Source organism: Cornus florida, unplaced genomic scaffold (assembly GCF_030987335.1).
Source record: "Cornus florida cultivar Cherokee Brave unplaced genomic scaffold, ASM3098733v1 CherokeeBrave_3.0.0_Hap2_Chr09, whole genome shotgun sequence".
In the NCBI taxonomy this organism is placed as follows: domain Eukaryota; kingdom Viridiplantae; phylum Streptophyta; class Magnoliopsida; order Cornales; family Cornaceae; genus Cornus; species Cornus florida.
Window position 1 is genome coordinate 256,724 of NW_026775579.1, and position 72,089 is coordinate 328,812.

Below are 72,089 nucleotides of genomic sequence, written 5' to 3' on the forward strand. Positions count from 1 at the left end.
TCAAAGTCGTATTTCATTCCAGATGGGCCAGAAGACCTAAAAGCCCACCAAACCTGTATTTTCTTCTATAAATGAAGGCACAGGCCTTGATAGAAGAAGTCCCTTTTTCTCGTATTATTGAGAAGGCTAATACTGTGGTGGCAGCTTTTAAGGTTTCCATAACCTTAAAAGGTGAAGATCCTGAGAAGTGAAGTGTCATCTGTGACGATGGAGACGACTACAGCACAAATGATATTCGGCATTGTCATAAGTAGCTAATTCCTCTCTTAGGGCACTGATGTAATCCAATCTAGTACTATGGTTTGATTGTTTAACTTTGGGTTATTTTTAATATATATTTTAATTTTTATTACATAATTATAAGCAATTGAGATAACTCAATTGGATTTAATGCTTTAAATAGTTTTTGAACTGTTACTACCTTATCTTAAAAATAACTGTTCATCTTCTACTCTCAACCTATTCTTATTGGACAGTATCTGGTAGAGCCCTGTCAGACAATAGAATGGAGGTCATGTAATGGTGTTCCAATGTTTTTTTATAAATGAATGTTTTCATAGTCTATGCTCAGGAAAGATAGATTGTTTACAAAATTAGTTGTAATAACCCGGCCATTTTCCTTCCTTTCCTTTTTTTCTCAGATTTTCACGGATTTTTTTTTTTTTTTTTTCCGTTAATCTTTTCCTTTCTGAGTTCGGTTTCTCGTCACTTAGTGTCGTCTCGAGTGCTCAGGAATGGTTTCCGAGACTCTTTCCTTTGGATTGACAATTTCCTTTAAGGACCGCGTCATTTTCACATTTTCATTTTTTTACATTATTCACTTTTCGTCCTTTTCCTTATTTTGTCTTTTCCCCGTTTGTCACTTTGTGGGCACAACCTCACTTTTTGTGCTCGAAGTTGGTTTTTGACTTCGCGTACCTTCATTCTAAATGGTTTTCACGAAATACATATCTTTACTTCTACAGAAAAGTACTATGGTTGCTCCCGGTGTCTACAGGGTATGGATGCATAGTTCTTCAGAAACATTTTCTTTTTTTTGGGTGTTTTTCGTAAATATCTTTTGAAGATATTTTATTTCAAGGGTTTCTAAGAAAATATTTTTGGAAGATACTTTCATTCCGGGCCATTAGTGCAGTTAACCCTTTTTGTATGGGCCATTGTGCAATTAATTAAAGTTATTACAAAAATGCCTCGTTTTGAGCCTGGATTCTGGTACGGGATTCATTTTCACTTTTCGTCGAGTCTTGTACTCTTAGAATTGTCTTTTGGTCATTTTTCTCCAATTTTAGGGTTTTTAGCCCGGTTAACGCTGAACTTGTTTAGGGCATATCTTTCTGCTCGGGACTCGATTTTCGACGCTGTTTCTTCCGTTGTTCATTTTTTCTCATTTTGGTTCTTTTTCATTCACGGAGTTTCACCGTTTGAGAGCGTCTGCTCAAATTTCACTTTTTCGGACCCGGCGGGGCCCTTTCGAGGCACTTTTAGGGTTTTGCTATAAATAAAATGTCTTAAAGTGAAATGTGACGGCCTTGGTTTTTAGGCAAGTGCATTAGTGATGAACCGAAAGGATGATCAGATAACGGATTCAAAATACGAAAGCGAAAAAAGAAAACAAGACTCTAAGAAGTCAAAGTGACCTTCCATGAGGTCGTAGAACTCAATGAGAACTGAGGCGGAAGCAAAAGATCGAAAATATGACAAATAAGCCCCCAGGGGCAAAATAGTCATTTTACATGAAAATGACGTCCCTAGAATGTAAATTATTCTCGAGACACATCCATGACTTCCCGTGAAGTCACGGAACTCAAAAGAAAATAGCGTAAGCAAATTACAAGAAAACCGGATAAAAATAGTCCCAAGGGCAAAATAGTCATTTATAAAAATATAAAATCGGGTGCTACCGAGCACACTACTGGGAAGACAGTAAAAAATTAATCAAGTTAGACTCAAGAATCACTTGATTCGAAGTCCGGATGGAAGAGAAAAGTCAAAACAAAGTTTTGATATCACCGCGACCGTGAATAGTAACCTAGGCAAAATACTGAAATCTGTGTACCGTTTTAAGGCACTAAACGACATTTTCTGGAAAAACATGAAGAATAAACCCCACTTAAAATAATTTTTCCAAGCTGACCATGTCAAAAGAAAATTTTATTTTTGACGTAAAATTCCCAAAATGCCCTTAAAACAAACTTTTTCAAATAGTGCAAATACGCACAGGAAATTAGATTTGACGCGGGGTTTTCGGGTCCGAAATGACATTTTCTGGAAAAACACAAACAAGAAACCCTCACTAAAATCGAGTTTTCTACCCGACCATGATGAAGGAAATGAAAAAAATACACTAAAAAATCCCCAAAATGCCCCTAGATCATAACTGGACAAGAGGGCAAAAGTTGCTACAGTAACTGTCCTGATCTGAGAGCAAAAACGGGTTATCAAATGAATTTTTCTGGAAAAACACGAAAAAGAAGCCCCTCCCGAAATCAAATTTTTTACCCAGCAGCACTGGAGAAAATGAAAAAAAATACACTGTAAAATGGCCAAAATGCCCCTCCAAGAAATCTGATCAAGAGGGCTAAAAAGCTGCTGAAATGCAAAACTGAAAGTTGAATTTTACGAGAGATTTCTGGTACCAAGACGACATTTTCTGGAAAAACACAAAGAAGAAACCCCCCCCCCCCCCCCCCAAAAAATCACATTTTCTAAGTGACCATGTGAAGACCGGAATTCATTTCTCGAAGGAAAACCCCAAAATGCCCTAAAATCAAATTATACAAAAAATGTCAAAAGTAAATCCATAGAGTACTCATTTTGTGAGAAATGACTCTAGACTTGAAAACAATCATGCACGCAAACGTAACTTACCTAATAGGACATGTTACAATGGTCCACAACTTAAAAATACCGCTAATGCAAAATCCGACCCCCCAACAGCCAAAAAGGCAAAAATGAACATAAAAAGGAAAATTTGAAAACCAAAATTTTGAAATGGTTTTAAATTACCGTTTGGCCCTTGGCCATACTTCATGCATATTAAGTAAGTCCTAATGAATGTGCTCAGGCACACTTTGCATCACCCGATTTTGAAATGAACCCTTAAAGGCTTAGATTTTACTATTTTAGCCAAAAATACAAAGTATGAACCTAAAATGCAAAAATGAAAACAAAATGGCCACACCTCATACATATTAAATGAATGCTAGATAATGAATTTCATACCCGATGCACACTTGGGTGCAAAAATGTCATGCTAAAACCCTAATTTCTTATATATTCTCATTAAAGGCAAGATTTCAACATTCATGAATATACGTGAACTTCAAATATGGTTTGGCCCTTGGCCTCATATCATATACATAAAATGAGAATCAAAAAGTGTACTTAGGTATACATTACAAGTTTAGAACCAAATATACACATTTGACAAATAAGGCTATAAATGGCTTTTCAAGCCAACCTTTACAAGAATGGAATCTTCAAGTCCACAAATCATCCAAGCATAACTAGAATCTCAACCTTGATTCATGTACCTAAAAAATGTCCCTATTCCGTGGGTGAGTAACATAAAACTACTCGTTGGAAATGAGCATGCATCGACCTAACGTTTTACAAAGTTATTATATTAACTTAAAACAATTCAAAAGGGTCATGCCATCTAACGTCTATGTCAAAGGTGAAACTTGGGGAGCATCCTCAGCTACCTTAAAACATTTCTAACATAAATCACATCATTCATGCAATTCAAACAACATAGAAGCATGCTATACAAAACAACAAGATATAGATCTTCAAAGCCATTGACTTGAAATCTAAAATGCGAAAACAACTAAAGTAGGCCATGCCACCTAACGTCTATGTTCCAAATGAATCTATAAGATCATTCTTAAGTTGCATTTGAACAATATAGCATAAATGTACTTAACTACATCAAAAATCTGTAATGATTCATTAGAAATCATAATGCCTGAATGTACTTAACAACATCAAAACCTGCAATGATTCATTAGAAATCATAATGCCTGAATGTACTTAACAACATTAAATCGCCAATAACCAAAACCGCAAGTCACAATTAAACATTGGTTGCCAACTGGGAATTGAATGCGAAATCGATTAAGTGGTGGAAGACTTGGACATCAAATCTTGGATAAAGCCAAGACCTAAACGGTTATTCCGGGCATTAACCCACCGGGATACCACCCTAAGTGCGCATTATAAATGAGGAGAACTCATACCTCCCGCACTAGAGCCAAACTCTAGCCTTGTCTCTGTAACAATGTCCCAAGTGACTCCAAAATAAATAAGTTAACAACTTATATACAAAATATATATAAAGCACGAAACTACATTCCATGCACAAGCAGGTTGTAACCACACAACTCATGCTCTAAATCCACAACTACTATAGGATGACAAATGTCGAATCTTCAGAGCGCGATTCATTACGCGCTATAATAACATCACATGTCGAATCTTCAGTGTGCGATTCGTTACACGCTATAACAATATAATTCAATATTGAAAGCATAAACTAAAGAATCTAATACAAGTCTAAAATTATGCTTTAAACATATCACCAATGTCAACTTATGATTAAATCAATAATGCGATAGAAATGAAAATTAATCAAGTAAACTAATTAATTTATCTAAGTTTCAATTCTCAACCAAATTGTCCCTAATTAACACATGTTAGACAACATAACTTGATCATTACATATATCAATCCAAAAACTTAATTAGGCCATTGAAACAATAAAATAGAATTTAATTAAAACATGATAATCAAATCCTTAATTTCTAAAACAATATCAAATGGCCCCAAATTAACATACGCTAGTATAAAAGTCCTAGTCATCACAATTATCAAATTAAAAACTTGATTAAGCCAATGGAACCTTTAAATTGATTTTAATTAATCCTTTTAATTAAAATCTCTAGATTTTCAAACTCATTCAAATGCTCTCAAATTAAAGTATGTTAAAGAACATTCCAAGACTTAATTTAAAAGTATATCATAAGTTAATTTCATGCAAGGTACGGCCATGGGAATTAATCTTTCACCAAAAAAAAAATATTAAATAAAAATTGTAATTCTTATTCAAATGACACAAATTTAATATATGTTAACAAATATATTAAGGCCTAATTTATCATCATGCCACAATTCAATTCTAAGCTATATACATCCTTGTAAATTTAATCTTACACAAATAATTAAATATTACTAATTTTCTAGATTTAATACAAGGCATGCAAATAAGTTGTATAATTATGGAAAACACTCAAAACAATACATACAAAATCCTAAAACATCCCCTACCTCAATTTGAGATGGAAATCTCAAAAGCCAACAAAATGAAACGGCTCTGAATCCGACAATACTTCAAGGTTTTGTCAGAGACAACGCCGTGAACATTAAACTCCAAAGAGGACCTACCAAAATCCTAACTTGACCTCAAATTCGAACTCAAAAATTGGCCAAAAACGGGTTCTAATAAGGGGTAAAGATGCACGTAATCAAGACAAACACAAAACACAAATGCACTATGACTTTCTAACAAAGGGAAAAAGGTTTAATTGAGAAAAGAAGGGTGGCAGCCCCCCTTGGGCGGCCATGGGAGTTGCTGGTCGTGCATGAAGAGGGGAGAAGATAAAAATTGAAATGTCTCACCCCCCTTTTATAAGAAAACCCTAAAAGTGCCCCGAACGGGCCCCACCGGGTCCGAAAAAGTGAAATTTGAGCAGACGCGCTCAAAAAGCAAAACTCCGTGAACGAAAAAGAACCAAAATGAGAAAATATGAATAATGGAAGAAACGACGTCAAAAACTGAGTTCCGAGCAGAGAGATACGCCCCAAACAAGTTCGGCGACAACTGAGGCCAGAAATCCTGAAACTGGAGAAAAACGACCCGAAGGAAATTCTAAGAGTACATGACTCGATGAAATATGAAAATGAATCCTGTACAAGGATTTAGGCTCAAAACAAGGTATTTTGCAATAACTTTCGTTAATTGCATAATGGCCCTTCCAAAAAGGGTTAACTGCACTAATGACCCAAAATGAAAATATCTTCCAAAAATATTTTCTGAAAAACCCCTAAAATAAAATATCTTCAAAAGATATTTATGAAAAACACCCCAAGAAAAGAAAAAGATTCTAAAGAACTGGACACCGGGAGCAACCAGAGTACTTTTCTATAAAAGTAAATATATATATTTCGTGAAAACCACTTAGATTAATGATACATGAAGTCAAAAACTAATTCCGAGCATGAAAAGTGAGATTGTGCAAAAAAGTGACAAATGGGGAAAAGACGAAATAGGGAAAAGGACGAAAAGTGAATAGTATCGAAAAAATAAAAATGTGAAAATGACTCGGTCCTTAAAGGAAGTTATCAATCCAAATGAAAGAGTTTCAGAAATCATTTCCAAGCACTCGAGATGACACCCAATGACGAGAAACAGAACTCGGAAAAGAAAATTAAACGAAAAAAACTTATCCGTAAAATTTGAGAAAAAGGAAAGGGAGGCAAATGACCGGGTCATTACATGAAAAATCACTCTTTCCATCTTCTTTCTCCCTCTTGCCCGGCAGCCATGGAAGCCCATGGGGTTGCCACCTTCTCTCCCTTCTTTTGGAATTCCTCCATTTGTTAAAAAGTCATAATGCCTTTGTATTTTATGTTTGTCTTGACTACGCGCATCTTTCTCCCTTATTAGAATCCGTTTTTGACCATTTTTAAAGTTCAGGTTTGAGGTCAAGTTAGGATTTTGGTATGTCCTCTTTGGAGTTTTATGTTCACCATGTTGTCCCCGACATAACCTAGGAGTATCGTCAAATTCGGAGCACTTTTCTTTCGGTGGGGATTTGAGATTTTATCTCAAATGGAGGTAGGGGATGTTATAGTTTATATTTTTGTTATCTTGCATACTATTGATACTTATACAACTTGTATGCATGCTTTTGTTCATAATCTAGAATTTAATTTAATTATTTTCTATGTTTAAGATTCAATTCTCATGATGATATTTAACTTAGAATTAAATTGTGGCATGCTAGAAAATTAGGCTTTGGTATATTTATTAACATATATTAAATTTGGATTATTTGAAAAAGAATTGCAACTTTTATTTAATAATTTTCTTTTGTAAAAGTTTAATTCTCATGAACGTACCTTACATCAAATTAACTTGTGATATGCTTTTAAATTAAGTCTTGGCATGTTCTTTAACATACTTTAATTTGAGAGCATTTGGATTATTTTAAAAATCTAGAGATTTTAATTAAAAGAATTAATTAAAATCTATTTAATGGTTTCAATGGCTTAATTAAGTTTTTAACTTGATATTTGTGATGACTAGGACTTGTATACTAGCATATATTAATTTGGGACCATTTGATATTGTTTTAGAATTTAGGGATTTGATTATTATGACTTAATTAAATTCCATTTTATTGTTCCAATGGCCTAATTAAGTTTTGAATTCATATATGTAATGATCAAGTTATGTTGTATAACATGTATTAATTAGGGATCATTTAATTGAGATTTGAAACCTAGAGAAATTAATTAGGTTATGTAATTAATTTCCATTTCTATTACATTAATGATTTAATCATATGTTTGACATTGATTGTATATTCAAATCATGATTTTGAACTTGTAATGGATTCATGAGTTTATATTTTTAATGTTGAATCATATTGTTATAACGTGTAACGAATCGCACACTGAAGATTTGACATGTGATGTTATTATAGCGTGCAACAAATCGCACTCTGAAGATTCGACATTGTCATCCTATAGTAGTTGTGGATTTAGAGCATGTATTGTGTGGTTTCAACCTACTTGTGCATAAGATGTAATTTCATGCTTTATATATTTCGTATATAAGTTGTTAACTTATTTATTTTGGAGTCACTGGGGACATTGTTAATGAGATATGGCTAGAGTTTGGCTCTAGCACGGGAGGTATGAGTTCTCCCTATTTGATAGTACGCATCAAGGTGGTATTCTCAGTGGGTTAATGCCCGGAATAACCGTAGTTCTTGATTTTATCCAAGATTTGATGTCTAAGTCTCCTACTACTTGATTTCGCATTCAATTTCAAGTTGACAACCAATGTTTAACTGTGACTTGTGATTTTGGTTATTGGTGATTTAATGTTGTTAAATACAATTATGCATAATGATTTGTAAAAAATCATCGCATGTTTTGAATGTTGTTAAGTACATTTATACATTATGATTTGTAAGAAATCATCGCATGTTTTTAATGTTGTTAAGTACATGTATGCTATAAATGTTCAAATGTAGCTTAAGAATGATCCTATAGATTCATTTAAAACGTAGACGTTAGGTGGCATGACCCATTTTAGTTGTTTTCGTGTTTTAGATTTTAAGTCGATGGCTTTGAGAATCTATATCTTGTTACTTTGTATAGCATGTTTTTATGTTATTTAAATTACATGAATGATGTGATTTATGCTAGAAATGTTCTAAGGTAGCTTAGGATGATCCCTGAGTCACACATTTGACATAGACGTTAGGTGGTATGACCTTTTGAATGGTTTCGCATTAATGTGATAATTTTGTAAAACGTTAGGTCCTTGCATGCTCATCTCCTACGAATAGCTTTATGTTACTCACCCCAAAGTTGCCGAGGTCATTTTTTAGGTACAGGAATCAAGGTTAAGATTCTCATTATGCTTGGACGATTTGTGGACTTGAAGGTTCCATTATTGTAAAAGTTGGTTTGAAATGCCGCTTGTAGCCTTATATGTCAAAATGTGTATATTTGTTCAAAACATGTAATGTGTACATGAGTACACTCTTTATAATGTATTTGACATGTATGAGATGAGGCCGGAGGCCAACGATCATCATTTTGTATCCTATGTAAATTTTGACTTCATGAAATATTATGGAAATATTGAAAAATGTCAAGCCATTGCTTCACCATGTTTGCATAGGGTGTGGGAATTCCATTTTTATTCTTTCATAGGGTCTCATTAATCATGTATGAAATGTGGCCAATGGCCAAAAGGTAATTTGAAATCATTTGTTAATTTTGATTTTCAAATTTCCCATTTCTTGTTCATTTTCGCCTTTTTAGCCGTCGGGGGGTTGTACTTTGCATCGGCGTTATTTTTAAACCGTGGATCATTGTAGCGCATCCTATTAGGTAAGTTACATTTGTGTGCATGATCTTTTTCAAGAAAAACCTTTTCCTTAGTGATTTGAGCCTCCTATATACTCATGTTGCATTTTTATTGCATAATTTGGTTTAGGGGCATTTTGGAGTTTTTCTTTGGGAAATAAATTCCGTCCTTGACATGGTCACCTAGAAAACATGATTTTTGGGGAGGGGGGGTTTCTTTTTCGCGTTTTTCCAAAAAATGTCATCTTGGTACCTAAAATCTCTCGCGAAGTTCAGCTTTCCGTTTTTCATTTTAACAACTTTTTGACCCTCATGACCTGATTTTATGGAGGGGCATTCTGGGCATTTCACAGCGAATTTTTTTCATTTTCTTCGACGTTGTCGAGTAGAAAACTCGATTTTGGGGGGAGCGGGGGTTTTTTCTTTGTGTTTTTCCAAGAAATGTCATCTCGGCTCTCAAAAACCCATTTTTTTTTCAAAAAAACCCCTACTGTCAGCTTTTTGCTAATTTTTAGTACAAGTGTACGGGTGGTGGATTCATGTAACTGGCTACATGAGCTTGGGCAGATTGTGGTTGCCTTTGTTTTTGCTTCCTAACCGGTTAAATGGTCTTAGGTTGACTATTTTGACCTTTTTACCCCTTTTTCTTTTGTTAGCTATATCTTCTTTATCCGGACTCCGAATTAAATGATTCTTGAGTCTAAGTTTATTAATTTTTTATTTTGTTTCCAATGGTGTACTCGGTAGCACCCATTTTCATTTTGGAAATGACCTTTTTTCCCCTAGGTTCATTCTTGTCTGTTTTTGAAACGTCGTTTTCGCATTTATTTTCTTTGGTTCCATGACCTCATTGAGGGTCATATTGGTGTCTTAGAAACGTATTGTATCTCTAGAGACCGTTATTTTATCTTTTGCTTCTGCATTCCGGATTCGTTTTCGGATCTACGTTCGGTTCATCACAGGACGTACTAGCCTAAAAACCAGGGCCGTCACACTATGCATGCATTCCCAATGATCCCAACAAGTTAAAAACATACTTGTGAACTTTAAAAATTAATGGCCCTTGCCCTCATGTTATACATACACATAAAAATGAATACCAAAAGGTCTGCTTAGGCACACATTACATGTTTAAAATCAAATATACACATTTTGATATATAAGGCTACAAATGGTGTTTCAGCCAACCTTTACAAGAATGGAAACCTTCAAGTCCACAAATCATCCAAGCATAACGAGAATCTCAACCTTGATTCCTGTACCTGAAAAATGTCTCCAATGACTTCGGGATGAGTAACATAAAGCTACTCGTAGGAGATGAGCATGCAAAGACCTAACGTTTTACAAGATTATCACATTAATGTGAAACAATTCAAAAGGTTATGCTACCTAATATCTATGTCAAATGTGAGATTCAGGGAGCATCCTAAGCTACCTTAGAACATTTCTAACATGAATCACATCATTCATGCAATTCAAACAATATAAAAACATGCTATACAAAACAACAAGATATAGATTCTCAAAGCCATCAACTTGAAATCTAAAATATGAAAACGACAAAAGTGGGTCATGCCACCTAATGTCTATATTCCAAATGAATCAATAGGATCATTCATAAGATACATTTGAACATTTAAAGCATAAATGTACTTAACAAAATTAAAAACATACGATGATTCCTTACAAATCATAATGCATAAATATACTTAACAACATTAAAAATATGCGATGATTCCTTACAAATTATAATGCATAAATGTACTTAACAACATTAAAAACATACGATGATTCCTTACAAATCATAATGCATAAATGTATTTAACAACATTAAATTGCCAATAACCAAAACCACAAGTCACAATTAAACATGATTGTCAACTTGGAATTGAATGCGAAAACAAATAGTGGAAGACTTGGAAAATCAAATCTTGGATAAAACCAAACCTAAACGGTTATTCCAGGCACTAACCCGCTGGAAATACCACCCCGTGAGCACAAATGACTTAGAGGACTCTTGTCCCCGTACTAGAGCCAAACCCTAGCCCCCATCTTAACGTAACAATGTTCCAAGTGACTCCAAAATCATAGATAAGTTCAAAACTTATATAAATTAAATAATGCACGAAACCACCTTCCATACATAAGTAGGTTGTAACCACACAACACATGCTCTAAATCCACAACTACTATAGAATGACAAATGTCGAATCTTCAGAGTGCGATTCGTTACACGCTATAACAATATCATTCAATATTGAAAATATAAACTCATAAATCCATTACAAGTCCAAAATCATGATCTAAACACACTACCAATGTCAAACACATGATTAAATCATTAATGCAATAGAAACAGAAATTAATTCGATAACTAATTAATTTCTTTAGGTTTCAAATCTCAATCAAATGGTTCCCAATTAAAATATGTTAAACAACATAGCATGATCATTATATATACTCATTCAAAATCTTAATTAGGCCAATAGAACCATTAAATAGATTTTAACTAATTCTTTTAATTAAAATATCTAGATTTTCAAACTCATCCAAATGTTCTCAAATTAAAGTATGTTAAAGAACATGCCAAGACTTAATTTAATAGCATATCACAAATTAATTCCATACAAGGTACAACCATGAGAATTAAACTTTCATAAAAGGAAATTATTAAATAAAAGTTACAATTCTTATTCAAATAATCTCAATTTAATATATGTTGACAAACATACCAAAGCCTAATTTACTAGCATGCCACAATTTAATTCTATCACATATATAACCATGTGAATTAAATCATACACAAAGAAAATAATTAAATTAAATTATAGATTATGAACAAAAGCATACATACAAGTTGTATAAGCATCAATAGCATGCAAGACAACAAAAAAATAAATAAACTATAACATCCCCTGCTTGCATTTGAGATGAAATCTCAAATCTCCACTAAAAGAAAAGTGCTCCGAATCCGATGATATTCCTAGGTTATGTCGGGGACAACATGGTGATCATTAAACACTAGGAGGTCACACCAAAATCCTAATTTGGCCTCAAACCCGAACTCATAAAAATGGCAAAAAACTGATTCTAATGAGGGGGAAAGATGCGTGTCGTCAAAACAAACATAAAACACAAAGGCACTACGACTTTTTAACAAAGGGAAGAAGTCCAAAAGAAGAGAGCGAATGTGGCAGCCCCATGGGCTTCTATGGCTACCGGCCAAGAGAGGAAGAAGAAGAGAAAAATCTAATTTTTCTTCTTAAGTTGTCCTATTGATAGAAAAACCTTAAAAGTGTTCCGAAAGGGTCCCGCTGGGTCCGGAAAAGTGGAATTCGCACAGACGCTCTCAAACGGCAAAACTCTGTGAACGAAAAAGATCTGAAATGAGAAAAGATGAACAACAGAATAAACAAAATCAAAAATCGAGTCCCGAGCATAAAGATATGCCCCGAACAAGTTCGGTGGCAACCGGGGCCAGAAACCCTGAAACTGGGGGAAAACGACCACAAGGAAATTCTAAAAGTACGCGACTCGACGAAAAGTGAAAATGAATCCTGTATGAGAATCGAGACTCAAAACGAGTCATTTTTGCCATCATTCATTCGATTAGCTTTTTCCACCCAACATTATTAAAAGTTGTATTTGTACGATTTCCTTGCCTAACCTTTTCCCCCATTAGCAAAATAAATTTCTCTTCTAAATAGTCATCCCAAATATTTTCCCATCATCCATCGTGTCCATATCTACTTGCACATCATCACCCAAGCTCATTTCATTGGCATACTCATATAGATTATTGGGATTAAGATCCATTTAATAAACATAATGGTTATAAAATTATAATCAGAAATATTATTGAGAACCAATTATATAGGTAGCATGGTACACAATAACTCAAGTTCAATACAAATAAAAAGTATAAAAAAGATATATTATAACTCTTACTGAGAACCAATCAATTTTTTTTTTTAAATATAAAACAGTTACAAGTTAGAAGTCACTTTGCATACAGGTAGTATGATAAATAGTACAAATACACAGCAAAATAAAAGACAGAAAAATGGACCAATCTGTATATTCAGAAAAATGGAAGACAGAAAAAACAAAAGACAGAAGTTCAGCAATGTAATGTTCCTTTAAATAAGAAGATCAGTAAATCAAGAAGAAAGGCTCATGCATTTCTGGGATTAATGCTGATCAGAAAGAAAACTAAGGTGAGACACCTTTTAATGAGCTAACCATACAATATAATTTGATGGGCACAATTAATAAACCTTTACATTACAAGGGCCATACTTAGATTCCCATGAAAAGTTAAAATACCATTTTCTGTTTTATTTTTATCAAAATGCACAAAGCGGCCACTAAAGCAAATGAGAGCCATCATAACAAATGATGATATGATGCTAACATTCTGCTTCTCTCTTTCTCTCTCTCTCTCTCTCTCACACACACACACACACACACACACACACACACACACACAGGCATGTGATGCCATGCAAGTTAAATACAGAGTTTTCTATTAAAATAAGACTTAGTTTGAGAATATGTGATGTATGTAAACCAGAACAGCTGAAGCAAATCATAAAACACAGAACAGGAACCACAGGAACAAGAATATGAAGGAAGACTGGGAATATTAATCAAACCAAACTGTAAGAAACTGCGTCCTTCAGCTTGTCAACTATTATTAATCAAACCAAACTAGCTGTAACCAAAATGGGTAGATTTTCGATGTTCCAAAAGATTGACAGCTGTTAAGCATTAACATGTTCACAAAGAGTAAATCAACAAAGTGACTTCAAAACCAATTTACAAAATCTGAATCTTAAGTGACAAAACTTGAATTTCTGAAGTAGGGTTTTCAGATCCAAGCACAAATTCAACCAAAAATAAGACACAAGATAGTAAAATGTGAATCGAAGTGACAAAACTTGAATTTCCGAAGTAGGGTTTTCAGATCCAAGCACAAAGTCAACCAAAAATAAGACTGAAGATAGTAAAATCTGAATCAAAATGACAAAACTTCAATTTCCGAAGTACTATTTCTAGATTCAAGCACAAAGTCGACCCAAAATGTTACACAACATGAAAAAAAAAAACTCATCCAAGTAACAAAACTGAAACCCTCACCACTAGGGTTTTAGATCCAAGCAAAAAAACGAAGACGAAATAAGAAAAAATTACCATCAACACGAAGAAGAAGACGAACAAGAACAGAATGAAGCTATGTTTACCGATCGGAGCCTGCAAAAACGTCGTTTGTAGCGACGGGATGGTTGAAGCTCGGTGCACAGTGAAATCGCCTCCGAATCGCCTTAGGGTTGCTCTAGGTTGCTTCTCATATTTGTGGCGATATTTTGGAAATATTGCTTCAAGTATTTGGGCTACTAATGGGTTATAGTGCAGAAGCATTTTACGGGCTACAGTAGTGGAAGCAACAAGAAGCATCAAAATGATGCTTCTAAAAATAGGCCCAATAATGGAAGTGTTTCAGCACTATTTGGAAGCATAGCAGATTTCACCAAACATGCTTTGGGCCGGAGTTTTGCTACAGTAACTGACCCAAAGCAAAACACCAAACAGGCCCTTGGTAAAACAGATATGGTGAATTCCAAAAGCCCGGGGCAGCAAAAGATGGAAATGAGAGCGATGGACGATGTAGCTATGGGCCAAGACCTAACACCTCCCTGCCCGCCCCTCGCTTTTTCTCTCTACGACTCCACACTCCTCTCTCTCTGCTCCGCCTGCTCTTCTCCTCTCTCTCCTCCACCCCACCAATTCCCATCTCTTCTCCCCACCTTTCCCATCAATTCCCATCATGTCCACCAACCCTCTCTTCACTACTGTTCCTCACAATGCTCCGACTCCGACTCCGACCTCCACCTGTCCAGCGCCGAACACCACCTCCTACTCCTCCTCAGCCAATCCCACCCCTCCTCGTATCCATTCTCCGGCGACACGTCCGACCTCCGCGCCGCCCTCCGCCTCCTCCGTCGCTTCGAGAACCTCAATGCGGGATGCCTCCCGGAGAGAAATCGAGTCGGCGGTTTGATGAGCAATCGCGACGAATTGATGTCTCGCGGCGAGGACGAGGGAAACGGTGACGTTTTGTGCAGGATTAGGGGCGGCGCGAAGGCTATGGCGGCGGCGAGAAGGATGCGAGACGGTTTGGATTTGGAATTCTTGGGGGAGTGCTTGCTGGAGGAGGCGGTGCTGTGCCTGGTGCTAACGAACGCCGTGGAGGTGCAGGTTAAGTTGGGCCAAGGCGTTGGCGTTGCTGTCTACGATACGACCTTCTCGTGGATCAATCACAGCTGCTCTCCCAATGCTTGTTACCGGTTTCTGCTGCCGGAGGTGACTCAATGCTCTGGCGAGCCACGGTTGTGGATCACGCCGGCAGCCACTGGGGGCAGCAGTGATGAAATTGAAGTGTCACATAATAATAGTGTTGGTACCAAATGTAAATTAGTAAAAATTGGTTATTTTGTAGTTGATATTTCATTGGGATTAATTGTTGTTTTGGTTTATATGTAGGATGTCTGGAATATGGTCCAAGAATTATTGTTCGGAGTATCAAGGCCATAAAGAATGGGGAGGAGGTGTCTATTGCTTACACCGACTTGTTGCAGCCCAAGGTCTATTTTATATATTTTGTAAATTTTTGCATCGTATTATGACGTTTATATATGTGATTTTAGCTTGTGGAATCATTTATAAGTCAGTATTGCCTGTTTTTTTTTTTTTTTTTTTTTGAATGGTTTATAAGTCACTAGACAATGAACAAAAAAACCGTGCTGACAGATGTCATTAGTACAAATAAATACAGCTAAACCCAACATCCAGCAGAACCATTAAAAAAACAGAGCCTAGATCAGAAATGGATTCCTAGCCAGTTCAAGATGACTGTTACCACCATGCCTTCTTCAGTTTTCTATACCTCCAAATGCACCACAAGAGAGCTGTGAATAAAACACCTTAACAATGTATATCTCATTGCTTGACCCTTGGTATGCGCAAGGAACCAAGACACCACCTCTGAGAGATGCTGCACAGCCATTGCCTCCCATTAACACACCTGAGAAAGCCACTGCCACACACTTTGGCATAAGAACAACACCGGAACAAACTCTTTGGTATCATCATCAGAAAAACAGATGTGCCATATAGCTCATCCTATAAAACTTATGCATGATGAAGACTAAAGAACTCCACACATGCTTATACCATGGGACTTGATCACATTGTTCTCTACAACAAAACAGAGATGTCAAAGGAGAAGATTTTCAGAAATCCTTAGCTTCTAGGCCGGAGCAAAAAATTAAATCTAGATCAGCTACCATCAAGCTTTTATGGCCAGCTGTTGTGGAGTGTGAGTGTCTCCACCATGCACCCTTCTATTCCTTTCAGTCGATATACACCATAAGATAGCTGTAAATAGGCACCTCATCAATTTACTTTTCACTGTGTGAGCTGTAGTATGAATTTCGAACCATGGTACTACCTCAGAGAAGTGTTGGAAGCATAAAATACCATCCCAGTGGAAAGCATGAGAAATCCATTGCGAGGCACTCTGTTCTCTGCACACATTCCACATTGCTTTGAATGACATCAAACCATGCTTCCATTGTATTAAATCTGCAGAATTACTTGTTGGCAAGTTGTGAAAGAATTGATGAATTTCGTCAGGCCGGTTGTCACGTATGCACCATCCAGTAGGAGTCTTCAAAACTGATAGCCGATCAGAGTATGAGTAACCAGCAGGTAACAATCTTCTTAAACCAAATTTCTGCTGAAGGGAAATGCCATTGTAATTTGTACCAGGGATCATAATTCATAGAATAGGGTGAATGACTGACCATCTGTGATACCCTCAGATTTTCGAATGCGGGTTGGCCGGGCCCACGCCCGAACACCCGAGGATATTAAAAACGAATCGACAATAAACGAACACAGAGTACAAAAGAATAAAGAAGAATAAATAAAATGCTGACAAGAAACTAAAATGATAATCTAATTATAAACTTCAGAATATATTTCCATTAATTAATAAACTCTTCTGATACAACTGATCCTCCAAAATACAACTCGGGAATCCATACTGTGTGGACCCCTAGAAAATCCAAACTAAACAAATGACAGCAATAACTGTCTAAATCAGGAAACTGAATCATAAATGAACTCCTATGTAGCATCGGAAGAATGAAGTAGACTGATCCTCGCTCAGCACGAACAACCTCTACTCCTGACGAACACCTGAAAAATAATGGTGGGTCAGGTCCACAAACAAGTTCTACTCTACTACAGTCCAAGCAGAGATCCGATACACGTATACATCCTAGTCAATCCAACAGTAACTAGTAGTCCGTATATATATACACACACACACTAAAGGAACCTCACTAGACTATAGGGTTGTCTTAACATGAATAGTAGGCAATATGCAAAACGCACATATAGTGGGCATGAGTACCTAGACCTACCAGGGTACACAACTACACTATATCTAGCTACACATCCCTGGCGATATACGCGCCCTAACCACTGATCCTGATACTCAAGCTCATATCATGGCACCATACTTATATATATATAATCTAGTAACCATCCTATCCAGTATAAATTAATCCTCCATAAGTCATTCAACTTGCTCAGCTGACCTGACTTGAATATAAGTAGGACTTAACATTTTAGTTAATTCATTCCCTTATATGATAAATTAATCCTCCATAAGTCATTCAACTTGTTCAGCTGACCTGACTTGAATATAAGTAGGACTTAACATATTAGTTAATCCATTCCCTTATATAAAATAGGTAGGACTTAACTGATAAGTTAATCCGTCCCTAAAATGCCACCGTCCCATATCGGTGCATTAAACCACACAATCCAACAATTGATGTAACGATTAAGGAAATACATCAAACAATCCAAAAATAACTATGATAATATGATATCAGTTATCACAAAATAGGAATGACTTATTATTTATTTAAGCTTGCTATATCATATGTCCCACACAAACTGAATCTTATACATGATGATATTTTATTATACCGTCAAATAAGCATTCTCTATATCCAATTCATCCTACACATTTAATCTTAATTGCTAAAATATTTTAAAAGATTAAATCCATTCGTTTGTTTAAAACATTCAAATAGCAAACATCATTATGATTGAGTCTATTTAAATTTATTTAAACCCAAACCTAGTTCCTATTTAATGTTCAGGAATCCTAGGCATGTTTCTACGTTCCATCATTTCACAGATATGAAAAATACATAATTTAAACATGTAAAAATTCACACCGGAAATCAAATCAAAATCATGCATTTATCAATTCGTAACACAATAACAGATATGAACCAAATTCATAAAACCTATGTTTTAATCCAATTAAACATGCATAATTATTTAATTTTATGTGTTTAATAAATCCTGGAATTTCCTAGGCATGTACAGAAACACGAATCAAAGGGAAAGAGATAGAAGAAGAACTTGCCTTAAACTTTCGGATCGAAAGTTAAACTTCTTCTTCCTTGATCTTCTCTCTACAGGGTTTTTTCTCCTCCTTCCTTCCTTTTCCTCATTCATTCTCTAACTCTCTCACTCTCTAGAATATATCACGTGAATATTTCTAACCCCCTTTTATAACCTATAGCTATATATTTATAGGCTAAATAAAATAACCCTAACCCTTTTCCCAATCCAAGTCAACTTAAAAAAAAAAAAAATTAAAATATTAAAAAGGTAAGTAAAATATGTTACGTATATAATTTATGTATATGTTTATTAAATAAATAAATTATACACATTCCATTATTTATTAATGGATTATCCAATAATAATTAAGTTACCATAATATTATAAGGTAACTTAAAACATAACACGTATCAAATCTATGTATATTTTTATTATTTAAATATAAAACATATATATCAGATTAAATATTACTACCCAAGTTACCATAAAAGTAATTAATATATTACTTTCCTTTTTATATATGTATATAATATATAGCTATATATATACATACACAATTATCCATGGGCAATAATCCATACACATCCAACCTCCTATCCAAGTAGTCCATGGGACCCAATTGGTTGGCCCATTACTACTAACCATAATCATAAAAGAAAAATAAAATAAAATAATAAAAGAAAAGAAAATATTTAATTTACAACTAATTAAAATACCATTTAAGCACATAATCTAATTAAACAATTAACACATAGACAAATACAAATAATACATAGACACATAATCAAATAATCAAGTAATACATAATTCAATTAAACACATAAGCAAGTAGTCAAATAATCAATTAAATAATTAAAAATACAATTAAAACAAATAAATAAATACCGAGACTATCCTTTTAAAATTAGGGGTATTACACCATCATCATGGAGAAGTTCAAGTGTTGTAGCAAAGAGGCTCTGTTGTCCAGGATAGATTTTCATATGGCTGAATCAGAGGCTCTGGCATTCATTGTCCAAAAATAACTGAGGATGCCGAAGATAGAATGGGCCGGATTTGACCTACGAAGGAAGCATCGGATCGAACAGTTGGACTCAACCCATACTGTATCATTGAAGACTGGGCCTAACATCCAGGATCTACCGAACAAAGTCAGGCCCAAAAGGAAGGAGACCCGAAGCTAAGAGCCCTACATAAGAAGTTAGTTACAACACTCTAACAGCACTGGTAATTACATATAAATAGACCATTGCGAGAGGAAAAGAGGGGATTTTTTCTGTTGAAGTGTAAGAAGAATTCTAGAGAGAGAAAAAAGAAGAAGTTTCTTGCATCTTCAATTGGCGCCGTTTGTGGGAACGAAGAAGATTGATTTTCGATCGATTAAAAGTAATTTGATCAGGAATGATTTGTGGAGAAGAATCTTGATCTCTGAAAACTAGATCAAGATCGGCAACATCGTTGTTTGTTTGGCCGAATTCCGATTCTTCTTGATTTTGCAGAGATTTGCGTTCGATCTACGCAGCTTTGATTTGTGCCTGTTCAATCAATCAACGCAGCGTTGATTTGATTGTGATTGCAATTGATCTGTCAGAGCTTAACTTGACAGGTTCACGGTGGATGAGATAGGGATTAGGTCAAGAGAGGTCATAATTCGGCTGATTCGAATCTAGATCTGGTGTGAACGCATTAGCGAAACTCAAATCTGATCAAAGTGTTGGAGTTGATGACTTTGCTTCGATCCGGAATGATGATCGGAGGCGAGAGTTCAAATCTAGTGGAGAATGGTCAGCAGATGAAGCTCGATGAATTGATGAGCATGATCGAGGCTCTGAGAAAGGAAAACGTAGAGTTGAGAACTGAAAGGCAGCATCGAGAAGGTCCGGGTGTACCACGACTGCCTCCGGTGCGAGAAAGAGGTGCACAGCTTGATGAAGCACATCGCGACGAGTGAGAAGAAGATAACCACGAGGATCTTCACAGCGAGGAGGTCAGGTTGGAGGATCTACCGCCAAATCCTCGTCGAGTCGAAGATCGAGAAGGATCTATACACCTAGATCCGCATCGTGAGCAGACTAGGCGAGAAGAAGCTACGGCTTTCAATCCAAATTAGGAAAGGCACAATCGAGGACAGGCTACGGAGTTTGATCACCACAAGCCTATCTCATCATGGCAGAAGGGGTTCACTGACGAAAGGTCGTTGGATCCACCTTATCGGCCTTCGATGGCCACATACGATTATAGGAGTTCTGAAAGCAGACCTGCAGACCAAAGAATCGCTGCAAGGTTCCAAAGAGAGAATGAGGCCCTCCGTTCGGCAGTAAAGACGGTTGATTCACCGTTTACTGATGAGATCCTGAATGCCCCAACCCGAGGAAGTTTTCCATGCCTGTTTTCATTCTATTTGATGGAACAACCGATCCGATTGATCATGTATATCATATCCAGTTGAAAATGGCTCTGAACACTAAGAACGACTTGTTAATGTGCAAGTGCTTTCCTACCAGTTTAGTTGGACCAGCGCTCAATTGGTTTAAGAACCTGCCGAGGGGCTCAGTGGATAGTTTCCGAAGTTTATGCGATCGGTTCATAAGCCAGTACTATGGGAATAGGCGTTCGGCAAAGGACATTTCGAGCTTGTTCACGATGAAGCAGCATGAAGACGAGCGCCTCCAAGCTTTTCTTACTAGGTTTAACCTTACTAAGAGCATGGTGATTGAATGCCATCCTACAACGGCGGTTCAAGCGTTCAAGTTGGCCATGACTCGTGGCACTCTGTTCCACACGAGCCTGGTAGTGAACACGCCGAAGACTATGGACGAACTCAATGAAAGAGCTGATGGTTTCGTGCGTCTGGAAGAGGAGGAAGCAGCCAACGCTCGGAAAACATCCATCATATCAACAGAAGAGAAAACCAAAGCAAAGATCAAGCAAAAGCAGGCTCAGCCACAGCGTCAGACCCCCTGGAAGGCAAAGAAGAGGCTTAGAGAGGAAGATTTGATCACTCCGCTGAAGGTCACTCTGGCGAGGCTATACCAGGAAAACAAAGATAAGTTCCGTCCACCTCTGCCAATTCGGCAACCTCTCGAACAGAGGGATCAGACTAAGCACTGTACTTTCCATAGCAATTTTGGTCACCAGACTAACGAATGCAGGAACTTAAGGAGGCAGGTGGAGATGCTGATCGCCAGAGGCGAATTTGCAAGTTATATTCAAGGGCGTGCAGCAGAACATAACCGACCGATGGATCAAGTAAAAAGGAGTCAGAAACCGAGCTCCCATAACACACAACCAGTTCGGATAATAAATGTGATTCACGGTCGGCCTGAATCAAGCGAGGAGTCAGGCGAATTACTCCGAACGCGTCTTCGCCAAGCGCAAATGAAAAGGAGGGTAGGCAGTGTGAACGTTCTGCACCAGCAGAGCACATCAACACAGATAAAGTTTGATAGGACAGATCTGTTACGTGTTCAAATTCCTCATGAGGATCCATTAGTCGTCAGCTTGACAGTGGGGAATGCCTGGTACGAAGAGTTTTGATTGATCTTGGAAGCAGCGCAAATGTTATGCCGAGGGACACGTTCGATCGGCTTGAGATCAAGCCAGAAAAGCTCAAGCCTACTGGAAATCCCTTGCTAGGGTTCGATGGAAAACGGGTAGAACCCATCGGACTGGTAGAAGTAACTGTGCAAGCCGCGGAGAGAGTCTTGACAGAGAGCTTTGTTGTTGTTGAAATCCATCCATCTTACAACCTTCTGATGGGTAGAGGGTGGATTCACAGAGTCCAAGGTGTTCCCTCAACTTTGCATCAAGTAATGAGATGCCTGGGACCAGACGGCACCAAGGTGATTGACATTCATGGCGACCAAGTAGCAGCCAAGGAATGCTATTCCGTGACGCTGAAATCCGCTAAAAAGGGCAAAACTCCCATCCGTTTTGCGAGCCCGAAATAACAATTACAGGAACCTCCACCCACCAAGAGTGGGGAGGAGGAGCCTCTAAGCTTAACCGAAGAACCTCTTGTGGATGTGCAGATCGACCATCATAAGCCAGAACGAACGACAGAAGTGGGAATGAAACTCACCGCGGGGGAGAAACAGGGGTTAACTGATTTCTTGTCCCAGAACTCAGATGTGTTCGCATGGAGTCACTCAGACATGCCCAGAATCAGTCCAACAGTTTCCTGCCATTCTCTCAACGTCAATCCGAGCGTAAAACCTGTAAGGCAGAAGCAGAGAAGGTTCGCTCTAGAACGCAATCAGATCATACCCGAGGAGGTTGATAGGTTGCTTGATGCAGGGTTCATTAGAGAGGTGCAGTACCCAGATTGGCTTTCAAATGTTGTTGTTGTGCAGAAGAAGAATGGGAAATGGCGAGTATGCATTGATTTTACCAATCTAAACAAGGCCTGTCCGAAGGATAGCTTCCCGTTGCCTAAGATTGATCAAATGGTAGATGCTACTACTGGGTACGAACGTTTAACTTTCCTGGATGCTTATTCAGGTTATAATCAAATCCCCATGGACCCGGCTGATGAGGAGAAAACTTCTTTCGTTACTGAGCGAGGGACCTACTCTTACAAAGTAATGCCGTTCGGATTAAAGAATGCTGGGCAACTTATCAGAGATTGATCAGCAAGATTTTCAAGGCTCAAATGGGAAAAACTGTAGAGGCTTACATTGACGATATGGTGGTGAAAAGTAAGAGGAAAGTTGACTATCTGAAACATCTGCCGAACGTGTTTGATGTGTTGAGAAGATATGGAATGAGGCTTAATCCGACCAAATGCTCATTCGGCGTGACTTTCTGGTCAATTCCTGGGACATGTGGTTAATCATAGGGGAATAGAGGCTAGCCCAACTCAAGCAGAAGCTCTGACCAAGAATGCCGAACCAAAGACAGTCAAAGAAGTACAAGCCCTGACAGGTCGGATAGCTGCATTAAGCCGTTCATTTCTAAGTTGTCAGATCGTTGCAAGCCATTTTTTGACACAATACGAAGCCATGGGAGACAGGCCTGGGGGGATGAACAGCAACATGCACTAACTGGTTTGAAAAAATATATGCAGAACCCTCCGGTCTTGTCTGCCCCCGAACCAGGAGAAAAGCTATTTTTGTACCTCGGGGTATCCAGTATTGCGACGAGTGCCGTTTTGATCCGTCGCAAGGAAGGAGCACAGTACCCAGTGTTCTATATTAGTAAAACAATGACCGAGGCCTAACGCAAATATTCAAGGGCCGAACGAGTGATACTCTCGCTCGTAATGCAAAAAGGAAGCTCAGGCATTATTTCGAGTCTCATCCTGTTGTCGTTCTGACCACTTTTCCAATCAGAGTAATCCTGCACAAGCCAGACCTCTCGGGGAGAATGACGAAGTGGGCCATAGAGTTAAGCTCATTTGACATAACGTACGAACCGCAAACAGCTATCAAAGGGCAGGCAGTTGCTGATTTTTTATTAGAATGTGACTCAGAAGATGTAGAAGAAGACCTTTGAAGTTACTCGTGGAAACTCTTTGTAGATGGATCCTCAAATTAGATGGGGGTAGGCATTGGGATCAAACTACAGACGCCAGAAGGCACATCCCTAAGTCAAGCGCTCAGACTAGAGTTCCACACCACCAATAATGAAGCAGAGTATGAGGCGTTGCTGATGGGGCTCAAATTAGCCAAAGAATTGAAGGTCAGGCACTTAATTGCTTTTAGTGACTCGCAGCTAATCATTCGGCAGGTGAACGGAGAATATGGAACCAAAGATGAAACAATGGAAGCATACCGCTCTGCCGTTATGCGCAAAGCAAGAGACTTTGAAAAAATCGAGTTCGTCCAGTTGCCAAGGGAACATAACGTAGATGCCGATCGGTTAGCGTGCAGTGCGTCGAGTTCTGGAGAAACACTGGCAAGGGTGGTTCCAATAAGCGTACTGACCCAGCCGTCCATCTTTGAAGAACCTTCAGGCTCAAATCCTTGGCAAGTGAATGTCATTCCATATGAGCCAAGTTGGATCGATCCGATCATAACTTATACGAGATGGTGTGTTGCCTGAGTAGCGAGATGAAGCAAGGAAAATCAAATCGAATGCTGCAAAATGCGCTATAGTGTATGACCAGTTGTACAGAAGGTCTTTCTCCGGACCGTACTTGAAGTGTGTCACTCCTACGGAGGCTCGGCAGATATTGCGAACCATCCATGAAGGAGTATGTGGAAATCATTCAGGGGGGAGGTCTTTAGCGTATAAAGCAATGACGCAAGGGTATTTTTGGCCGAATATGTCACGAGATGCAGAAGACTTCTCTAGAAGATGCGATAAATGCCAAAGATTCGGACCATTAATCCACCAACCACCTGAAGATTTGCACGTAATGGCCACACCCCGGCCTTTCGCGCAATGGGGGATGGATGTGGTTGGCCCTCTACCGACTGCGAGGTCACAGAACAAGTACGTTCTGCTAGCAACAGATTACTTTACCAAGTGGGTGGAAGCAAAGCCATATCTAGTGTGACCCAAACTCATGTGAGGCGCTTTATCTGGAATAATATTATTTGTCGCTTTGGGGTTCCAAGGTCGATCGTCATGGACAATGGGACCAATCTCGACAGCAAGCAAGCAAGCAAGGGAGCTGATGGAAGAGTATGGAATAAACCAAAAGTTGGCAGTGGTAAGTCATCCGCAAGCAAATGGCTAAGCATTAATTACAAACAGAACAATCTTTGCTTACATCAAGAAGAAGCTCGAGGATTAGAAAGGAAAATGGTTAGACGAACTTCCGAACGTCTTGTGGGCCTACAGAACGACCCCGAGACGGCCGACAGGGGAGAGCCCATTTGCCATGGCATATGGCACCAAGGCAGTCATACCGGTCAAGCATTTGGTTCCAACTATCCGAAGTTGCATGGAATCAAGAGCAAAACGACAGTATGTTGAAATTTTACCTTGATAAGTTGGAAGAAAAAAGAGATGCAGCAACAATAAGACTCGCGTGTTATAAGCAAACACTTGTAAATAGCCACAACAGAAGGGTGAAACATAGAGATTTCGCCCCTGGCGACCTGGTTATGAAGAAGAAGGTGGGGATAGTTAAAAAGATGATGTCGCCCTGGGAAGGCCCATACAGAATAGCAGAAGTCACAGGGAAGGGGGCATATACCTTGGAGACCATGGCTGGAAATTTGGTTAACAAGCCATGGAATGCTACATCTTTGAAAAGGTACTATCAGTAGAAAGTCGAGTTTCAATTCTGGTAATTGTTCATTTCTCAATAATATACGTATGAGTGTACGAAATTTAGAGATCTATAAAAATATTGTTTTCCCATGAGAAGTTGATTAAGTGAAAAAGTGAAAGTGGCAAGTGGCATTCTTGCCGAGCGCCAATCAGTCAGCAAAGTAAGTGGCAGCTGGCACTATGAGACGAACGCCAAAAACTTCCCAAAAATCAAAAGTGAAAGTGGCGAGTGGCATTCTTGCTAAGCGCCAATCACACAGCAAAGTAAGTGGCAGCTAGCACTATGAGCTGAACGCCAAAAACTTGCCAAAAATCAAAAGTGAAAGTGGCGAGTGACATTCTTGCCGAGTGTCAATCACTTAGCAAAGTAAGTAGCAGCTGGCACTATGAGCCGAACGCCAAAAACTTGCCAAAAATCAAAAGTGAAAGTGGCAAGTGGCATTCTTGCCGAGCGCCAATCACTCAGCAAAGTAAGTGGCAGCTGACACTATGAGCCGAACGCTAAAAACTTGCCAAAAATCAAAAGTGAAAGTGGCAAGTGGCATTCTTGCCGAGCGCCAATCACTCAGCAAAGTAAGTGGCAGCTGGTACTATGAGCCGAACGCCAAAAACTTGCCAAAAATTACAAGTGAAAGTGGCGAATGACATTCTTGCCGAGCGCCAATCACTCAGCAAAGTAAGTGGCAGCTGGCACTATGAGCCGAATGCCAAAAACTTGCCAAAAATCAAAAGTGAAAGTGGCAAGTGGCATTCTTGCTGAACACCAATCACTCAGCAAAGTAAGTGGCAGCTGGCACTATGAGCCGAACGCCAAAAACTTGCCAAAAATTAAAAGTGAAAGTGGCGAATGGCATTCTTGCCGAGCGCTAATCACTCAATAAAGTAAGTGGCAGCTGGCACTATGAGCTGAACGCCAAAAACTTGCCAAAAATCAAAAGTGAAAGTGGCAAGTGGCATTCTTGCCGAGCGCCAATCACTCAGCAAAGTAAGTGGTAGCTGGCTCTATGAGCCGAACGCCAAAAACTTGCCAAAAATCATAAGTGAAAGTGGCAAGTGGCATTCTTGCCGAGCGCCAATCACTCGGCAAAGTAAGTGGCAGCTGACACAATGAGCCGAACGCCAAAAACTTGCCAAAAATTAAAAGTGAAAGTGGCGAATGGCATTCTTGCTGAGCGCCAATCACTTAGCAAAGTAAGTGGTAGCTGGCACTATGAGCCAAACGCCAAACAATTGCCAAAAATCAAAAGTGAAAGTGGCAAGTGGCATTCTTGCCGAGCGCCAATCACTCAGCAAAGTAAGTGGCAGCTGGCACTATGAGCCGAACTCCAAAATTTGCTGTAGCAGAATGAAAAGTTGATTGTTATCACCGATACACAAATGAAGTCAATGAGAAAGTAGCAAAAAAGTTTGGGCAAAGTTCAACCAAAAAAAAATCTGTCATCTCATTTATAATAAATTTTTAAAGTTACAAAAAGTAAAGTATTCAGATGACATGAATACAAAGGAGTAGGAAATTAAGGCATCAGAAGAGCCCTAGCTAGCTGCCTCTGCTCCATCAGCCTCTTGGTTGCGTTGACTCGTCTCTTCACTATCATTGGTCATCCCATCTCCACGAGGAGGAGAGTCGAGATGAATAACTGAATTGTTCTGCTGAGACCCGACCTCAGTAGTGGTTGTGGAAGGGACCATGGAGGACAGAGGATGAACGTCCAGAGGCTGAGCAGTGGAGGGAGTTGAAGCAACCCTGGAAGAGGCAATCTCCTGACACTCATTAAAAATATGTTCAGCAGGAGTAGAGTCTGGATCAACATAGACTCCTGGGGGGTCGATATCTAACTCCTTATCAACCTCATTTGGAGAAGAACCGGTCTGACCTTCAGCAGGAACACGATCGATATAACCCTCTCGGAACCCCTGTGTATACCTGAGGGCACCGATCCTGGAGAAGCGCGCATGAAGAGCTATCATACCGCCATTCACCTTACCAATAGTGCTGAGCAAGGCGTTGCGCTCATCCAAGGCCCTCTTTTCAAAAGCCATCTGCGCAGTCTGTTCATCACTTAGTAGGCGTTGAAGTTCCTCTTTCTCAGCCTTAAGAGACTCTCATTCAGTCTGCCAGACGCTCTTCTCAATTTGGAGAGCATCGTTCTCATCCTGAAGGGAGTCTGCCTCCTTTTTTAGGGCATCCCTTTCCTTCTCGACCTTGTTCAGTTGCACCATCAACTCAGCATTCTGGGTATTCAAGATCTTATTCTCCTTCTTGGCAGCATCAAGGCTGTCAGCAGATTTACGAGCCTTGGCATTTCCCAACTCCACTTGCTTCTGCATGGCCATCATCCTGAATAAAGTCTGCACAGATATGCACAAACATTGGTTAAGCCGAACGTATGGTCAGAGGAATTCAAGTATAAAGACTATGTGAAGATCTGTTGATTGAGGGATAAAAATTACCTCCATAGCAGATAAGGGAAAGCGGCTGAACACCTCCTTCTAAGACAGACCTTTGGCTACCTCAATGTCTTTGGGAGTCCACATGTTCCTGTAAAATGCCATAGCAGTCTGACCATCCTTGAACATGGTCTTGTTCGGCTTCACAGTTAACCCATCCGTTCGGACGAGAAGAGGAGTCCATGGCAACATCACGGAAGTGGAGGCAAAAATTGTAGCAGACCCAGAGGGGGCAGTAGGTCTGACTGGGCGATGCGTGGGTAAGCTCGGCCCAGAGGTCTGAATCTTCCTTGTCAGAGGGATGTCATCAAGGTTGGGTTCACTGTCAGGTTGAGGCCTTTTGCCTCGCTCTTTGTCATGAGCACCCATAGTGACAGCAGAAGAGGTATTGACCTGAGGAGATGCGTTCGGATTGGTAGGAAGAACGCTAACAATTGGATCAACGGCCACAACGTTCGGAGTGGAGTTAGAAATAGTGGCAGAGGAAGATGCCGAGGCAGGGGAAGAGGTTGCTGCAGCAACAGCAGTGACTCGGGGAGGATCTTTTCTTCTACCGAAGAGAGGAATCTGAAGCTGACTTATGGTTTTGCCAAGGATAGAGATGTTAGCAAGGTTATCGGACACAAGAAGGTCGAAGCAGGAAGGGACGTCGTTTAGAACATACTCGTTCAAGTAGTTGATCCTATCCCTGCAAACACCATAACCCAAGTCCTTATAAGGAATGCCTAGGGAATGGCATAGAAAAGTACAGAAGCGGGGAACGCAAATTTCACAAGCGCAGGTGTTTTTATGTGTTTTGAATTTCTTATAAGAGGAAACAGAACATTCGCCGAAAGCGTTCGGAATTGGGTAATCCTTTGCAGCTGGAGAGGACCAGGCCCCACTAACCCCTATTATGTTTTTTCTCCAACCTTTCTCAGATTTGATTTTATCTTTACATATGGATCTCTTATCAATCGGGTAGAAATGGTAGAACGGTTCGTCAAGCCGGATTTTACTGACATTGTAACAGAGGAGAAGATCTATGATGTCAAGATCTAAACCCCTATCACGGTTCAGGAGCAGCAGAGCGGATAGAACCCTAAGGAAATTTGGGTTTACCTGCAAAGGGGAGTGCTTTAATTTGTTGAAAACAAAGCTAAATAAGGGATCAGTGGGAACCTAATGATGTTAAGATGAAGATGGGAAAACAGAACCTCGCCGGGAAGAAGACCGGCACCAGTTCTAACATTGACATCTTCAGGACACATTCTAATATGCACATCATTGGGAAGTTGAAGTTTCATACGCAGGACGTCCAAATCAATAGACATGATGAAAGTAAACAGAAATTCCGAGAAAATAAAAGAAGCGTTTAGAAGGAGAAGTAGAAACGAAACTAACCGTAGAGGTTGAAGATTGCAAAGAACACTACAGGATCGCTGAAAAGGAAGAAACTTTTGCAGGTATTCGCCGGAGGAAGTTTGACTTATTTTGAAATAGAGCAAGTAGCGATGTGATTGACAACAAGGTGAGATAAGACAGTAAAGAAGGGCAATGGAGTCTCTTTGGAGTTTATAAAGGCAAAGTGGGCCCTAAGGTCGAGACGTTAGGGAAACGAGGAGTTTGCAAGTTTCGAGGCATCGGTTCCAGATCCAACCGTTCGATTTCCCATGCGATCTCCTTAAGTCGTCAAGTCATAATTAACAGCCATTAATAATTACCCCCTATTTAATAGGGAATAATTATGGGGCCAATTGAGGATGCCGAAGATAAAATGGGCCGGATTTGACCTACGAAGGAAGCATCGGATCGAACAGTTGGACTCAGCCCATACTGTATCATTGAAGACTGGGCCTAACATCCAGGATCTACCGAACAAAGTCAGGCCCAAAAGGAAGGAGACCCGAAGCTAAGAGCCCTACATAAGAAGTTAGTTACAACACTCTAACAGCACTGGTAATTACATATAAATAGACCATTGCGAGAGGAAAAGAGGGGATTTTTTTTGTTGAAGTGTAAGAAGAATTCTAGAGAGAGAAAAAAGAAGAAGTTTCTTGCATCTTTAATAACCATGTCTCATGTATTTGTCCCTAAATCACTTGATCCACAAATCCTCCTTTGAAACCAAAAAGGTCCAAGTTCGAAGGCAAGAGCAGGTTTTATTGATACTGTTAAAGCTTCGCAAACCCAAACCTCCTTCTAATCTAGTTAGAGTTATTTTATCCCAAGCCAAAAGATGAATTTTCTGTTTGAGGAGTACTCATCTTGAACACCAATAGGGATTGAAAACACTGTAGCCCAAAAATAATAAGAGGAAATAACTAACTTGATCAACTCAACCCTTCTTGCCATTGAAAGATTGAATGATGTAATGTCGCTGGTAGCGGTTTTTTGTTCTCTTGGGAGCGCACCCCTTTTGAGTGCCTTTAATGAATTTTACTTATCAAAAAAAAAAAAAAAAAAAAAAAAATTGAATGAGTTCCATGCAGAGAGTTTTGAATTGATTTTGTCCAGAAGAGAAACACAATGAGACCTTTAGATTCTGCCATCAAACAATGGAAGCCGAATATAAGTAACTAGGAATTTGCCTTCCTTAAAATTCAGAATTCTTAAGATGCTTTTTTTTTCTTCTCACAGACCTGGAGAAGAACACTGAGCTCTTTTCTTTGCTGACCTTCATTCCAGAACTGATACCATACTCTTCAAATAAAGCCATAAGATTTCTAGCATTTTTCACAGATGCTTTCAGGATCAGAAATAAATCATTAGCAAAAAAACAATGTGAAAAGGTTGCACCCACCTTCCTCACTGAATCACACAGCTCCAATTTACCTTCAGACAGCCTTATTCAATAATTGAGACATATAGTCAGTTACTAGGCAAAAAAGAAGAGGAGAGAGAGGGTAGCCCTGTCTTATACTCCTACCAGCTGAGAAGAAGTCCACTGGAACTCCATTCACAAGAACAGAATAATGAACAGATGTAACACATTTCATAATCCATTCTGTCCAGGTATTATCAAATCCATACCAAATGAGAAGATGATGTAAAAATGGCCAAGACATGGAGTCAAAAGCTTTAACAAGGTCAACCTTGAAGGCCATTGAAGGCTTTGTAGATTTGTAAGAAAATCCTTTTAGAAGGTCATAGGCAAGGAGGACATTATTATGGATTCTCCTCCCTTCGATGAAAGCTACTTGGTCATGCCCTATGAGATGAGAGAGAACTAGAGAAAGTTTAGATGCAAGTAATTCGGACACAAATTTGTTGGTAGAGTTACAGAGAGATATAGGTCTAAAATCACTCAGTTGAAACCAATTGTTCTTTTTGGGGATGAGAGATATGAAGGTGCTATTGATCCCAGTAGGCAAAGAGCAGGTAGAGAAGAAATGTTGAACTGCAGTAACAACCTCATTACTCACTATGTTCCAGTATTTTAGAAAAAATCTGTTTGGAAATCCATCTGGCCCTGGGCTTTGTCAGTACCAACAGAAAATACTACTCTCTTGACCTCCTCTGCAGTTAGGCCAATAAGGTCACACCTGTCTTCATCTGTAATCATGAATCTGGGCTTCATGGGAAAAGGCTGGTTAGCAGTTGGCACCTCAGCATAGAATCCATTGTTTCATTATAGTTCGGTCCCTTAAGACAACACCCTAATCATTCTGAAGTGTAGTGATATAGTTAAAAGCTCTTCTTTGGTGAAGCTTTTGATGGAAAAAATTTGTGCATTTATCACTGCCCTCCATCTGTAGAATCCTAGACTTTTGAGCCAAGAGAATTTCCTCATAGCCCAAAGCAGTCTCAAGAGCATGTCTAGCATCACTTTCAGAAGAAAGAAGACAATCATCAAAAGGATTTTGAAGGAATTTCAACTGGATGTCGTGGAGTTTATCTTTGCAAAGAGACACTTCTTTTGAGACAGAAGGTCTGGTCTTGTAATGACCCGGTTATTTTCCTTCCTTTCCCTTTTCTCGAATTTTACGGATATTTTTTTTTACGTTGATCTTTTCTTTTCTGAGTTCGGTTTTTTGTCACTTAGTGCCGTCTTGAGTGCTCGGGGATGGTTTCCGAGACTCTTTCCTTTGAATTGACAACATCCTGAAAGGACTACGTCATTTTCATATTTTTATCTTTTCCAACACTATTCACTTTTCGTCTTTTTCCCCCGTTTGTCACTTTGTTGGCACAACCTCACTTTTTGTGTTCGGAGTTGGTTTTTGACTTCACGTACCTTCATTCTAAGTGGTTTCCAGGAAATATGTATCTTTACTTTTGTAGAAAAGTATTCTGGTTGCTCCCCTTGTCCATAGGGACATGGATGCATAGTTTTTTCGGAAACATTTTCTTTTCTTGGGGTGTTTTTCATAAATATCTTTTGGAGATATTTTATTTCGGGGATTTTTAAGAAAACATTTTTAGAAGATATTTTCATTTTGGGTCATTAGTGCAATTAACCCTTTTTGTAGGGGTTATTGTGCAATTAATGAAAGTTATTACAAAATGTCTCGTTTTGAGCCTGGATCCTCGTACGGGATTCATTTCCACTTTTCGTTGAGTCATGTACCCTAAGAATTTCCTTCCGGTCGTTTTTCCCCAGTTTTTGGGTTTTTGACCCCGGTTGCCACCGAATTTGTTCGGGGCATATCTTTTTGCTCGGGACTCGGTTTTCGACGCCGTTTCTTCCATTGTTCATTTTTTCTCATTTCGGTTCTTTTTCGTTCACGATGTTTTGCCGTTTGAGCGCGTCTGCTCAAATTTCACTTTTCCGGACTCGGCAGGGTCCGTTCGGGACACTTTTAGGGTTTTTCTATAAATAGGGGGTGTAATAAGAAAAATTGGACTTTTTCTTCTTCTTCCTCCCTCCTTGGCCGGCCATCCATGGTAGCCTTGGGCTGCCATCCTTCTCTCTTCTTTTCCTGCCACTTCCCTTTGGTATTTTGCCGTAGTACCTTAGCGTTTATTGTAGGCCTTGGTGAGATCTTCCTTTCCCCCTTATTAGAAGCCGTTTCCGACCATTTTTGAGTTCGGGTTTGGATTTTCATGGTGCCTCAAAAGTTAAAGTTGCTTCCCTCGTTGTCCCCGACATAACTTAGGAGTATCGTCGGATTCGGAGCGGTTTCCTTTCGATGGGATTTGAGATTTCATCTCAATTGAGGTAGGGGATGTTATAGGTTTATATTTTTGTTGTCTTGCATGTTATTGATGCTTATACAACTTGTATGCATGTTTTTATTCATAATCTAGAATTTAATTTAATTATTTTCTTTTATGAAAATTTAATTCACATGGTTGTAGCTAGCATGAAATCAACTTGTAATGTGATATGAGGATAGGACATGGTATGTTCTTTGACCTATGTTAATTTGAGGCCATTTGAAATTGTTTTAAAATCTAGAGAAAATTAATTAATTATTTTAATTAATTTTATTTTAAGTGTTTTAGTCACTTAATTGAATTTTTATTTTGATATTGTTGATGGCCTTGGTATGTTTTTGATATATATTAAATTGGGAATATTCGGATAATTTTTGAAATCTAGAGATTTTAATTTAATGAATTAATTAAAATCTATTTAATGGTTCCCTTGATATAATCAAGTATTTGAGTAAATATAACTTGTGTAGAAAAGTTATTTAATTTAGTATATTACTAAATTCTTATGATTTCATAGTATTATGAATATGGAATGCTTATTGTGCATTATTGGAAGTTAAATTGCTAACTTGTTACTATGTAGTAGTAATATAAGATTCTTGTGAATTATTGATATTATTAGCCTTGTAAACTTTTTGCTACAATGTCGTAGAATTAGTGTTTAAAGTTTACCATGGAGGCATGATTTAAATTGTTAAGCAGATGATATTGTTTTGTACATTGTATCATAGTAAAGACTTGACATTATATATGCCATTTTAGAATTGAAATCCTAAGACATGGGATTGAGTTGTTTCAACCTACTTGTGCATGGAAGGTGGTTTCGTGCATTGTTTATTTGTGTATAAGTTGTGAACTTATTTATTAATTTTGGAGTCACTTGAGATATTGTTACAAAGACATGGCTAGAGTTTGGCTCTAGTGTGGGAGGTACGAGTTCTCCCCATTTTATAGTGCGCACTAGGGTGGTATTCCCAGCGGGTTAGTGCCCGGAATAACTGTTTAGGTCTTGGTTTTACCCTGAGATTTGATGTCCAATTCCACTATTTGATTTCGCATTCAATTTTAAGTTGACAACCAATGTTTAATTGTGACTTGTGATTTTGGTTATTGGCAATTTAATGTTGTTAAGTACATTTATGCATTATGATTTTTAATGAATCATCGCAGTTTTGATATTGTGAAGTACATTTATGCTATAATGTTCAAATGTAGCTTAGGAATGATCCTATAGATTCATTTGGAACATAGACGTTAGGTGGCATGATCCACTTTGGTTATTTTCATATTTTAGGTTTCAAGTTGATAACTTTGATAATCAATATCTTGTTGTGTTGTATCGTATGCTCCTATACTGTTTAATTGCATAAAAATGCGTTTTATGCTAGAAATGTTTTAAGGTAGCTTAGGATGCTCCTTGGGTCGCACTTTTGACATAGACATTAGGTGAAATGAATCACAAGGATTAATTTATACAAACTTGTAAAACGTTAGGTCTATGCATGTTCATTTTCTACGAGTACCACAGGATACTCACCCCTCGCTGATTTCAAGCACGAAGACGTGGTATTCGGGATGCACATCATTCCTTGGATGACTTGTAGACTTGAAGTTTCATTTCATGCAAATGTTAGCATAAAATGCCATTTTTTAGCTTTATATGTCAAAATTTGTATATTTGGTTCTAAATATGTAATGTGTACTTAAGTACTCCTATTGTAATGTATTTGACATGTATGAGATGTGGCCGGAGGCCAATGACGTTTACTTTGCATCCTATGTACTTTTGACTTCAAGTTATATTATGGAAATATTGAAAAATGATAAGTCTTAGCTTCATCATTTTTGCATGGGGTGTGAGAAGTGCACTTTAGCACTTCCATAGGGTCTCATTAATCATGTATGAAGTGTGACCAAGGGCCAAACGGTAATTTGAAACCATTTCATAATTTTGAGTTCCAAGTTTTCATTTCAAGCTTCATTTTCGCCATTTTTGGCCGTCGGGGGGTCGTACTTTGCTTCGGCCATTTTTGGGAGCCGCGGACCATTCCGGTGTGCTTGATATCACTTATTACGTTTGCGTGCATATTCGTTTTAGCCTAGAAATGCATTTGGGGTCAAAGTACACTTGGTGTAAAGTTGCATTTTCATAGCTTTTGACCTAAACTGATCTATGGGCATTCTGGGTATTTCACAGTGTTTTTTTTTTTTTTTTTTCTTCCGCGTAGCCAGGTAGAAAACTCGATTTCAAGGAGGGGGGAGGGGCCCTCAAAACCCTTGTTGTCAGCTTTTTCCTGATCTGTAGTACAACTGTACGGGTGGGCTCAATCTCGTACCCGGTTAGATGACTTGTGGCAGTGTTATGGTCATTCTGTTTTGCCTCCTAACCGGTTAGAAAAGGCTTTGTAACCGGTTAGATGGTCTTGGGTTGACTCCTTTTGACCTTTTTACCCCTTTTTCTTCCATTAGCCATATTTTCTTCGTCCGGACTCCGAATCAAGTGATTCTTGAGTCTAAGTTTATTAATTTTTCGTTGTCTTTCCAATGGTCTGCACGGTAGCACCCACTTTCATTTTGGAAATGACCTTTTTGCCCCTAGGTTCATTCTTGTCCATTATTGAAACATCGCTTCCGCATTTATTTCTTTGGGTTCCGTGACCTCATTGAGGGTCACATTGGTGTCTTAGAGACGCGTTGTATCTCTAGAAATCGTTGTTTTATCTTTTACTTCCGCATTCTGGATTCGTTATCGGATCTACGTTCGGTTCATTACAGGACACACTGGCCTAAAAACCAGGGCCGTCACAAGTCTTGTTCCACATTTTGATTTGAGTCTTCACATTTCTCAATTTCTTTGAAAGTTTATGAAAAGGGGATCCATGAACCTCAAATTGCCAAGCTTCCTAAACAATATCAATAGTATCATCCATTTGGCACCAGATCTTTAGGAACCTAAAAGGCTTAGTACCTGAGAAGCAATCCATGGAAGAGGACAGAACCATCCTATAGTGATCGGACATGGATGAGGCAGACAACATTCATTTGGAGTTTGGAAAAGTGCAGTGCCAATGTAATGACCCGATCATTTTCCTTCATTTATTTTTTCGATGATTTCTTTTTTCGTCCTTTTCCTTATTTTGTCTTTTTCCCGTTTATCGTTTTTCCTTTCATAATCTCACTTTTTGTGCTCGGATTTGATTCCGGCTTTGCAAGCATCCATAATATTTGAATTCCATGATAATTGTATTTTTACTTTTGTAGAAAATACATTCTAGTTGCTTACTTTTTGTAAAGGGCATGGATGCATACTTTCGTGGAATTATTCTTGATTTTGGGGTTTTAGTGTAATTATGTAAAATAATTTATTTTTCGTCTTAGGGACCATCTTGCAATTTAATTTGGAAGATATTTTGAAAAAAGACCTTTTTGCAATTTTTGGAAAGTGTGACAAGTGTCACTCTCTTATGGAGCCACTTGTTAGCATTTGGGTGGGGAGACTTGGAAGCATAATCTTGTGACATTTGGAGGGTGGGGATTCACCCACTTGTTGGCCTAGGATTGGTGCACTTGTTGGCTTGGATGGTTGACAAGTGTAGGCTTAGGATTAAGCCTAGGAAGGAGCCTTGGATTTGTGACAAGTGTAGGTTCACATTTTAGTCTTGCATTGTGTGTGTGTAAAAGGTAGTGTAAGAGTACTTAGTGAGTGGAGGAATACTAGATCCTCCACTCACCATTTTTCACCTTATCTTTTTCATTTCACTTGTTCTCAAAAACCCTAACCTAGCCACCATTGATGAAAAGTTTGGTTTAGAGCTTCTAGCTTCATTTTGGCTTCCTTCCACTCACCTTAGACCATAAACCTTGGGAGACAAAAGTTTCCTTTCACTCTTCTCTTCAAAACTCTTGTTTTGTTTTCCATTTTGAGCTTGGTTGCTTGGGATTATAGAGATTCAATTCTCTATTGAGGTAGGGGTGGTAGTATGTTTGTACTTCAAGTATTTTAAGTCCTTTAGGGTTTAATATATATTGTGTACATGCTTTTAAGTCTTGCATATTATAGGAAACTCTCACTTTTGACTTAGGGTTTATTGATTTAAGCATGTATAATATGTATATACCTTGTGTAGAAGAAATATATGATTTAGTAGTATACTAAATTTTAGTATTTTCACATGTGGTAGTGATGTAGAACTATTGTAGAATTATTAATGTTATATACAATTCCTATAGTCTTGAATTGCTATAATTATGGTGGTGATAATTCTATATCCTTGTTGATTGATAATTGTGATTATCTTGGAAGCTTGTTATTATAATAGAGATTTAGTATATAAAGCTTATTGTTGAGGCATGATTTAAATTGATAAGTTAGAAATATTGTTTTGTATATTATATCATGGTGAGGACTTGTCATTTATTATGCTATTCTAGACTGGAACCCTAAGACATGGTTTGTGTGGTTTCGAAATACTTGTGCATGGAAGGTGGTATATATGCCTTAATATTTGTGTATAAGTTTTGAACTTAATAATGATTTTGGATTCTCTTGGGACATTGTTACAAGTGACATGGCTAGAGTTTGGATCTAGTGCGGGAGGTATGAGTTCTCCCCATTTATAGTGCGCACTAGGGTGGTATTCCCAGCGGGTTAATGCCTGGAATAACCTTTTAGGTCTTGGCTTTATCCGAGATTTGATGTCCAAGTTTTCCACTATTTGATTTCGCATTCATTTCCAAGTTGACAATCAATGCTTAATTGTGACTTGTGATTTTGGTTATTGGCGATTTAATGTTGTTAAGTACATTGATATTAATGTTGTGTTGTGATGGAAACATTGCATTAGTTTAAGATGATCCCTTAGAATACCTTGAACATAGACGTTAAGTGGAATGATCCCTTGTATTCGTCTATATTAATCTTGCAATGATATTGAAACTTTAGGGTATACGCATATGCTTCTTCCTACGAGTAACTTGGATTACTCACCCTAGTTGTGTGGGTTATTTTATAGGTAAGGAGACAATGTTCTCGGATGCTCATCATCCTTAGGGGCCAATGAGCCATTTGTAGCATTTTTATATATTGACATGCACTTGTTTAGCATGCTTTACCTTTTGGATGTTATATTTTGTATACCATGGATGTATGGTATCTTGCAAGCTAAATGGCTTCTTTGATGTATAATGTGTATTTAAGTACACTTAGCAATGCTCTTTTTGTATGTGAAACATGAGGCCAAGGGCCATTAAACTTCAAAGTTATATGTATGCTTTTAAAACTCAAGTTTTGCCTTAATAGCCTATTTTATGAAAATGGAGGTTTGAAAGGTTAAATTTTGTAAACGGATTGAAATGAGGCCATAGGCCATTGTAGCGCGTCTAAAACATTATTTTTCGTTTGCGGGCATACTCACATTTCATAAAACTCTTAAGTTGCAACTTTTGAACTATTTATGGAATGATTTATGGATTTTTATGCAAAATTCATGCATGGGAGGGAGTTTCATGCTTCCCTTTCATTTTAGCATGTTATCTATGCTTGAATAAGTTTAAAAAATGTTTTCAAACTCGTTTAGGATCAATTGGAATATATGCATAGCATCAAGGTTGGACCAGGTGAGTTTTCATCACATTGCAGCAGCAGCTTTTGCTGCTGTTTACTACGTCGGTCGGCTGATGAGGGCCATCAGCCAGCTGACACATGCTTGAGGAGTCATTCCAGTAGCCTTGTAAGGAAAATCATCGTTCGGCCGGCTGATGATTGGAGTTCGGCCGACCGAAGGTTGAGTATCGACCGGCTGATGGTTGCATTTCGATCGACTGATCCTCCCTGGGACCTTTTCTTCCCAGTTTTCTTGGACAGTCTTGTTGTACCAACTTCAGAGGGTCATAACTCCTTTATTCCTAATCCAAATTGGGTCGTTCTTGAGTCTAAATTCAAGAGCTTGAAGTTAGCTTTCCAATGGTACTAACCACACATCAAAACTCCAATTGTAGTGAGAGTAATTCCAGTTTAAGTGAGATAGGTTCGTGGTACCTCTTAAACGGAGAATACCGCTTTGTTCCTTTTCATATCTTTTCCATCCAGACTCCGAATCAGGTGATTCTTGTGTCTAACTTCATCCATTTTTCGTTGTATTTCCAATGGTATGCACGGTGGCATCCATTTCAGCTTGAAATGACCCTTTTTACCCTTGGTTCATTTCTTATCGAGTTTGGCATTCTTGCATTGCTTAGTTCATTTGAGTTCCATGGCTTCATAGGGAGTCCTTTTGGTACCTTAGGGATGACGTACATCTCTAGAGGTCATTTTTGACATTTCGCTTCCGCATTTCGGATTTGTTATCGGGTCATCTTTTAGTCATCACTGACGCATCGGGTTTACAAAACTTGGGCCGTCACAGCCAATCTGAATTAACAAACGGCAAAACCCCGGTCCAGTTTGGCCCAAATTCTTCTTTGGGAGTGCTTTTTATTTGTCCAAGACCAGGCTCCATTTACAATCACTAGTTCCAGCAGATTACAGGTGGAAATGGCATCATTGAAATCATTTAAGGTTGCCTGAGGGACTGCACAACCTCCCAGTTTGTCGCCATGGGCCCTTAATCATAGTTGAATGAAGCGCTAGAGTAGTCCATAGTATTCTTCTGTCCTTAGGAGAATTAGCAGCATACGCAGCAGAAAAATAGAATGTTGAACTAGTAAGGCAAATAGCAAGGTTTGGGAAGAGCTAGCAATGGTACATACATGGAATATTGACGAATTCCATCCTACCCAAATTCTACCACCTGAGCTATCATTATAATTAGCTTCCCATTTCCAATTTCTCTTAATTCTAGCGGCAATGTTTGGAAATTTGCAAGGCTGAACCATTGTTTCAACAAGACACACCAAGGAGAGGTTAAACGTTTTAATCCAATTTGTCACCTCCTTTTGCATCTTTAGGCTTATTAAGGCCCCTAACATTCCATGAGCCTAACATAAATTGGGGGCAGGGGGTAGTGGAACACTACCTGCCTGCTGTACCCCTTGTCACTCTGTCTGTAGGCACCCCATTGTACTTTTTATTTTTATTTTTCTTCTTCCCACCCAGGGGTGGTGGAACACCACCTGTAGGAGGGTTCAATTGATCTCGCACATTGTCAGCTTCTGGGGAAGAAACTTTAGGAAGATGCTCAACAATCAAGGCTTCGGTTCTCTCAGGCATTTCATCAAGAATGGCGAAGGCATTAGGGGAAAGGACTTGCTGCTGAGTTACAATACTTTTACCTTTGTCTCTAGACTTGTTTTTGGAGTTTGATTGAGTAACAAAACCATCAGAGCCATTCTGATCCACAATAGCTGGGTTTAATTGATCAACCTCTGGAACACTTGCAGAAGCTATGTGCTGAGGTTCTGGAATGATGTCATCACAAGCAGCAATGAGCTTTCCTTTAGACTTGACTACCCACTGCTCTGACATCTTTGGTTTAGGATTATGTTGTTTGACAATTGAAGGACAGTTTGCTTCAAGATGATCGAATCGTTTGCACAACTTACAAAATTGCGGCTTCCATTCATATTCGACCCTAACTGAACATTGCGACCCATTAAGCGTGGTACGGATATTAAATTCAGGGAACTGACCTTGGACTTCCATCTCAGCAATGGCACGAGCAAAGTGTCCTCTCTCATGGTGTAGAGAAACTTCGTCCATGTATAATGGGTTTGCAATTTTTGAGACGATCTTTGATACTGCAGTGGAGCTTCTAGCATGAATAGGCCAATCATAAAGCTTGAGCCAAAGAGGAATGATTGAAAGAGTTTCTCGTTCCAGTTTGATGTTTTTGTGCCAACACTTAACAATAACTGGGCGTCTTTAAAAGGTGTGCAATCGAGATAACACTTGGATAACCTCCTCTTCATTCGAGAGACGTATCTGGAAAAACCCATCTTTCAATGAAACAACTACTGCATTTTGATTCCAGTGTTTCTGTACGTATTTTGAAATGAGGGTAATAAGGCTTGCTTCCCATGACATTACAATAGAATGAGACCAGTAAGCCACTTCATCAGCTATGTCACCATCTTCAATATCGATTATTTCTTTGTTCCGACTTTCACTATGGAACGAGTGGTTTGTGAAACCGGTTGGAGAGGAATCCATCAGGAGGGAACTCCCTGAAGGACGATGAGTAGAAGAAGTAGGTTGGGATTGGACAACTCCCAAGGTTGAGGAGGAGGGATGACCCTCCTCCGTGGTGTAGTGTTGTCTTCTGCCTTGCAAACCCTAGGAATTGCAGAAACCCTAGTCGCCTCACAAACCCTAGTCGCCTCTCCATTTTATTTTTCTATTTTTAAGTCAATAATGCCCTTATATTATAAGAATATACTCTATTACATTTTAGACAAGGAAAGGGCAAAATTGTCATTTTATAAAATTTGGTGTCTTTGAACAAACCTCCAAATTCGAGGAGTGTCGTTGCAGCCCTAGGTCTATATATATATATATATATATATATATATAATTTGTAATTTTCTATTGCATTATGACATTAATATGTGCGATTTTAGCTTGTAATTCTGGTCATTGTTTATGGAATAAAAGTTGGGTATTGTGGTCTATGTTGTTACTATTTTACCCATGAAGCGAATTATTAAATTATATGCTTCATGGCTGCATGAACCAATGAATTTAATAATTTTTGTCAACTAGTTACTGTTTAATCATCTGAAGTTGAATAAAAATTATCACAGTGAGGGACATAGGGGGGCAATACCACCAGACAAAAGTGGATGGGGAGGGGGGATTTTTCGGTGTCAATGTCCTTTTTTACAAATGACTTTGCAACATACTTAGGGCATGGATTCATCACAGTGAGGGACATAGTTACTTTCACAACAATACTTTCTAAGCGACAAAAATGGAAAAAAATTAATTTAAAAGTGTTCTCATGCACTACACTAGTCTTATCTAATCACATTTTATTTAGGACCTGGTCACATTCCTCATAAATTATGTAATTGCTGCTCTTACACAAGTCTTAATGTGGACTCTAAAATTATGAACACCACCACACCACCCTAATGCACAGGAAGAATAAACTTCTTAATTGATTATAGAAAATGGCACAAAAGGATATTGTTTGAAGTAAACCTCTTTGTGTATAATTTCTGGTTTTGGCATATAGCGTAAGTACAATTACCATATCTGCAGGATTTGTAGTGTTGTTGGGTTTCAACTCTCTTTATTCTCAATAGTGTCTTTGATGCCTTTTAATGTTCACAGTTTATTTAAATCTATTTGATCAGTGCTCCTAATTTTTCTTTTCACGCCATTATATATTTCCAGGCAATGAGGCAATCAGAGTTATGGTTAAAGTATCGGTTTGTTTGTCGCTGTAGGCGGTGTATTGCCTGGCCCCCAACTTATGTAGACCAAACTCTGGAAGTAAGAATTTTCTGAATTTGAAAATATTAAATGTTCATATATCTTTGCAAGGATCCTTGTAGCTTGTAATTGCAACCTGGTGACCCATAAATTTCATCTTCCTCTTTCCTAAATCCTAACACATGATTCATTGTTGTTTCTGGATGATAAGCAGATCCTGCTTGAGTTCTACATACATTAGATTTAGATTCCAATAATTACAAGGCATTTTTTTTTGGTAATTGAGTTGTATGCCACATTAATTGGTTCCCTTTCAGTATTGTGTTTCTCACTAGGAAACAATATACCAACTGTTTTCTACATTTACCCTGCACTTTTGTGTCACATATATCGTTTTTTCCTCTCAAATAACCCTGGTATTTGCAGATTCTTTCAACGCCGTCATGTACGGCTTAGAATTTATTTCTCATTTATTTTTGGAGAAAAGAACGTTCTTCCACCAAGGGCTGTAACCTAGTGGTACATCCTCACCTTCTAAACAAGTCCTGTAGTTGCAAATTGGGAGTTTGAGTCTCAACTAGGAAAAAAAAGTAAAGATTGTTCTCCCATCTGTGTACATGTTTTGATAATATTATTATTATTATTTTATATATATATATATATATATATATTTGGGGTGGGCAACTTTTTTCCAGCTTTGAACACTAAGCGCCGTAGTCACTATCTCCTCTCTTATCAATTCTCTGGACTTCTTATTCTTTTCTTCTTTTTGTTAAACAACTTGGTAAAGTTAACATAATTATCTCGTCTAAGAATTTGACCATTCATAAATTTATTAAATGAACCTTGTGAACAAGCATTAACACTTGATCATTTTGTGGTCTAGGAATTTTCTGCTGTCAATCTCGATTATACCAACTTGAGTTCTGATCATAATTTCTACAGAGATGAGGCAATTAAAAAGTTGACTGATTACGTAGATGATGCTACAAGTGAGTATCTGTTATATGGTAATCCTGAATCCTGCTGTGAGAAGCTTGAAAAGATGCTTGCACATGGGCTTCTTGATGAGCAGTCAGAACCAAAGGAGAAGAAATCACAGAACATCTTTAGGTTGCATCCCCTGCACCATCTCTCTCTGAGTGCCTATACCACACTGGCTTCTGCATATAAAATCCGTGCAACCGATATATTTGCAATCAGTCCTGATTTGAATGAACATCAACTGGAAGCTTTCAATATGAGCAGACTGAGTGCAGGATACTCCTTGTTGCTTGCAAGTGCTACCCACCATCTTTTTCTCTCTGAATTTTCTCTGGTTGCGTCTGTTGCAAACTTTTGGACAAATGCAGGGGAGTCCTTACTAAGTCTTGCTAGAAGTTCAGTATGGAATTCATTCTTAAATCAGGGGTTCGTTATTCCAGAAGTTTCATCACATCCTAGTCATAAATGCTGCAAGTGTGCGTTGGTGGATGTGTTTGAAAACAGTTTTGTTCATAGCCATGCTCAGAATGCAGACTTTGAGGACATCTCTAGGGAGTTCCTCAACTGTATGAAAAATATTACACCAAAGGTCTGGGGCTTTCTAGTTCGCAAAGGCTGTTACTTAAAACTAATTAAAGATCCTATCGATTTTAGATGGCTTGGGACGGTGAAAGACTTGGAAATTTTTGATTGCATAGCTCATTTAGGCGACTGTGATACGAAGAGAAGTGTTTCTACATCTGAAGAAATCTTTCATCTTGGTGTCCATTGCTTACTGTATGGAGGTTTTCTATCAAGCATTTGTGGTGGTAAGCATTCTTATTCGACATCTTACATTCGAAAGATTTTATATGGTGATTGCTACCCAATTGATATTTGATTGTTCTAAAGTATTAGTGTAGCTGTATGCTGATTGGCCGGGTTTGGAAGAATTTCAAGTTCACTATTGGAAAGTGTGGATTTTGAAGTTGGGACTCGTAGCCGATAGCTAGTATCAAATTAAGATTGGTGGAAGATTGGAGACAAGATTCTTTTTTGGATACTTGGATATTCATCAAGGGCTTGGATTTCTTACACCACATATAGAGATTATTCAAAATTTTCATGCATGTTTATTATAATTATATTATATAATGTGAATTGCTTAATATATAACAAGATATATTGTGTAGTTTTAACTTTTAATAGGTTTATACTTTAATATTTTGATGCATATACATTATTAAATGAGTAATGATACGGCAACCGAATTTAATCACCGAATAAGATGAAATTGCCGCATAACTCACGCATTCATTAAATGGAAAATTCTACCATTTTAAAAAGACTACTTTACCCTCAAAATATCATCCAAGCTTCCCCACGTTCTCTCTCAAATAATCATCCAAATCCTTCCTTATTTTTCTCTCAAAATTCCTTCATATGTCCTACCCGCCTCTCCACCTCCACCGCCACCGCCACCATCTCTGTGTTGCCCCCATCCCTCCATTGCCACAACCCTTAGCTTCACATCTCTCCCTAAAAGACTTTCAAATTTGTTCCTTCTTAATGACCCATCAAACTTTTCAAATTATTTATTCATTTCTATTGTCTTCTTTATTCAAAGAAGGCCCAAATCAATAGTACACAATGACATAGATGAGTAGAGCCATTTTCCTTCACAAAGCCCTAATGAAGTTAGAGATTAGGGCATATGTGTGAGAAATGCAAAATTGAAGAGAGAGAGAGAGAGAGAGTCAAATTCGGAGAGAAGAGAGAGAAGAAAAATTATGATTTATTTGCTGGTTTGATGGGTCACCATTAATTATTCTAGTGAATTGTTAAATTGAATGTTGGATCGGTGATGATAATACAGTCTTCCTTGTTCATCGCTTGATCCAATTGGATTAACTAAAGATTGTAGATCATGGAGGGGAATTGCATACTTATTGATGAAACCATGGGGTTGTGGTTGATATATATATTTATATATAAATATATACATATATATATATATAGAGAGAGAGAGAGAGAGAGAGAGCCATTTTGAACACAAAGATATTTATTTGAGAGAGAGAACGTGGAAGAGTTTGAATGATATTTTGAAGGTAAAGTAATCTTTTTAAAATGGTAGAATTTTTCATATAATGAATGAGTGAGTAATGTGGCAATTTCGGGTCTTATTCGGTGATTAAATTCGGTTGCCGTATCATTACTCTTATTAAATTATTATAACAAATTCATTGGTTTTTCATGTATGTACGTGTACATGTGCTGTGATTTGCTTCATTCAGAATCAGTTTTCTGTTATAGATCTATAATTATTTTATTTTATTTTTTAAGCGTTTGTAGATCTATAATTACAGACACCATGGATACATGTATTTCATTGTAAATCTTTTTTATTTTCTGGGATTTTTTTTGAATCTCTTCCCTTGATTAATTTCATGTGTAAAACTCACAGGCTATTGATAATCTACTGAAGAAAAATGTTTCGGGTTTGTTATTTAGTTGGGTAACACCAAAGGTCCATCCCTTGCTCGGGACTTGTTGATTTTGTAGAGAAATCTGTCTCTTTTGTTTTCAATAGGGATACACTCAAAATTAGAAAGAAATAATACAAAAAAATATTTTTTGTTTTATGTTTTTCGTTCACTGATATATATATATATATATATAATACGGAGTACTATTCAACAAAACACTGAAATAAAAATAAAAATAAAATAGAAGTTGGGATCGCAAACTCCAATCGCACCTAATTTTGGGCTGGGCTTATGTCGATTCTTGCATAACCTGATCCATGTGTGCTTCTAATGTAAGTAACTAATGAAATGTAAGGAGTCTGAAACAAAGTACATTCAAGATGCGGTAAATGTTGGTTGCAAATTTTTTTACTGCATACCATTTCTCTCCATTTAGTCAGTTTTCTCAGTTGCAGTGTTTTTTAAATTTTGGATAAATTTTGGCACCCACATTAACGTTTTGATCTCTTTGCGTGTGTTTAATGATATTCGTTCTCTTTTTGGTATACATGTTGACCAAATTTTATAAAATGAAAATTTTGCTCTTTATGCAATAAAGCTTATTATTTATAAAATAAGGGCATTAAAAATAGGTCAAGTAAACATGTAAATAGGAAGGCTTTCCTTTGAATTTTTCTATCAGCCAAAAATTGGGGGAAACATAGGAAGGTGAAAATTATAACTACCAATAAATATCTAATTTCCATTAAACCTTTATAAAAATTAGAAATAAATATTTACTTTTTATTATTGTATATAATGAGGTCATATTAGTAAAAAGACTATAAATACACTCTTTCCTTTCTTTCCAACCAAACAAGAAAAATGTATTATCGCATCCATCCGTTCTACTATTCATTCTATTCAACCAAGCAAAAAAATAAAATAAAATGAGAGATGTCTTACTTTCCATAGGGATACTTTATCCATCCTTTCCGTTCTCCATTTCATCTATTTTTTTATCCCTCTAACCAACTGAAGCATAATAGATGAACTCCTTTAGACTTGGTCTAAAGGTGTTGTATTCAATTTCTAGAGTTGTAGATTCACCTCTAAATAAATATATTGAAAACTGTCTTCGGCTCCATCCTTTCTACCACCCCCACCCTTATTACATACGTAGGTTAATTTTACAGTTGCATGCAACTGTGTTTATTTGGAGTAATCAAATTATTCTAATTAAGCTTACTGTACTCGTGTAGAAAGAACCATAATAAATGCAAAGAAGAGGCATCTTTTATCTAGTAACAAAGAGTTTGAACCAAGATTTCCAAATAGACGGAATAGGATATTTGTATATCTAACACAGTTATTTAAATGTAAAAAAATATCCTCTGAAAAAAAAGAAATATTGAATGAATTAATAGTAAATTCTGAAATTTTACTCTCTTTTCCTTCGGGAGGGAAGATATTAATCGTACATCACATGAAGCTACCCACTCACTCAAAGTTTGTGTGGGCCTCACTACTACTCATCTGTCTTTTTATAATGCCCTTCAACAATCGCGGCAAAACGATTGTGGCTGTGTAAGTAAAAATATTCAAAATTTCTGTCCAAATCTTCATCTTATCTACTTTAGGTAACCCGACAGATCTCTTAATAATATTAATTCAAATTTTTTATATATTTTTTGGTTTTAGAAGTAGATCAATTATTTTTTAAGATGTTGAATTAAAATATGAGGGCAAGCTACCAAAGGTAAGGGTTTGAATTCACGGGAAACAAGATGGACGGGTGAGTTTTTTAAGATTTTTTTTTATGAAAATGTTGTTGGGAAGTTCTTCCAATGAATAGTGCTTTAAAAACCCGGGGGATTGTGGAGTGTGAGTTATGTCCTCCATGTGGAATGGAGGAGGAAATGGTGGTGCATCTATTATTTAGGTGTCCATTGCCGATTCAGGTTTGAAAAATCTCTCCCATTCGATTGGATTGGTGTGAACATTCAATCCTTTGCGGACTGGTGGAAGAGTGAGGGACATAGGGGCACCCCATTGTTGTTTTTATGTTTATTTTTCTTCTTCCCACCCGGGGGTGGTGGAACACCACCTGTAGGAGGGTTCAATTGATCTGGCACATTGTCAGCTTCTGGGGAAGAAACTTGAGGAAGATGCTCAACAATCAAGGCTTCGGTTCTCTTAGGCATTTCATCAGGAATGTAAGAGGGATGAGAGAGATTGAGTGGGAGTGTGTTTTTTTTATTAAATGTTGGACAAAACTGTAAGTTCACATAAAAGATTTTTTAAGCGTTAAAATGTGAAGGGTATAATTGACTTTTCACTCATCATAAGGGAGATTAATGTAATAAGTCTCAAACGCTCCATCTATGTGTAATTTGACCAAACCTCAGGAGAGGTTGATGTAATTTACCCATATAAAAAACATGCAGGCTTTCGCTACTGTAATCACATGTAGCCATTTATAGTTGCAATCACTTTCTGATTGTAGCTGTATACCAATTAGTTGGGTAATCACTTACTTCTTGGTTTCGACAAGAAGGTTGTGAAATATATATGTGTGTGTATATATATATATACACACACAAGCAATCATGTGTTTAAAATCTAATGCTATATTTGGTGTGTAGGAATGAAATAGAATGAAATGCTCATTTCAACCATTCATTTGTTTGGTATTCAATTTAAAGTGAAAATGACCATTCCAAAACTAAACCTATGGAATGGTCACTCTATTCCCAAATAATTTTTTTTTAAAAAAATCAATTTCCCAAAAAACCCTTATGTTCCAAGTCCAAAAACTACCACTACCTTCTACCACAACCATCTCCATCTTTCACCACCATCACCACTGACTTCCACCACTACCACCACCTTCCACAACGACCTCCATCTTCCAACCATTCCTTTGTTCTGGGATTTTTTTTTTCCTGAATATTGTTCAGGGATTCAACATGGTCAGTCAGTGACGTGGTAACTTTGAAATCATTTTATGTAGTATCTACAACTTCTGTTGAGGCTTATTGCATTCGTCGGGCCTTATAGTGGTCTAATCACCTGGGGTTCAGTGCATTTGGGTGGAAAGTGATGCAAAACTGGTGGTTGATGCGGCCTGTGGTGCTGTAACTCTTGATAGAGCATGTGCCTTCATCAAAAAAAGAACAATGCTAGAGAAAAGAGAATTGCAAAGTTGTAAAGTAAACTTTATTTGTTGTAAAAATAATAATCTATTCACTAATCTCTAAACCCTAGCAATTACAAGGCTTTAAGACTAGCTAATTACTAAATATAAAATAAAATCAAAATAGGAAAGCTGCTGAAAATCAGAAAACTACTTTAAAAGGAAAGCTATTGAAAATCAGAAAACTTCTTAAAATAAGGAATCTTATAAAACATGGAAAGTTTCTAAAAAACACAAATTCCACTTGCAGAAATTTGAAATTTTGCTTGCATCAGTCTTCCCGAGTTGGAAAGAACTTGCCCTCGAGTTTGGAGCAATTTTTCCACAATCAATCAAAATCAAAGCATAGATTTCCATCCCTTCTTTCGTCTTTTCTGAACTCGAATCAAATACGTTAATCTTCTTATACTAACAAAGAATACATTCATATAATAAACATAGATTTTTCTAGATGTTCTTTGAAATTAGGTAGATTTGCAAAACTTGTGTAGCGCCACGGGTTCCCCCCCCCCCCCCCCCCCCCCCCCCTCTCGGGGTGAGGAGGAACCTCACTTTAGCTCTTTGTCCCCAGGGATTCGAGGGTTGGCTCGTCGCTGTCGACACTTATGTGTGACAAGGGTGTGATTTGGAACTGATTCTTGATAGGGCCAAATTCAAAGTTTTTGAAGGAGTCGCCACCTAACATCCAGTTCTGGTGTGTCAAGTCACCAATGGTTGGGAAGAATTTGGTTTAAATTTGGGGGCCTTGAATGATTCATGGTCTGCTCTACCAAAGGTTGGATTCAGGGGTTGCACCCCAAGATGCCCGTTCCAAGTACGATTACCTATACTCTATACTAAATTTCATTTCCATTCATATGATTGTGTAATAATCAAAAGGGAGGTACATGTATGCTTTTTCAGTCATTTGGTGGTGGATAGTGGTGGAGATTTGGATGGTGGATGTCAGTTCGAGTGTGGGAATGACATTGGGGTGATGAGGAACATGACTGAACTTAGGGAGTATCTTAAGCTAGCTATGTATCCCATAGCGTGAGAATCAAGTCAAAACGTAGTTAAGGATTGGTATAATAAAATGGGAGATGATTCAAGATCGACTCTAAGCGAGTTTAAGGACCTCCGTCTAAGCTGAGAGGAATTGAACCTTGGGTGGTTCAAAGGGTGAGTTTTGGGGCTTGCGCCCGCAAAAGCAAGCATCGGTGTGCTTATTAGAATGAGTACTGTGAAGGGTCTCCACCCAAAAAGAGATAAGATAAGTATTGTAAAGGGTCTCCACCCATAAGGATGAGTATTGTGAGGGGTCTCCACCCAAAAGAAGATGATGAGTATTGTGAAGGGTCTCCACTCGTGCTGATTTAAATTGCTAAGATAGACAAGGATACCTTAGTAACCATGAATGAGTATTATAGGGTCTCCACCCAAAGGTTGGGATTGATAGACATGGGCTTTTTAGTGTCCCTGAATGACTATTATAGGTCCTCTACCCAGAGGTTAAGGATATGAGCGCTATGGTGCTCATGTTTTAGTATTATAGGGTCTCCACGCAAAAGAATTGATAGACAATGACTTTTTGGTATCCCTAAATGAGTATTATAAGGTCTCCACCCAAAGGGATGATATGAGCGTTATAGTGCTCAAGGTTGAGAATTATAGAGTCTCCACCCAAAATATGTAAGGACTTGTCAGTTTTTCATTTTTTACTATTTTCTTTTTTTGTCATTTACGGGTTTTGGGTCCGAACGGGGTCAAGTGTTCGGGATTTTTTCTCGACACTTTGCATTTATTGTTTTGAGATTATTTTTGACCTATATAATTAATTTGAGATGTTTCGGACATCATATTTTATTTTGGGACATTCGTGTTATTATTTTTTAGATATTTTCTAATTTTTGGGCCTTTTGTAATTTTAGCTTTTGTGGGGTTCACAAAATATTTTGAATTTTAAGTTAGATATTTACATATGTATATATGTAAGGAGAGAGGCCCCTTTCCTTTTCTTTTTATTTTTTCTTTTATTTCCTTTTATTATTTCTTTTGTATTCTTGAGGATCTTACCCTTTTTGACCCGTTTCTGTCGGAATTCATGCATCGCCATAGAAGAGAGTTAGGACCGGGTCGCCATGGGGAACAAAACCTTTTGTTTTTCATTTCGGGAGTTTGGGATTTGGGGGCCGAGTTCGGGTTTGGATTTGGATGTTGTCGTAGGAGGCATTGTTGTTCCTCGCACCTTCCTTGTTGTAGGTTTGGAGTGGCAGCATATTTGGAACATTTTCGCTTTTGGGATTTTAAGATTTTGATCTCAATGAGGTAGGGATTTGTTGCGTACGTAAGGCTACTCCTTCTTTGCGTTTTGTGAGTTAATTACGGATTTTATATGCATATGTGTGCATGCGTATACTTAGAATTGTATATTTGGAATTAATTTGCATTATATAGATATTTCTAGGAGGAGATTACTGATTTCAGATCTAGGATGCTTCGTAGGTGCATTATTTCATTAATTGTGTATTTATATTAAGCAATGCGTTTAATGAGTTAATATATTGCTTAATTTGGGAAATGGAAATATTTTGATTATACCATGCTTTAAATTGTTGTCATTGCATTGTAGAGCGTACCATGATAAATCCAATCACAACCCATGTTCCCCACAAATCGCTTCACAAATCAAGCCCTAAATCATCCACCCTGCCGTCGCTACCTTAATGTTGCCCTAAAACACGTCGCCGCTTAAAGTTGCTAGTGTGAACCACACCACCGTTTCCAGCCTGCCTCATTTTCGCCACTATTGATTCGGTGTGGTTGTTTCACCTGAATATAGAGTGGTTAATGGGGGTGGGGATGGTGGTGGTGGCTACTACAGAAGTAATATATATATATATATATATATATATAGCATAAGAAACCATAAAGATATAGTATAATATAATTTGTAAATTTTAAAAATAGTTAGGGATATTTTAGTCTTTTAATAAATTATTTGAATGGTAGTTCTGCTGTAAACAATTCTGAACTATAAGCTTCGTTTGAATAAACATGAGGAAAAAAAGAAGAAGATAACATTAGTTATAAGAGAAAAGAAAAGAAAAGAAAGGATAACAATAACCTTTATTCGTGTTTCAATAAATTATGAAAGAAAAGAAAGGAAATTATAATATTCTTATTTAGAAAAGATAGAAGGGGAAATAAATGATAAAAATTACATTACTATCATAACCTTTTTATAAAATGTTATAAGATAAAAGTCAAATATTATAAGAGGGTAATTTTGGGATTATGAAATATTACTTACTCACTATCCTTTCTCTTCAGATCTTATATGCACACTAAGGTACTATATATATATATATATATATAATCATATCGGTAGTTCAGTCATTTACCATAATAGTTTGAGGGTATTTCAGTAAATTAGACAAGTCCGTTAGTCCTTTTGACGGTCCGTCAATAAGAGATGAGGCCCGTGTCGGATAGTTTCATTTTTGGGGGAGGTTCAAGTAGTTTTTCAAACCACATGGGAGGTCTCTGTAATTATGACAAACCATAGGGGAGGTCCATATAATTTTTCTTTTTTTAATTTTATTTTTTATTTTTTTATAATCTATTCCAATAATAATAATAAATAATAAAAGATTAAGTGTAATTCAATAAGAAAATTTGTTATGGTCATTTAATGAAAATAGTCATGGCATTGGGGTATTTTGCAACTAAATGCGATAGTTTAGAGGTATTATGCACAAAATGTACTTCAAGGGAGTTATCTGCAAATTTGGACATAGTTTTTTTTTGGGGGGGGGGGGGGAGAATCTGAAATTACATCGCAGGACCAACTTGCACTCGCATATTTCTATTTTTCTTTGGTTCAAAGCTACTTAAATAAATAAGTAAAAACTTCTATTTTATGCAATATATTCATGAAAAATTAAAAAATTACTTAAAGTGTTTACTTAAGATTTTTATTTAAATAATTAATTTCAAAAATTAAAATTAAATTTATGCAAATTTAATGGGGAATATGTCATCAAATTAATATGATTTTTTTCATAATCTATTTTAATAAGAAAAATAGATTAAGTGTAATTCAATAAAAAATGTCATTATGGTCATTTAATAAAAAATAGTCAAGGTATTGTTGCATTTTATAACTAAATGTGATAGTTCATGAGGTATTATTATGCACAAAATATACTTCAAGTAGGTTATTTACAAATTTGGACATAGATTATAGGTTTTTTTCTTGCACTTTACACTTAACTTTTTTGGGGAAGAATATGAAATTGCACCTAGATGGACCAACTTTTTTTCTTTAGTTAACCCGGTGTGTCTGGGATTGCACGAACCCTTAGGGCCCCTCAACAACCCGACTAATTTTCGAGGACCTGGAAGGGCACCTCTCCACCCGGGCCGAGTAAGTCACTGCAGGCGTAACGGAGGATAGCCACAAAGAACACCCAGCGGGACTCGAACCCCAGATCTTGGACTTACTAAACTCCAAAGTCCAGCGAGTAAACTGCTGGGCCATATCCAAAGTGGATGAGATGGACCAACTTACAGCCTCACATTTCTGTTTTTCTTTGGTTCAGAGCTAAACAAATTAAGAATGGGCCTTCAAAAGTGAAGGGTGGATCGTTCAAGTCCCACGAGAATACAATGGGTCGATCTCTTCTTTTGAACTGAATGAATAAAACCCTCAACACGTACGATAAGAGCCCACAATTATCCCATTAGACCAACACTTTTAAACCAATTTCAGATAAAAGTTGCGAGACGACTGTGGGAGGCAGTGAACAAAAAACTGCCAATTGATGATATAAACCAAAAATATTCACCCAGGCTGCCTTCTTGAAGTCTATATACTCAACCCAACTAAAAATTATAAACACTTCATATCATTTATTAATGAAAGCAATCATTTGATTATTTTTAAATAATCATATATTAAAAATTTTAGAGAAAACAATAATATTTAATAAATTAAAATAATATGTATTAACCTATTAAGTGAAATAAATGCATGTAAGTAAATATACAGATGCACTAAGGACGCTCCAGCTCAACTCTATCTACAACATCATGGTAAACCACCCAACCCCCGCGTGTGCGCAGGCTGACCCATTCCTTCAAAATCATGCAATAAATTCTAGTAGAATTTTTTTTAAAAAAATAAAATAAATAAATAAATAAAACTTAAACTAACAAAATTTATCAAGTTATCCCCAAACTCAAATACGTTGTGAAATGTCAAATTTGACCTTACTATTTAATATTAAATTAAAGGGTTAATTTCACTAGCATCCCCTCAGGTTTGACCAATTTTCACCCTCTAATATATTTTGAAAATAACTATCACTTAAATCTATTTTTACTTTTCCGTCACAGTCTTTGTTTAAAACATAGAACAAAAAAACTTTGCTCCTAATTTTTTAATCCCATTTATTCCAAAATATCAAGTTACTTCAATGACCATTATACCCTTCATCATTCTCTGCCTCCGTTTTAGAGAGAAAAAGCAACGACTTCAGAAGAGGTGGATTCTTCAGTGGTAGGGGGTGGCTACGGATCGGATTAGGCATAAATCCTAATTCGATCCACTCGTAAAAGATTGGGAGATTTTGAATCCGCCACCAATCCGTTAGCCCACGGATTGGATCGGATCGAATCCGTGAAATAACGGATCGGATCGGACCCAATCCGCAGATCTCATCTTCATCTCCATCTCCATTTTCTTCTCCGATCTCCTCCTAGGGTTCATGTGGTTACGCAGTCTTTATACATGCGTCCAATTCACCGATTTTCATCTTCTTCGATATCCTCTTAGGGTCATTATTTCTTCTTCCACTCTCTCTCAACATCATCATCATCAACAAATGAGACCCAGACCTTTCCATCATGTTGATTTTCTTCTTCAAGTCATTCTCGATCTCATTGATTCATCATCAACGAGAACAAGAACAATCAGCTGTTGGTAGTTTCTGATTTCTTCGGTCGTAACCGAACCCTAAATCCGAAAGAAATTCAAAACGATTCGACTGACTCTTCATTGGCCATGCGACCTTGGTTCGCTGTGATCTCCCTCTCGAGAGAGGACTTGTTCAATTCCAAGCAACACCGTAGTCTCTAGATGCTTCTTTCAAATCTAACTACCCCAAGTGTTATAACACTGAAAAGATGTGTGCTTAATAAATTATTTTTCTTATTTATCTTTGCCCTAGGAATCAATTGGTGGTCCATTGGTCAACTCCCAAAGTAATAAATAATAAATAAATAATTATATTGTATAATATTAATATTATATATATACAGATTGGGTACGGATTAGCCACGGATTAGATTCTTGGATCAGATCGAATTTTTAACAGGGTAATTCGTAATCCGATCTGTTAACTACGAATTTACATTTTTTGAATCCACCATCGATACGTGGGTTTAGCAATTCTATCCAGGATCCACGAATTCAGGAATTTTTTGCCCAGCCCTAGTCAGTGGGTCGCCGAAATCATATCACCACCAAAAAATCTTCACCACCTAGTTCAATTGACATCTAAGTCATCGTTGTGGAGTAACCCAATATATGTTCCACCACAACAAAATCGAAAAACTAATTCGTCCCAACCGCTTCTCCAGTCAGATTCCCTTCGATTTCTTCAATCAAAAGCATATCTGGAGCCATGCGTTACTCTCTCATCCCCGACTGAAAGCGTGTCTCACTGGTGTTCTGCATCGTCGCCTGAGGCTCATCGACGACAAGGAATCTGATGTGATCCTTGCCACTTGCGCCCTTGAGATGATCCACTCCATGTCGTTGATTCACAATGACCTCCGTCGCGGCAAGCCCACCCCCCACAAGGTCTTCGGTGAGGATGGTAACATCCTCGCCAGCGACTCCTTCCTTGCTTTCGCCACCGCCACAACAGAGGTCTCATTGGAGGCGGCGACTCCTTTCTCGTTTTCTCCTCTTTCTGTTACTAAATCTCATCCTCTGTCTACGGCGTCGACAAATCCAATCGCAACCCATGTTACCCACAAATCGCTTCACAAATCAAGCCCTAAATCACCCACTATGCCGTCGCTACCTTAACGTCGCCCTAAAACACGTTGTCGCTGCTGTCGCTTGACGTTGCTGGTGTGAACAACGCCACCGCCTCAACTTCGCCATATTGATTCGGCGTGGTTGTTTCACCTGAATACGGAGTGGTTAGTGGGGGTAGGGATGGTGGTGGTGGCTACTACGGGGATAATATATATATATATATATAGATATATATATATAGCATAAGAAACAATAGAGATATAGTATAATATAATTTGTAAATTTACAAAATAGTTAGGGATATTTTAGTGTTTTATCTAATTCTTTAGATTAAAGAGTTGTTTTTACAAAGTTAAAGGGTATTTAACTCATTTTATATTATGTCAAAATTGTGTAAATAACTATTTTTGAAATATGTTTGAAAGTAATATTTGGCCAAATCTGAGAGGTTAAATCCTATAATTATTATTATAAAATTAAAAAAATATACTTTTATATAATATTATTTAACGTTAGATGGGTTGTTATCTTACTAATGATCAATGACCCATTTCTCACCTTATTATTATTTTTATAATTTTAAAATAATAATTATAACCTTTAATTTATTGTTAAATAACAAGATAAAATTTGACATTTTACAACCTCTTTAACCGGTCAGTCAAGAATTTGAAGTAATTTGATCAATTTTATTAGTTTATGAGGGTTCTTTAATTGTATTGAGAGTTATGCACGATTTGAAAAGTAGAAAAGGATTTTATGATTTTAACCCAAATATATATACACCTGTAAATGGGTACTTTTGTCTAGTAAATTGTATATTAATATTCTTTCATAATTGTACAGAACATATTAATAATACTCCTACTTGCCAACAAGAAAAAGGAAAAAACGGAATAATTCTTCCTTGAGCTTCGGGCCAAACAGCCCTAAAATTTCTCAATCACTGCAAGCCTGTAAGTTTCTGCATCACTTCATTGAAAAAATAAAATTGTGCTTGGCTACAACGATTTGTATTATACAAACACTTTGCATGTGAATCAACAATGTTCCCTTGCCTTACAAGGAGACAACATTGAGTATGAGCTGTGGTTGCTGAACTTTTCTTGGGATATGAGGAATTTATGAACAATGATAATAATCGGCACCAAGTCCAGACATTAATTTTAATAGCTTTATTCCGGGGTTTTCAGCCCATTTATTCCAAAAGAGTACATACTTTATTTTATTTTATTTATAAATATTGGGATAAAGTACATTAAACCCTCTTGAACTATTAGTCATTTATAAGAAACTTCCCTGAATTACAAAAAACTCCCATAAACTATGATTTTATTGCAATTTACCCCCTTAAACTATTGGTCATTTGCAAGAAACCCCCCTAAACTACAAAAAACCGCTGAACTATGATTTTGTTGCAATTTACCCCCCTGACATCAACTTTCGACACCGAAAATTTTGAAAGACCAGTTTACCCTTATAAAACACTACGTCGTTTTAACTTATACACTTCTTATATATTTTTTTTTTTCTGCCAAAAGATATTTTTCACCCAACACAACCCAAAACAGAGAGCTAGAGAGAGAGAGAGAGAGAGAGAAGACCAAAGAAATCTGAGGTCGGCGGAATGGCTCGGTCTCGGATGATGGCGGCTTATGCACGGAGGACTCAGCTGTGATGAGAGCTCGGTTGACTCGGCCGTGAACTAAGGAGGCGGCGGTGAGCTCAAGGGGGCTCGGTGGTGAACTGTGGACAGCTGTGTGCTCGAAACCCGGACGGTGGTGTGCTCTGTTATGGAGATGGCGGAATGGGCCAGCGAGCTTGGAATGGACCGGCGAGCAAGGTGAGCTGAACGGCAGGCAAGGCGGTGACGGCGATGGGCTGACGCAACGGTGCAGAGAAGTGCGATATATATGGCCGACGGATCTGGCGGGTGGTGCAACAGCTATGATGGAGCTATGACAGGAGACCCACCGATCCCAGCAACAAATTCCTCGGCTTCATCGTCCCTTTCAGTCAATTAATTCGCGCGGATGGGATAAACTGCAAAGAAATATATAGTTCAGGGGGGTTTCTTGCACATACCCCAATAGTTCAGGGGTTTTTTTTGCAACTTTTATAGTTCATGGGGGTTTTTTGTACATACCCCAATAGTTTAGGGGGGTTTAATGCACTATACCCTAAATATTGAGAACTTTAATGGCTATATATATATATATATGTAGAGAAAAGCTTGGCAATGACACTAACCTCTCTTATAAAGCTCCAAATATATTATAAAGTCACGAAATTTATTGTTTTTCTTAATGTGAAATAAGAATTTTAATTTCTAACCACACCCTTTTATTTTACATTTTGATGTAGGACAATTTTATTAGGTTTTACATTATTTTTAATTTTATTTTATTTTTATATAATTTTTAGAGAATTTAATTTTAAAAATTTAATTTCTTTCTACAATTAGTTTCTTTATATTTTTAGTTTACTTGAGCAATTAATTTCTTCTAGAGTTTTAAGGTTTTATTTCTTATAAATTCAATGTACTAAGTGCCGCAAGAACGAATGAATTCATTCATTTATCAATGAAATATTAGATTTCTCTGTGAAATACTCAAGATACTATACCTTATGAATTTAAGGCAACCCTTGTTTGTGAATTTATTTTTATTTTTATTTTTAGGGTTTTAAAAATATTAGATTTCTCTGGAATTTAATTTTAGATTTTTAATTTCCTTCCACAATTAGTTTCTTTATATTTTTAGTTTACTTGAGCAATTAATTTCTTCTAGAGTTTTAAGGTTTTATTTCTTATAAATACAATGTACTAGGAGAACGAATGAATTTATTCATTTATCAATATAATATTAGATTTTCTTGCAAAATACTCAAGATACCCTACCGTGTAAATTTAAGTTAAATTCGTTTGTAAACGTTTAATCGCTTTCGCTACGTCACATTTCATGACAGATATATTAGTGAATTTGTACATGTGATGAGATTCCAAATGTAATGATTATTACAATGGACATAATCACGGCGGTTTCTTCCGAGACCTGTTGAGTGCTTGTGTGTTCTTTATTTCTCTGTTCCCTTTTTTCTTTCTGGGCGTTGCAACAGCTAGTTGGTGAAGCTGGGTTTTGTTTTGCCTTGTTGGGCCTCTGTTTTTTCTTTTTTTTGGGCTTCCTTGTATTCTTCTTTTTTCTAATAAATTGGTTTGACTTACCACAAAAAAAAGTTTATCATTTTTCAAGTAACAAAATTATATATATATATGCAACTTGGTAGAAGTAATATGCGCAATTGTGCATGATAGGGCTGCAACTCGGGTTGGGCGGGCTTGGCACTTATCTCGGTCTAGGCCCATATAGAAAATCTTCAACCCAAGCCTAGCCCGAACCCGACTTAAGCCTGCCCAAGTCGAGCTGCCCAGGCCCAGCCCATACACTAAGCCCACCTCAGAAGAAATTGTGTATAAAATAAATCAATTAATGTTATACTCATGACTTGAACCTAAAACCCTAAGTATAAATCCCAAACACACTATCAATTTAGCTATTACACTCTTATCACTTAAGTATAATTATAAATATATATAATATTTTCGGGCTCGAGTTGGGCTGTGGGCTTCGTCCATATCAATCCAAGTCCAGACTAAATTGAATTCGGGCTCAAAATATGCCCAAACCGAAATTAGAAAAACATTGCTGAAACCCACAAAATTTTGGATTAGACTCGGATTATTTCGGGTTGGGTCAGCCCGAGTTACACCCCTAGTGCATGATGGAAATAGTCAAATATAAATGACTTTTCTTAATAGGTACTCATCATTAGAGAACAATTGAGTATAAACTAGACAAGCCCTTTTCAAGGGGCAGGTCGATTTCATACTTAAATACTACTATAATCGAACTTAGTATAATAATACTTGTCACTAAACTTATGAAATTTGATATTTGCCCAGATACTTGGATTCAGGTAATTATTTCTAATACGCGGTGCACGTGGAGGAAAAAGATCGACGGTTAGTGCCCGAGTATTGTTTTTCATGTTAGAGATGTATTAATATATATTACTTACTACTATAGATAAAATAATTTTATGTTAGAGATGTTAGAATTTATTTTGAAGCAATAATTTTATGTGGTCAACTTTCACGCAAATGATAAACTCTGGACATTTTAGGTTCTACTATTACAAGTTCAAAAACACTCTCAGATTTTAAACGATATATGTGATTTATGATGTATTCGAGATTAACCTTGCAGTCTCGTGCATCAATCAAAATTCAAAGATTGAAAGGATTTCTCAAAAAATTATAATAATAATAATTGATGTAGCATTCACCCTACTAGAAAGTTCTACAAGATCTTAGATTTTATTAGAATACATAGATTCCTACTCTGATTTCATAGCAACTTACCAAAATGATCTGTATCCATATCGGTTCACACTTCCGTGTAGCTCACTAGGTACAACTCATGTTTAACAGAGATGTCCATAAGGTCTTACCTAAAAACATGATTCTGTCAGATTGGATGATAATACTCCCACTACAACAATGTACCGATGCAGGAATATGTGTATTAGATGATGCTGGCGCATCAATAGGGAATTCATATATGATTCTTAATCTCTATAATAAGTGTGTTCATTTGTGGTACATCTGGTACTCATACCATATTCTCTAACATTATGCTACTAGGTATGTGATTCATAATATGATCCTCCTATAGGTAAACAGTGAGCGTAAACAATCAACTTTTATCATTGAGATCATAAAATAATCCATCTTAGCGCCTTTAGAGTAATTATCAAATCTATTATGCGTATGATCTGCTTCAAACTTACTTGTCCATATCAAGTACACATGTGCAAGACTACCCCATATGTGCATATGATTCAAACTAAGATTTAGTAAAAAACACAGCTCAAAAGGTATTCTTGAGACAGACTAAGATAGAATGCAGTTCATAATATGCATCGATATCAATAAGGCTAAACTCTAAAATGAAAGAGATAATGTAGCATAACTGATCAAAGATCTAACCATGTTTAAGCAGAATTCTGTTATTCATATTTGACACCTCAATTCATTAAGCCAATGAAATGTGGGATTCTCTTCAGGCAGCTCATGAGGGAAATAAGGTTATTAAGGAGAACAAGATACAACTATTCAAAGTTCAGTATGAGGTCTATAAAATGGAAGAAAGAGAAACTGTTACTGAGTACATGTTCAGGATCAATGACCTTGTTAACAATATGAGAGCTCTTGGTGAAGATATTAAGGATGTTGATGTTTGTAAGAAGATACTATGGTCACTCACTTCTAGATTCAATCCTAAAGTGGCAATTCTCGAAGACAAAGATCTTTCTCAGGTGAAGATTAATGAGCTTCAAGCCTCTCTCACTACCTATGAAATGAGAATTGGTGTTCCAGCTGTTCATAGAAGAGAAGCTGCTCTTAAAGCAAAAGAAGTTGTTGAAGAAATTGAAACAAAGTCTGAAGATGATCTTGAAGAAGATAAGGTAGCCTACCTTGCTAAGAAATTTAGAAAGTTCAGGTTTAAAAAGAAGAATTAGCTGCAAAATTTAACCTATTATGGTTGGGATAAACCTGGTCATGTTGTATCTAATTATCCTAACTCAAATGGGCAAAGTCAGAAGAAGAATGAGGGAGGAAACTACAAAGGAAGGTTTTATAGAAAAGCACTTATCTCAGACTGGGATGCAGCTCTTGAAGAAGATAAACCTGAGGAGACACAAGAAGATGAATGTCTCTTTATGGCTATTCTTGAAGCACCACAAATTCCAATTCAAGTTGAAGAAGATAGTGACACTGAGATTGAGTAAATTCTTGAAGAATATGATAGGCTTACAGTGAAGTGTAATCAACAGAAGTCTTAAATAAAAAGGCTAAATTCAGAATTGTTAAAGTCCAAACAAGTTCTTACTAAACACTTCAAACTTAAACTGTCAATGATGTGTTCAGTTTCTCTTATTTTTCAAAGCCTATTGAAATCAAATTAACACTCAATGGTCTACCAAGAAGTGTAAAGAAGAACTATCTCTCATTCTTGAAGAAAGATCCCTAAAGATGGCTGAGATCTGGAAGTAATCCACAAAGCAAATTGGGAAGACTGGAATTGGCTATGTGTGTGATTCAGCCACAAAGGTCAATCAAACTTACTTTGTATTTGTCAAAGCCACAATTGGTGAAGTGTATGCAAGGTATCCTGTTATAAAACCCTTGAGATCAAAATTTGATTTGCTTGATAATAATTTCAACTCCTCAAGACTAAACAAAAGTGATTTTGTTACAACATCTATAAAGAACTTTAAAGTAACCAAAATGTATATGAAGAAGTCTGATATAGCTCAAGTTCAGAAGGTCAAGAACAAAGATTCTATTGTGAAATCCAGGATGATGTGGATTCCCAAGAAGTTAAATTCAGTGAATTTACTTGTGTATACAGCCTTCAAGGCTTGTAACAAAGTGGACAAATGGTAAATTGATAGTGGCTGCTCAAGACAAATGACAGGTGATGGCTCTAAATTTATCACTCTGAAATAATTTGATGATGGAGATGTGATCTTTGGAGACAATCAGAAAGCTAAAATTGTTGGTATAGGTATTATGAGCAAGTCTGAAGAATTACCTGAGATTCAAGAAGTCTTACTTGTTGAAGGACTCAAACACAACCTTCTTAGTGTAAGTCAGTTATGTGATAGTGGGAGGACTGTGTGTTTTGACAAAGAAAAGTGCAATGTGGTTGATCTTAAATCAAAACAAGTTCTCTTCTCAGCATGTAGATCATCAGGAAATGTTTATACTATCACTGAAGAATTCTAAGCTACTCAATGCAACTTGACAACCTGTGATGAAGCTAATTTGTGGTATAAAAGACTAAGGCATCTTCATTTAAGAAATTTGTCCAAGATTTTGAAGCTAAAAGCTGTCAAAGGACTTCCTGAACTCAATTTTAAAGATGATCACCTCTGTAAAGCATGTTAACAAGGAAAACAAATCAAAATTTCATTTCCTTCAAAAGAAATCAACACCTCAAGAGCACTTGACCTGATACACATGGATCTTTGTGGTCCTACTAGAACTACTAGCATTGGTGGGAGTAAGTACTTCATGCTTTTTATTAATGACTTTAGTAGAATGGTGTGGGTTTACTTCTTAAAGGAGAAATCAGAAGTTATTACACACTTCATTAAGTTTGTTAATTTTGTTAAAAATGAAAGAAGTAGCATTGTGAAGAGACTTAGGTCTGACTTTGGCTCAGAATTCATCATAAAGGAGTTTGAGCACTACTGTAATGATAAGGGTATCAAGAAAGAGTTCTCAGCTGTTACTACTCTACAACAGAATGGGGTTGTAGAAAGGAAGATCATGACAGTTCAAGAAATGGGTAGAACAATGCTTTTAGAAAAAGGTCTAGCAAAGGGTTTTTGGGCTGAAGCTGTGAGTACTACTGTGAACATCATAAATAGGGTTCTTCTCAGACCTAATTCAACCAAAACACCTTATGAATTGTGGTATGAAAGACTTATAACTGTTCACTATTTCAAAATATTTGGCAACAAATGTTATATATTGAATCACATTGATAGTTTGGGTAAGTTTGATTCAAAGGCAGATGAAGGCATATTCTTGGGATATTCTACAAAAAGCAAAGCTTACAGGTGCTACAATCTAAGGTCTTCAAAGGTGGTTATTCATGTGAAGTTTGATGAGAATCCTAAGTCCACACCTCTTGAAGATTGTGACAATACTTTTGGTTCGAATGAAACCAGTTCCTCAGTTACTAAACCGGAAGATCCAAGAGAAACCACTTATCCAGTGCTGCAAAAGCAAGTTCAAGCTGAGAACATCATTGGTTCACCTCAAGCTGGAGTTCCAAACAAGAAACAAAAAGAAGCTAAATGAATTAGAAGCTATAGATGGTGAAGAATACAGTCACTTTGCTATGCTGTCATCCATTGAACCAAAGTCTTATTTTGAAGCTCAGAAAAATAAAGATTGGCTAGCTACTATGTAAGAGGAACTTGATCAAATCAATAATAATGATACCTGGACACTTGTTCCCAGACCTGAAGACAAGAATGTAATTGGCTTAAAGTGGGTTTTCAGAAATAAAATGGATGAAAAGGGATCAGTTATCAGAAACAAGGCAAGACTGGTGTGTAAAGGTTACTCTCAGCAGGTTGGTATTGATTATGATGAAACTTTTGCTCCAGTTGCAAGAATGGAATCCATTAAAATGCTTTTATCTTTTGCCTATCACAAACAGGTCAAAGTATACCAAATGGATGTCAAGTCTGCTTTTCTTAATGGAGATCTCAATGAAAAAGTCTACTTGGAATAATCTGAAGGCTTTGAAGATTTAGAGTTTCCCTCTCATGTTTACAAACTAAGTAAGGCTTTGTATGGTCTCAAACAAGCACCCAGAGCTCGGTATGAGAAGCTGCATCAGTTCTTAGTTGAACAAGGATTTCACAAAGGCAAGGTTGATAATACTCTTTATATAAAAACTTATTAAAAACAGTTTCTAATTTTGCAAATCTATGTTGATGATATCATGGTTTGTGGCCCAGACACCTCATTAGCTTCAGAATTTGCTAATCTCAAGAAGACAACTTTTGAAATGTCACTTTTGGGGACTCTCAGATACTTTTTAGGCTTGCAAATTACTCAAACATCCACTGGATTCTTCATCTCTCAGTGAGCTACTTAAAAAGTTCAAAATAGATGATTGTAAGGTTGTCTCAACACCACTATGTCCTAATACCAAACTCTCACTGGAGTGTTCCACTGAAGCTATTCCTTCAACACTTTATAGGTCAATCATTGGTAGTTTGCTGTATCTTACTGCTTCAAGGCCTGATATAATGTATTTAGTAGGTTTAGTGGCTAGATTTTAAAGTAATCCAAAGGTGTCTCATCTTCAAGCTGCCAAAAGAATTCTCAGATATGTTAAGAGAACCTTGTCAAATGGTTTATACTACACTTTCTCACCCTCAATGTCTATTACAGCCTTCTCAGATGCTGATTGGGGTGGATCTTTACCTGACAGAAAAAGTACATCTAGTTGCTGTTATGTTGTTGGTTCCAATGTAGTTTCTTGGCTAAGTAAAAGCAGGACACTATCTCTCTCTCAACCTCTGAAGCTAAGTATATAGCTGCCTTACAAGCTGGCTCTTAACTACTTTGGATAAAAAATACACTTTTAGACCTTGGACTTCAATTTCCAGGACCTCCAAAGCTTTTCTGTGACAACCAAAGTGCTATTACTATCAGCAAAAATCCCACACTGCACTGGAAAAGCAAACACAGGGATATCAGGTATCACTTCTCAGAGACAAAGTTTAAAAAGGCCTTATTGATATTACTTACTTGCCAACTGAAGATCAACTTGTAGATATCATGACCAAACCTCTTCTTCCTCAGAGATTTTCAACCCTTAGAGATCTTCTCAGGGTTGTTCCTCCTCCCTTCTGAACCTATATTGTTGGTCCTACTCACTTTTTGACCTTCAATGTCAAAAAGGGGGGAAAATGGACTGAAATAAAGATAGCTTAAAGCTATTCTTTTTGCATTTGGGTTGTTCTAATTTATTGAATCTTTATCTTTGAAAGTTCTCATTCTCAATATCTTATTTCAAGGTTAATTGGCTTTTGACATTATAGGCAAAAGAGGGAGATTGTTGGTCCTAAGTTATCATAAGAAATGTTTATCTTTTAATGTCAAAAAGTGTGGTTTCAGTGGCTTCAAGTATGATTTCTTTCTACATTGTGTATTGAAATAACGTTCAGGGGTTATATTGACATTTACTACCTTGTATCATATTGTTCTCAGTGATTTGTAATAGTGCAGTGCTATGTTTCAGTCTGTTTTGATCAAAATCACTGTGACAGTGAAGGTTCAGTACTCCAGTGTTAGTTATGTAATGACCCGGTCATTTTTCTTCCTTTTCTTTTTTCTCAGATTTTAACGGATATTTTTTTTTCCGTTGTCTTTTACTTTTTGGGTTCGGTTTTTCATCACTTGATGTCGTCTCGAATGCTCTGGAATGATTTCTGAGATTCTTTTCCTTGGATTGACAACTTCCTTTGGGGATTGTGTCATTTCCATATTTTATTTTTCCGAACACTATTCACATTTTGTCTTTTTCTCGTTTATCCTTTTTCCTTACACAACCTCATTTTTTGTGCTCGGATTTGATTCCAGTTTTGCATGCATTCATGATATTTGATTTCCATGATAGTGGTATTTTTACTTTTCTAGAAAAGCATGTTGATTGCTTACTTCTTTCATAAAGGGGCATTAATGCATACTTTAGTGTAATTATTCTTAACTTGTGGGGTTTTAGTGTAATTAAATAAAGTAATTATTTTTTATCTTGGGGACCATTTTGCAATTAAGTTTAGAAGATATTTTCAAAAAGGACCTTTTTGCAATTTTTGAAAAGTGTGACAAATGTCACACTCTCATTGGTCCACTTGTTGACATTTGTGTGAAAACACTTTAATGCATTGGATGATGACATTTGGAGGGTGAGAATTCACCCACTTGTTGGCCTGGGATTGGTGCACTTGTTGGATTGGATGGTTGATAAGTGTAGGTATGGGATTAAGTCTTGGAATGAGCCATGGATTGGTGATAAGTGTAGGTTCACAATTTAGTCTTGCAAATATCTTTGGTCCACTTTGGGATCATGGTTTTAAAGGAGGGTTTTTGTGCAATTGACCATAGATGTGTGTGTTGACTATGGTGTAAGAGCACATAGTGAGTGGAGGATTTCTATTTCCTCCACTCACACTTAACCACATTATTTCATTCTCTTCCTTACAAGAAAATCCTAGCCTCCATGGATGGAGCTTGAAGCCTTAGGCATTGACCTTGATCTTTGAGGCCCTTCGACTTACTTTAGACCATAAAGCTTGGAATACTTTTTGTGCCCCTCATCCTCCTCTTCAAAACCCTTAAAGGATCTAGCCTAACTCCTAGTTTTGCTTTGGTATCTAGAGATTCAATTCTCTAGTGAGGTATTGATCTATTATTTTGAAGTATTTTTATGTCATTATTGAGTGTTTTACATGCATAGAAGTGAAGAACTTGTATTTTGCCCTTAAACTGTTTTAACTTAAAATTAATCTTGTTAAATTAAATATAGAATATGAAAATATACTCAATTAGATTTCATTTAGTTTTGGTTTCATGTAATTTGGATTTAAAATGAATTAGTTATGAATTTTTGAAGTTGAAAGCTAGTTGCTGGAAATTTGAAGCTTTTCCTTTTCAGTCCGGAAATGAATTTTTATATGGAGCTGTGATGCTTAAATTGCCTTGAAATTTTTACTGGAACTTTCCCCATAGGTTTTATACTACTCAGAATTTTTTCACGATTTTAGAGCATTTCTAAGTTTTTTTGAAAATCCAAAACTATCTGCTGTCCATGTTTTTATTGTAGCTGGAAAACATATTTTTAGATGATTTATTTCACTAACCTTTTGACATTGGATCATGGCTTAAAATTTTATTTTTACACTCTCATATGTTTACTTCCAAAATAAATTAGGTTTGCCCAATTTGGATGTCAAAATGAATTTTTCATGAATTTTCAAAGTTGGAAGCTACAGGCTGAAAATATGTTTTCTGGGCAGAATTTGTTTCAAATTTGTGGGGCAAAACTGTTTCAATTGGGAAAATATTTTGTTAAACTAAATTGATATTATCAAATTAAAGTGTTTAAGCTTTCATTGGGCTTTGGATTCATTCAATTTGGGTTAGAATTGAATTTTTTATGAATTTTACAAGTTGAAGGTAGCAAGCTGAAAAATCTGTTTTGCGGACCGAAAATTTTGGGCGATTTCATTTCAGTGGTAATTGGGATTTTCATTCCAATTGAGGTAGGGAATGTTTTAGGATTATTTGTGTGTTGTATTGTGTGTTTGTCATGATTATACAACATATATGTATGCCTTGTATCAAATTTAGAAAGTTAGTAATTTTTATTTCTTTGTATAAGATTTAAAATTTATGATGATATATAACTTTGATTTGAATTGTAACATGCTAAGAAATTATGCTTAGATATATTGGTTAACATAAATTAAATTTGGATCATTTGGTTAAGAATTACAACTTTTATTTAATATTTATCTTTAGTAAAAGTTTAATTCACATGGTTGTATCAAGCATTAAATCAAGTTGTAATGTGATATTTAAATAGGCCTTGGGATGTTCTCTAACATAGATTAAATTGAGGGCATTTGGAATTGTTTAAAAATCTAGAGGAAATTAATTAATTAGCTTGACTAATTTTGTTTTAAGTGTTTTAATCACTTAACTTGTCATTTGATATTATATATATGATGACCTTGACATGTCTTTCAATATATATTAAATTGAGGTTATTTGGATTAACTTGAAATTTAGAGAATTTAACTATTTATGTTTAATTAAATTCTACTTTATTACTCCATGGATTTAATTGCATTTTGGAAGTTGTTTCTATATTTAAATCATGGATTTGGATTTGATGTATGTTCACTTGATTACTTTTAAGTATTGGATAACATAGTTGTTACTTTTATATTCATGAGAATATGTTTTTCCTTATTTAATATATTGTTGCTATGTGTAAGGAATTGCACACTTTATATTTGACATTTTACATGCTATTGTAGTTGTGAATTTTGAGCATGTATTGTATAAGTTTCCAAATTTTGGATTGTGCTTGGTAAATAGTTGATATCTTGTATATATATGTTGATATATATATGTTGTTACACAATTTGTTGATTTTGGAAACTTGGGGATGTCGTTGTTTGGTTACGGCTAGGACTTGGTTTTAGTACGGAGGATTGTCCTTCTATATAGTCTAGTGCGCACGTAAGGAGGTTACCTATGGGCTAGTAACTCTAAAGTAACTATGTTGTCGGTCTGATCTGGCGTGACGTCCGAGTATCCACTTTGTTTGATTTCGTATTTCATTTCAAGTTGATAACTAGATGATATCGTAACTTGTTGTTCCTTATTTGATTTCCTATTTTGAACTTAAGATGTAGCTTTGTGAAAACATGCTTCATGCGTTATATTAGAAGTTCCATTGTTGGTTAAATTGCATCGATATCATAATTTGTGTTTTGATATTCAAATGTAGTTTAGGAATGACCTTATAGATTCATTTTGAACATAGACGTTAGGTGGCATGACCCACACTTGTTGTTTTCATATTTTGGATTTCAAGTTGAAGACTTTGAAAATCTATATCTTGTTGCCTTGTATAACATGTTTCCATGTTGTTTGAATTGCATGAACAATGTGATTATGATAGAAATGATCTAGGTAGATTAGGATGCTCCCTGGGTCTCATCTTGACATAGACGTTAGGTGGCATGAGCCCCTTTAACATGTTTCCCCATAAGGTGATAAAGTTGTAAAATGCTAAGTCGATGCATGTTCATCTCCTACGAGTAGCTTTATGTTACTCACCCCTACGATACTGGGGCATATTTTAGGTACAGGACTCAGGATTTGAAGATTCCATTGCTTCTTGGATGGCTTACAGTTTCTAAGTTTCTATTTTATGCAAGTGTTAGCATAAGATGCCTCTTTGTAGCCCTATTTGTTTAAACTTGTATTCGTTGATTCGTATATGTAAAGTGTATGTAAGTGCACTCTTTTCAATGTATTTAACATGTATAAGATGAGGCTGGAGGCCAATGACATGTATCGCGTTTTCTATGCACTTTTGTTTTCAAAGTTTATTATGAAAATATTGGAAAATGTTAAGTCATTGCTTCATAACTTTCGCATCGGGTGTTGGAATTTCATATCTTTTCTACCCGGACTCAGAATCAGACGATTCTTGGGTCTAATTTTGTTCATTTTTCATTGTCCTTCCAATGGTGTGCACGATGGCACCATTTTCAGTGAGAAATGACCATTTTGCCCTTAGTTCATCTCTTTTCGGGTTAGGCATTCTTGCTTCATTTGCTTTGCTCATTTGAGTTCCGTGGCTTCATGGAGAGTTATTTTGGGGCCTTAGGGATGATGTACATCTCTTGAGGTCATTTGGCTTCTTTTGCTTCCGCATTTCGGGTCCGTTATCGGGTCAACTTCCAGTTCATCACTAACGCACCGGGTTGAGAAATCCGGGTCGTTACAGATTACAAGTGCTTATGAGGGTAATATGGTCTTTTCTTAGTTGTATTCATTGTTAAACGTTTGTCTTGATAGCTGCATTGCACTGAACAGCCTTTAGTGAACCTGCATTATGAATTATATAGTCTCAGGACTATTTGTTGGCTGAGAAGAATAACAACTATTACAAGGGTATTGTGGTCTTTTCCAGCTGTGCTCAGGAGTGTTCCACGTCTCAGTGGTCCTAGTGAGTTGATATATGTAAAAATATTGTATTGCTTAGAGGCTAAGTTTGGATAGAATTGGAATTCAGTACTCATACCTGTAACCTGCTGCAACTGGTGAGAATAGTGACAAATTAGCTGAGGTGGCAGGCCTACATTGGTGCATTGCTCTGAAAAATATCTGAAGTATGCTTTTTCAATCATGGGCTAGAGGTGACAGGTGTATATCCTTGGTCTATAAGGCCTTGTGTAATTCAGTGTTACTACAAATATGTTGTTATAGTGACCTTTAGGGTTGAAGCCTGATGAACAAGTTTTTCTCGAGAGTTGCAGTTGGTAGTCTCTCGAGAGCTTTGGATGAACAAGTTTTTCTGAGTATTTTGATGATGATCCTTACAAGAAAAACCCATTGAATCAACTCAGGAGTATGTAAAAGGTGCTGAGTTGATGCTGTTGTCAGATTTACTGCTGCAAGGGCTGGATTGAGTAGTGACTTTGTGTTTCAAGCTGTTGTGGTCTATTGTGAAGGTTGACATAGGTATAATTCATCTTTTTACACTTGCTCAGACTGTGTTTGTGTTGAGAATATGCTGAAAATGAATTTGACAGTGTGATCACTAGTTAAGCTTGTTTTTCTGAATTAATCTTGGATTCAAGTGCTATTTGATTATACTTAACTATTTCATGATGATTTATGCTGGTAGCAAGTATATTTTGATGAATCAAGATTGTTAAAGTTGAGCTTGTGACAGAAATATGGAATGCTTTGATTTTGAGTATTCAAACCCTAAGGCTGAAGCTGTTTTGTGCTGAACCAAGGACTATAACTGAACTTTGTGATACACTCATGCTATGTTTCATTATGCAAAGCTATGAACATGAGTACAACAGTGGAAGAAGACTGTGTAAGGTGCTGGTGAATTGATCTCGAGAGGAATTTCTAATTTTACCCCTCAAACCCTAAGTGTTGTAGATTATGGTTTTGAGGCAGTATATTGGATTTCAAAGTTGTCCAGCTTATTCTTATTGTTGTGAAGACCCTCTTAAATTAATATACATCTGTAATGGTGTGTGTGGTGAGCTATGAGAGCTTATTTGGTCCAAGCATGGTTGCTTAGGATAAGGGGAGTGCTTGTATGCACTGTAATGTACTAGTGTGTGTATTGGTTGTGAAAACTAGTATCTATTCTTGTGCTTGCGTGTGTGTAGAGAGTGAGACAG

The 72,089-nt window shown here is 37.0% G+C and overlaps 2 protein-coding genes and 1 long non-coding RNA gene across 4 annotated transcripts; 2 read left to right on the plus strand and 1 right to left on the minus strand.

The window, feature by feature from the left end:
• Window positions 1-10,210: 10,210 nt before the first annotated feature.
• On the minus strand, window positions 10,211-14,805 carry LOC132273399 (uncharacterized). The gene is made up of 2 exons (XR_009470102.1): window positions 14,359-14,805; window positions 10,211-10,427 (listed from the first exon to the last, which is right to left on the minus strand). It is a non-coding gene; the product is annotated as an uncharacterized LOC132273399 (long non-coding RNA).
• Window positions 14,778-45,792, plus strand: LOC132273398 (protein SET DOMAIN GROUP 41). Of its 2 annotated transcripts, XM_059774353.1 has the most exons (5): window positions 14,778-15,625; window positions 15,709-15,809; window positions 42,797-42,895; window positions 43,722-44,628; window positions 44,711-45,792. In XM_059774353.1, the coding sequence occupies exons 1-5, from the start codon at window positions 14,809-14,811 to the stop codon at window positions 44,719-44,721; spliced, it is 1,935 nt and encodes a 644-aa protein (XP_059630336.1). In that variant the 5' UTR covers window positions 14,778-14,808; the 3' UTR covers window positions 44,722-45,792. The 2 variants fall into 2 exon arrangements, with proteins under 2 accessions (XP_059630336.1, XP_059630335.1); XM_059774352.1 differs by having other exon boundaries at window positions 43,722-45,792.
• An 18,841-nt stretch (window positions 45,793-64,633) lies between these two features.
• LOC132273854 (uncharacterized) lies at window positions 64,634-65,613 on the plus strand. The gene is made up of 4 exons (XM_059774939.1): window positions 64,634-64,846; window positions 65,042-65,217; window positions 65,336-65,393; window positions 65,530-65,613. Exons 1-4 carry the CDS (start codon window positions 64,634-64,636, stop codon window positions 65,611-65,613), a joined length of 531 nt encoding a protein of 176 aa, XP_059630922.1.
• The last annotated feature ends 6,476 nt before the right edge of the window (window positions 65,614-72,089 follow it).

Excerpts from the sequence above, each read along its gene's own strand:
- LOC132273854 (XM_059774939.1), top strand. The coding sequence starts at position 64,634 with ATGGATGAAAAGGGATCAGTTATCAGAAACAAGGCAAGACTGGTGTGT. Across the intron at positions 64,847-65,041 it reads ATGGAGATCTCAATGAAAAA|TTTCTAATTTTGCAAATCTA; the intron begins GTCTACTTGGAA and ends TATTAAAAACAG. Across the intron at positions 65,218-65,335 it reads ACTGGATTCTTCATCTCTCA|GTCAATCATTGGTAGTTTGC; the intron begins GTGAGCTACTTA and ends AACACTTTATAG.
- LOC132273398 (XM_059774352.1), top strand. The coding sequence starts at position 14,809 with ATGGAAATGAGAGCGATGGACGATGTAGCTATGGGCCAAGACCTAACA. Across the intron at positions 15,810-42,796 it reads CCGACTTGTTGCAGCCCAAG|GCAATGAGGCAATCAGAGTT; the intron begins GTCTATTTTATA and ends ATATATTTCCAG. Across the intron at positions 42,896-43,721 it reads ATGTAGACCAAACTCTGGAA|GAATTTTCTGCTGTCAATCT; the intron begins GTAAGAATTTTC and ends TTTGTGGTCTAG.